The sequence below is a fragment of the Alligator mississippiensis genome, chromosome 9 (genome assembly GCF_030867095.1).
Source record: "Alligator mississippiensis isolate rAllMis1 chromosome 9, rAllMis1, whole genome shotgun sequence".
Lineage (NCBI taxonomy): Eukaryota > Metazoa > Chordata > Crocodylia > Alligatoridae > Alligator > Alligator mississippiensis.
In genome coordinates, this window is record NC_081832.1 from 2,778,816 (window position 1) to 2,842,539 (window position 63,724).

The following is a 63,724-nucleotide window of genomic DNA, read 5'->3' on the forward strand; positions in this document are numbered from 1 at the left end:
CCTGGGAGCGTTTGCATGTCTCCCCTAGACTCCATGAGCTATGAAGCTTCCCCTCTCCAGCCTCTCTCCTCTGATGCTCATCTTTCCAGCTCCCACCCCAGGACAGGGGCTTGGCCCAGCCTTGTCCATCCTCTGCTTGGCCAGGCTGGACGTGCTGCAAAGCCGGCTCCAGGCTCTGTTCCTGGAGGAGCTTCCTTTGCAGGACCTCACCCCTGCATCTTTCGGCAGCCAGGAGAGGTTTCCCGTGACAACAACTCCCTCCAGTGGCTCCCGGGAAGCTTCCACGCACACGTGAGCCTGATGCCGGGATCAACAAAGGTGGCCGAGCGGCCTCCAGTCCCATGGGATACGCTGACCAGGGTTGACCTTGACCCAATCAGTCAAGGGCAAAGGCATCCATTGTACACCAGAGAAGTTGGGTGTTGGTAGCTGAAGGCAGGCGGGTTTCTAGGGTGACTCCGATCCTTTCCTTCTGCACCCCAGTGGGTATTTTTATCCTGTTAAAATCAGCCTGTCGCACCCTGCCAGACCTCTGGTTACCCAGACAGGCCTGGTAAGCCACGCCGGAGACCCAGGCAGGCTCACAGGGCCCACAGCACTTCAGAGAAGGATGCCCCGTCTTACCTCTTTGCAATGCAACAAGCGCTCACGTGGGTCCGGGGCTGCCTCCGGCCCTTCTGAGTCCTGTCCCTGGATGTGCGAGGAGGTGCTAGTGGCTCTCTGGACCTAGGGTCCCCTCACGTAGCCCACTCTGTTCTGTGCACGATGCTGCATTTGTGTCGGGCAGGCATGGGTTGACCCCTACGGAGGCCGAGACCGGTGCGTGGCCTCTGCACCGTGGAGATGTGAGTGAAGGGAAGTGGGCTAACTGCTTTGTCCAGGGGGTGTTACAGCCATGCAGATGCTCCGTTCTCCCTCCTTCCCATAGCACCAGGGCCCCTTTCCTATGCTGGGAGGAAAAACCCTTTTTTACCTACCCCAAACCCCGCAGCCGGGACCCTCAGGGAAGGGGGAGAAGCAGGAAGGGCTGATTTTGCAGGAATCTTACAGCAAATGCGACAAACTCACTCAGGCCAAACTGCAAAAAGAAAAAAAAATCAATAACCATTTATTTGATACAGCTGTTTTTAATACATACAGTACATAGAGTTACCCCTTCTAGGTGCTCAGTGGCGCTGTTATTCATATTCATTTATTACAGTACTCTCAAGCGGAGGAGTGGTCAACGATTAACAAAAAGAACAGATCATCACAAATTTGGAGTGTAGTATAAGATAGTTTACCGGTAAAACAATTTAATTTTCTTTTTCTTTTTTTTCTTTTTTTTTTCTTTTTTGCAAATAAACACTTTTTAATATATATATTTATATATTTATATATATGGTTACAAGTGATAAATTGAAAATCTTTTTTTCTTTTTCTTTCCCCAAAATACACATATGCACTAATAACTGGCGTCGACAAGAAACATTCGGGTATGCCGTGGGATAGGAGCCACCGAGAGGAGAACGGGAAGAAAACAAGCTATCCCAAACCGTCTGCATTGCTGTGTGCGAGTGTCTCGCGATGAATGCAATTCTTGTACCCAGTTGAGGTGTGTCGTCCTCAGCGGTGGCCCAGTGAGGAAGGACTCCCCCACCCAGTGGTGCCAAGGAATGACCAGCCACTGATTTTCTCCGTGTCCTAAGCAGTAATAGTTGCTGCTGCAGTAGATACCGGTTTTCAGGCGCATTGCAAGGGGACTCAATGGTATCTCGAAAGGCGTAAGATAGTTAAGCTCCAGGCTGGAGTTGTGGGTTCAGGTGGGACACGGGCCAGGTTTTCAGTGCCTCGGAGGAGTGCGGGTCTGGACGGGGCTGCCCCCCCTGTGTGTGACACCTGGTAGCCCTTTACGATACCCAGCTGCGCTTTTACGGTCAGGATTTCCAAGACGTGATGGCATATGCAACAGGCAGGTGTAGCAACCAGGACCCCATGCAAAAGGACCGGTAAGAGCGTGTCCTGCTGGTCCCAGGAGCGGTGCACCAAAACCTGGCCCTTGGCTTAGCCCGACAGGCCTGAACAGCTTGTCTGGGGTGTGATGGCCTTGTCCTCCATGGCACAGGGATCCAAGCCCAGGGGACGGTTGGGAAGTCGAAGGTCAATGAGGATTTGGAAACCTGTGCTTTCTACGGTGGCAGCTCAGCTTTAATGGAGTGGGGCTCTTGAACCGTACGGCTTCAGTGCCCCCCACCACGGGTTACCTGTGTGCTGGCACATGATTTGGGGCCCAGCTGCCCTACGGTGCCAAGCAGCATATTAGAAGGGCCGTGGGGGAGCCCGGTGGCATCAGCCAAGCCCCGAGGCTCGTGGGTCCTGCTCTGGGTGACCCTATGGCTTGGATGTGGTTATTGCACAGACTCGAGTAAGAGGAGTGACAGCCACAGCCACAGATCACGGGTCGGCCTCCCGCGCAGGGACCCAGGAGCTCCTAACCCTCCACCCTGTCCAAACACAGGGAGGAGGCTGCAGCCAACACCTGGCTGGCTGCCTCCCTCCCTCGCCGCGGCAGGGGACAGGCACTGCGGCATGAGGCTCATGGCACGTTCAGCAGAGCTGGGGGGGACAAACCGGCATTGGCTTGTGTGCCCGGGTGGGAAACGGGCTCCAGTCCCGGCAGGGCTATTGCCTGGTCTGAATACCTCTCCCTGGCAAGACTCTTCCTAGCTTCCAGGGGAGTGACGGTGCATGGGGAGCACAAGATCAGCACCCTCCACCATTAAATCCCTTTGCCTATAGCACAGACCATATCAGCAAAGACTGAGGTATGTGGGCAGGGATGTACCCCTGCTCCGAGACCTTCCTGGACACTGTAATGCTCTCAACTGAGACTGGGTCAACTCCACCTGAAGTGGGTTGAGTCACAGAAACAAGTCGGACTCTCCAATTTCACTCCCGTCCTTTCAAACCAAACTGCTACATTTCTCCCTTCTCATCTCGACATGTATCGGGAAGGCATAAAAGACGGGAGGATGGAAGGATCATCAGGCTAGTCTCGGTCTAATATTTAGGAAAGGGTTAATGTTTCCTGGGGAAACAAGGATCGGGGTTGGATTCCCATTAGTCTGCAGGGCCAGGGTATTCTTTGCAGTGCTGCATCGCTGCCTGGGCACCTGTGCATCCCTTCCAGGTACCCCAGATCCTGCCTTTATTTTAAACCCTGGTTACCTAGATGTGCCAAGCAGGCTCCACTTTTTACCTGGCCTCTAAATGCTCTGATTGTCTGCTCAAAAGCTACCTGGCTGCAAGGAAACTAGGATTTCAACCTGGGGGGAGCTGTCGGCCAAGAAGCCAGCTCGGGGGCTGATGTATAATACTTCCGGTGAGTCATGTTTTCCATTTTTAATCATTATCTTTCCTCTGATCAAAGGACAAGTGTTTGTGAACTTTGCTTTGCTTAAAGTCCATCCCCACAGCTCATCCTGCTCACAGGCCCAGCCCTGCCATGGCCCCCCTGGATTCAGCTCAGCACCACCAGCAGCTGCTTGACTGGTGATGCTAGATTTTATGGCTAGATACGGGGAAAGCCTCCTCCCCGTGTCCCGTCTCATAGAGGATGGGGACAGGGGTCTTGGCTCGGGGTCTCTAGTGTGTGAATCCCAGGGGTTTCTGTCCAGATCTGGTGCTTGGCTGTGCTCTGCTGGACACCGGTAGTGGGGGGCAAGCCCCCAGTCCCTAACCAGAAGCCTGTGACCCCGCGTGGGGGCTGGATAAGGACCCGACACCTCTTCCAGGGAAAAGATGCACACGGACTTGCACAGCATCAGCTCAGGCCCTGCTAAGCCAGGAGATGAAGGCGCCACGTGCTCCGTGCACGGGGGCAGAGGCACCCTCCTGAAGACAGGAGCAGCTCAGATGGCGTGAGCGGTGCCACTGTCCCTGCGCACGCTCAGGCCACAGCAGCCAGAGGACCTTGTCCCCAGGCTGCTCCAGGAAGGAGCGTCCTACCGAAACCAAAGGCTTCCGGAGGCTGCACGACAAGCTCCCACGTGGTCCCCTTGCGTTCTTACCACAAGAATTTGCTTTGAACCAGCCGAGCCTGGGCGCGATTCCTGCAGCCCAAACAAGCCAACGCCGGTGCCCCACCAGCTCCGGGAGCAGCAGGCCTGGACACAGGCTGAGGCACTCAATGAATGCTTATAATCTGCCCAGCTGCCTCCTCTCTGAGCCCCTGCCAGCCTGAGCATGCATCTGCACGGAGAGGGAAACTGAGGCAGCAGAGACCAGCCCTGCCTTCAGCCTTTAGGCGAGGGACCGCATCTGGCTGAGCTGGGAAGTGTTCTGCTTTAAGAGGCTTTGCAGCAAACATTAACCCCTGGTGAGAAACCGAACACATCCAGTGCCTGAAAACCCCCAATCACCGAGGCACAGGCATGAGGGAGATCAGCAAGGGGAGTGGGGGCTGCAGCTCCAGAGGCAGCTTCTGCTACCCTCTCGTGCCCAGCGCTTCCCAGCCACGTCTCACAGCAGGCTGCAAATGGACTGCTATCCCCACTCTACAGACGGGGAAAACTGAGGCTTGGGAAGGCATGCCCAACATCACACAGCAAACCAGGGGCAGTCAGGAGCTGGATGCAGGCTTCCCCAGCTCAGAGTACTGCACAACTGCACGTGACTCCATCTCTGGCTACAGGCACCCAGCCAAATCCATCCTGTTCACATTAGGCACACGCAGCCGCCATGGCACAAGGACCTGGCAGTAACCAGGCTGTCACTACAGAGAGCTGGCAATCTCACCGCTCGCTCTTAATCAGTTGGAAACAACGCAACTGGGCTGGCTGATGCCCCCAGAGGACTTGGACCTCGGTACCTGCTGCTGAGTGCGAAATCGCTCTCTGCTTGCTCGTTTCCTAACGACCAGCCCCTGTTGACCTGGTTCCCCTGGCACCCGGAGAGTCCCACTGCAGCCAATTAACACCCGCCCATGTAGCAGGTGCAGAGCACGTGCCCAGCAAGATGCAAGACCCAGGGTGAAGCAGCAGCCTGCCCCCCCTCCTCCCCAGCATGCAGAAGGGCCGGGTGTTGTCGAACAGTCGCTGACACACTGACAGCAAATATACAACGATTTGAGGCCCTTGGGTCTGGCCATGCCTGGGGCAGGGCAGGTTAATGCCAATCTTCTACCTTCCTGGTCTGGGCACTGGCAGTCCTTAGAGCAGCCCAAGGGCTCCGCTGAGTTGTGCTCCCTCATAATAATAACCTCCAAGGGAGCACTACGCCAACGGGGGGCTGAAAGGGCACGGCAGCCCTCCCCACACCCCCTTGCATGGCCAGTGCCAGGCTAGGGCGGTGTTTTGGCTTCTTTGCTGTGTCAAAGGGCCAGCACCGGGGTACAGCGGCACTGCTGTCTGTACACCAAGGCACTGGAGACACCCCAGATGGACACACCGGTGTCCTGGGTGGAAGCAATGGGGGGTGGGTCCAGGACACAGCCACCTCCCTTAGCACTGAAGAGATGCAGTGGCTTGTGGTCGTGGAGGCGTAAGCCGTCAATCAAGTGAATTTGCACAGGCAGGTTGCACAGCGGTGGTGACAGGGCATGCACCACAGGCAGCTGCACACAACGTCACGAGGTGCCGGACACTCGGGCGCGGGGTCTGGAGCTGCAGCTCGGTCGTGAGAGAGCATGCACCATGCGGACGCGTCCCAGATCCTTCTCCCGCCCTGCAGCCATGTGCATGGAGGAAGCAGGGGGGATGAAGAGCAGTGCAAAGCTATGCTTAAGGCAAGTCTCAGCACTCTGCGAAGGAGCCGAGGCACTCAGCATGCTGGAGGGAGGCCTGGGAAACTAGCCCAAAACCACAGCAATTCCAACCGCATTTGTCGAGGGGAAGGAGAAAAGAAGAAGAGAAAGCACTAGCACAACCTCTGAGACGTGGAAAGCCTCCGACTGCCTGGGACACAGCCAGAAGCAATGGCTGGAGACTGCCCTGATGTTTTCCCAGACCAGTTCCCTTTGTGTTTTCCCTGCGCACACACTCACGCTCTGACAGCAGGGGTGGGGATCAGCCAGGCCTTTAACTGTGCCTGCTTCATAGCAGAAAGCCCTGAAAAGAGGAGTGGAAAGTCCTTCAGAGCTCACTCTGGGGCTCTCGGCCTGGTTTGAGGAGCATGGGGAAACACTGCCGCTGACTGCAGACCGATGCCGCGTCCCAACCCTCCTGCACCGCTGCAGACAGGCCCCAGCAAAGCTCTGCGCCCAGCTCTCCCCGCAGCGACAGTCCAGCTCCGTCCTCTTTGCAACCCCCTGCATAAGCCATGTGCCCAGCCCCCAAACCATTTTCATTTCCCTCTGCTGGACTCTCCAATTTTTCTGTGACCCAAAACTGGACACAGGCCTCCAGCTGTAGCCTCCCCAGTGCTGAATAGAGGGGAATAATCACTTCCTTTGATCTGCTGGCAATGCTCCTACTGATGCAGCCCAGGATGCCGTTATCCTTCTTGGTGACAAGGGCACACTGCTGGCTCATATCCATCTTATTGTCCCCTGTCACCCCAGGTCCCTGCTGCCCAGCCCATCACCCCCGGCCTGTCCCAGTGCATGGGGTTGTTCCCTCCTAAGTGCAGGACTTTGCACATCTGATTAATAGGCAGATTCATTAATAGACAGGGCATTAATAGATAGGGGATGTCCAATGGTTCTCTCAAGAGGCTGCAGCTGGTCTTTGGGACCCTATTTGCCAGGTCCTGGCACAAAGCAGCTTGTATAAAAGGTTCTGCTTTATTACCTTGTTAATAAGGATGCAGCGGCCTGGCTCTTAACTCAGGTTTCTGCACTTGCTGAACGAACAGGCAACCGTTTATGAGCATTTCTCCACCCCCAGTTTCTCAAGGGGCTGGGGAAGAAGGAACCCTCCATGCAGGAGGCTTTGCCGTGGCTACTGCTCTGCTGAGACCACGAGGGGAAGTTTCCTCGGAGTCCTGCAGCTCTGTCGGCTCAGAATAGCGACGATCTAGCACCCGAAACTCTTGCAAAACTGGCACTTCCCTGTGGGGTTTTATTCCTACCTTTTCTTTAGTGCAGAGGAAAGCTCCAAAGAAAGGAGCTGCAGTTCTAGCCAGGAGTAAACCCAGCGGTCACCAGCTCTCTGGGTACCAAAAAGCGTTTTCTACCTTCACCGACCACAGTCAACTACCCTGGACTGAGTTTGCTCCAGGCAGGTATGAGGCCGCCGCGGTTTTCGGTGCGCTACCAGGGGACCGGCGGACGGTTTAATTCAGCTCTCAGGATATACGGGCCAGGTCTTCTGCAGGGATTCTCTTGGGGAGTGAACCTGACATCGGGAGGCCACGTCTCTTTCTGTGGCAGTAATAATGTGTCACTCGAGAGAGTCATTAATTATCACTGAATGGCTCCTCAGAGCGTGAAAAAAATACTGAAGATCAGTGGGGTCGAGGATAAGCTGCGAGCCAGGGGAGGAAAAAGAGGCAAGGCTTTCGTTAGCTAAATAAGCAGAATTCCCTACGCCGCCAGGAAATATCACCTGCCAAACCCCCTGGCTGGGGTGAATGGAGGGTGTGCAAGGTGGGTGCTGTTGTCCCATGAGCAAGTGCAAAGTATGTTATAAAACTGCTCTACGAGACCTGCTGTGGGGGCCAGCTGCAGCAAGAGCCACATCTGGGCCATGGAGAGAGGTAGCCTGGTTTATGTCTGCAAGCAGATGGGCTTTGGGCTGGGGTTTATTCTTCCTCCAGACCAGACTGGGCATCCTGACAGTCCTGGCTCCGGGAAATCTGGATGCAAAGTTAGTGCAGGTCTTCAAAGGAAAATGCAATGGAAAGAGGCATCCACCCCGCCTCACCAGGGAGGGAGGGTGAAGAAGGGCTGAGGTCAACGGGACATTCGGGGCATCAGAGACCTGTCCCCTGGGCCCAGGCCTGGTCCACCCAATGGGGCCAAGTGCAGCGTGTTCAACCAGCCGCAGCATCAGCTTGGCGTCACGAGGGCCGTGACCACAAAGCCTGACCCATGATTGTCACTTGAAGCCAACCCCGTGCCAACGATGGGGCTGCTGAGGTCTCAGGGGCCTAACGAACAGAGCGCGGGGCGAGTCGCTCGGAAAGCCTCCTTCGACCAGCTGGCCCTTTTTCTCTAACCTCAAAAGACAACGCTTTTCTCAAATGAATTGGATAGTCCCATTTTTTTCACCCTACCTGGCTTATGGCAGGTGCCTCCGATGGCTGTTCTGATTGAACAGGGCGCTCACCAGAGTCGCTCTTTGGAGCAATTTTCAGTTTAAAGCAGTGCGAAAGCCTGCGCTCCGCGGCGTTCGTCTGCCGACGCTCCCGCCTGCCGGCCCGGGCGCAAGCAGAGCAAACCCAAGGGCCTGCGTTCTGCAATATCCGCCCGGCTCTATTGCTAAAGGACTATTTGTAGCCGAAGTTCAGTATCAATTTGATACAGTAGTTTTGTCTGAAGGGGTATTAAAACACTCAAAACCCTAAAAACCCAACCTGGAAGCATTTCTCAGCATTTCAGAGGGCTTCTTTCCCCTTCCCTTGAGCCCCAGGGAGCTCACATCCATTCTGCATCGCCCTGTTTTCAGTTAAAAGACCAGAAAAGAACAGAATAGATTGCCTTCCCCTCTCCCTCCTCCCTGCTCACCATCCTGCGCAACCCCCCTTTCCCTCGACCAGCCCAGTGGGGCTGGCTCCCAGCCGTGCTGAGCACCCACAGCTCCCGCTGACTGCTCCTGGAGATGGGCGAGTTCAGCCTCTCTGACAACGCCAGCCTCCCTCTTTTCATACCCGGGCCCATGAAGGCCTGTATGCTGCCTTGCCGGGCATGAGAACAGCCCTGGCTGCGGGAGACAGACAGATGGACTGCCATCTCCTTGCTCCTGGGGTGGGTGGTGAACAAGCTTATCTGCTGATACCTATGGCCTGATCCTGCCTACCTGATGCACCAAACAGAAAACTACCCCAGGCAGATGGGGCTAGGAAACCAACCCAGCGCCAGCTCACGGCTTGGCAGGACCCTATCTTCCAAAATGCACCCGGGAAGCCCATGCAAGTCTCGTGGACCATTCATAAAACCTCGGCGCTACACACAGCTCGTTCCCGGGATTACCACCCAGCCTCCGACTGCGTTGCAGTGTACGGGCTCTGCCTTGGATGCCTGCTGTCAATCCCTGCAACTCATGACCTGGGCCCTTGTCTAAGCCTTGCCAGCCACTGAGTCTTCAGAAACCCCAAAGCCACTAGATCATCGCAAGGGATGCACAGGCTGCAGCTTCCTGAGGGCGCAGGATGGACCGAGTCAGACAAGACATTGCCCCGCTCCCCATCCCACACCAAAAGGAAACGCAGCGGGATCCTGCCTCACTACGGCAAACTGAAAGGCAGTCCCAGGACAGGAGCGGACCCCGGCGCTATTGCACTTGCCTTTCGCTCAAGCATCACCCGTTCGGTGCACGGAGCCGGGAGACGTGACGGGCGAGGGGGCAGCGAGGATCCCCGCTGCGCGGGGAGGGGAAGAGACGTGTCAGCAGGGAAGCCGGAAGCCCATGTGTGCGTGCACAAGCGTGGGGGCGAGGGGGGTCGTGGAAATGGGGAGAGGCTGGGTAGAAAATTGCAGTCTCTTTCCTCTCTCTTTTCCAGTGTGAAACAAGGTCCGTGACTTTCCTTAAAGTGGTTTTCCTCTTTTTCTCTTAAAAAGGGAGGTGTGGGGAGGGGGACGGAAACCCGGCACAGCCCCCGCCTCGTTACCCTGGGTTGTAAACGAATCCTTGGAGACAGTCCGGGAACCTCTTATTTCTCAGGCATCTTGCTGGCTCCTGCTTTCCGGCTGCCGGGCGGCTTGGGGCCCCTCTCCTCCGCGCCAAGCCGGCAGTTGGAGCTCTCCCACGGCTCTGGGGGTTTCTTGTGATTAGTCTTTGCCGCCGCGCTCTCTTTGCCCTTGGCCGACGGTTCTGGGGGCCTTTCCTTGGGTTTTCTGCCTCTTTTCTTCCCGTTTGTGCTTTCCTTTTTCTCCTCGTTGCTGGAAGAAATCTGTTCCCTGCTCTTCTTTTTCCGGGAAGCCTCTGCAGAGGTGCGGAACCAGTTCTGTGCCCGGAGCGGGACGGAGGACAGGACAAGTGGTTAGATACCTTCCCAGGGCACTGCATCGGTGTCTGCACCCTCCCGGCCACCCCCTCCTGCTAGGGGTTTTCCTTCCCCTCCACTTCTCCCTTCCCGCACCCCCACCCCAAGCCCTGCCTGTGTAGACGTGCACCTCTCTACCGCCCTGCAGCTGCTTTGAACAGACGTGGGTTCACAGGCCTCCGTCCTGTGCATCCCACCCCGCTTCCTCACCTCTGAGTGAGTCTTGATGATATGGTACTTGACTCCGCTCTCCGAGCTGAACTCCTTCTGGCACAGCAGGCAGCGGTACTTTCCCACGGAGTGGTCTCCCTGGAAGGCAGGCAGCAGCCTCCTGTACCCCGCAGCGATCTCCCGCGGGCCCTCAGGGAGAGCCTGCAGAGCTCCCACCACCCAAACAAGGACCCTTTGGAAAGCTCGAGGCATCCTCAGCAGAAAGAGGGTCCCTATTCTGTGTCCAGCTAAAGGCCCCCAGAAGCTCCCTGGGCATCAACAGCTCAAAGACTTGGTTGGCAAGTGTGTGCGTGGCCCTAAGATACCGCACGCAAGGATTGGCAGGATTTTGGAGGCTTTTAACTCAAAAGGCCAGCCCATTGCAATGCAATTTGGCCCCTCTGCTGCTAAGCAGTGGAGGCTCCTTCCCTTGAGACAGATCCAAAGAGAAGAGATGGGCACATTTCAGGCAAGTGTGCAAAGGCACGCACCTTTGCAAAGCTCATTTGGCAGAGCAGCTAATGCACAATGCACCCACGGGGAAGCTGTAAAGCTTCAGCTCAATTAGCCACAGGTGCGTTCGATTATCCCTGCATGTGAGGTGTGCAAATGCACACGTGCATCGCAGGCCTGATCCGTGAAAAACATCCAGGATTGCGATGCCAAAGGCTTAAAACCCTGGAGATGCACAGGAGACAGGGCGTCGCTAGCGCCGACACAGGCAGCCGCATTCTCCTCCACAATGGTGCCGATTTTAATTGCATAAAAGCCAGGAAATTCATTGCTACAGTTCCCACGGCAACGATAAATCAGCTGTATTGTACCCTGTATCCGGGCATAAAAGTTAACCCCTTTCGACAACGACACAACATTACCGCACATGCGCCCAGGGGGGAACGAGCAATGGTTTCTGCGGGTGCTGTAATGCGAATTTCCTGGAGTTTGTGCATTACAAATCTCACTGGTAATATAACATTAACATGGGCTCTTTTTTTTTAAATTTAAGATGGCTAAGGGCCCAATTTCGTGGCTGTCAGCAGATTCTGTGATTGTTGGAGATGCCTGCTGGGATTTGAAATCTCTCCTAATTTATGACCTATGGTTCTTTTCTAATTTTGCCTTTCTATTGTTGAACAGGCGATTCGGCTGCTGCATTTCCATTATTACAGCCCTCGTGAAAATGAATGGGTTGTCTGCTCTCCACCGGCACCGGGGAGCTAACGCGTTCTCTCTTGACCTGGGGTTTATACAGCAGGCGATGTATGTCCTTGGTGGGAATCCAGTCCTAACTGCGCCATAAATCTGGGGGCTGACAGGTCTCTCATTTACCGGCTGTGTCTTTATGCAGGCAGGTCTAGGCAGCCTGGGGTCGCACTTAATAAATAATCACGCAAACTAATCTGAGCTCATTGATCTCTACTGGTAACAGGGCAGTGACTCAGCACCTGCTCTACGCCGGGGAGTTATCAGCTCATATCCTCTGCAATCAATTAGAAGAAAACAAAACTGAGCCTGGTGTCCTGGGTTTCCTTGGCGTGGCCCTATGGGAACAGATCATCCACGGTGGGAGATTGCTGGTCAGGGCTGGAGACAAGGGCAGCGTGGGGGCTGCAGACTTGCACAGCGCTTGTGGGAGAAACCGCCCTCCAACCAGGCAGCAAAGTGCTCGGTGGCCATTCCTGCAGCGTGTGCGCCCGGATCTGCAGGCTGGTGCACGCGTGTCCCATGTCCTGCCCCGCACTGTGCAGCGAGCAGCTGAGAGCACGGGCAGGCTGGGCTAATGGCTCGCGCAGGAATCCCGCTGTCTCTCATGCTGCATAGATGCACGGGCTCCCTGTCAGCTGTCTGGAGCAGGAGCAGCTCCTGAGTCAGGGCTGCCGGGCCTGGCCTCTGCATTTGCACAACACAGGTGCTGCTGCTTGCAGAGTCCAAGCATCACAGCTCTGGTCACTGCCACTGCACTGGTTGCTTCTGCAGACTTGGGATTTTTTTGCGTGAGGGATCATAAGTCTGTAGCACGTGTGAGGGGTTGCTTTGCAGGTGGGATGTGCCGAGTGGAGCCTTTCCACGGACGCTTCTGCCGTGTCTGCACAGCTGGATTAATGATCCGACTGGTCCTTTCTAGCCCCATGTTCCTATGGCCAACTAGAGATGTCACAGGGCCACTTGCACATCCTTTTCCTCATGTGTGCCACCACAGACGACTCATGCATGCCTGGGAAGGAGCGCTGGCCCTGGCACTCTCGCCCGTCTCCTGTCGCTCCACGGAGGGCCCCTTTCCTAGCAAGCCGGGAGGCTCCGCTATCTCGCCAAACAACAGCTTGAGTCTCCCGTGCCTGCTTGTTTGTTTTGTGCAAATCCTACTCGTTACAAGGATTTCTGCATGCGATTTTCCAAATTATCTCATTAGGAGACTGCGTTCCAGCTTGCGCCGACGGGGAGAGGGTTGGATATGTTTTTAATAATCTCCGAGCGCATAGTTGGCTCGCTAGGCCTGCCTGGCTGCCTTCTGGAAACGCTGCTCCATGTGCTTTAGAGCTGGAAACACTTCAGGATTTAAAGTTTTACTAGCTCTTTCTCGGTTTCCAATTCAGCGGAGCTGCACTGGGTCCCCATCTTGCCGCGGGCCAGTGCTCATGGAGTTAATTTAACCTGGAAACATTACTGCTTTATCTCCAGAGTGCACTCGCACTTGAACTCCAGTGCGGCACCATTTATAAGGACCCAGGCAGCTAATGTCGTTCTGTGCCCATTTCTGGCTTTGTCTCTCTCCTAGACTGCAACTACCCAGACTACAGGGGCGAAAGCGTCGGAGGGGTTTGAGTCCACGTGTGCGAGGTGTCTCCCTGTCCTGGCTCCTTTGAAAATCCCTGCCTTTGTGCTGCCCAAACTGGTGTGCAACTGCTGGCTACCTTGTGCCGACTGCTCTGGGCATTCACTGCTGCAACCCTGATGGACACCGAGGGGGTGCCCCCATCGCCGCTGGACCATGCTGCACCGGGCCGCAGGTCTGCGCAACGCGGCTGTCCCTTCATGCACGCTGCATCTCCAAATGGAGGCCATAGGTTTGGGCAGTTACGGGCACTGTCTCCATCCTAGTCCAATGCCTCTCCATGGTGCAGACAAGCCTATATGGTGAGGATCGCCTTGGCTATGGTAGTGCCTGGGTGAAACCCCTTTGAGGGGTGGCATGTGCTGAGGGGAAGAAGCTCTGTTAAAGCCGTGGAGCCTGTACTGACATGGTGGGGCATTCCCCCAGTCACCAGGCCAATACAAGGGCTATGGACCCCTCAGGGCTTCAGGGAGGTCTCAACGGCGTTGAAACCCAGCGCTGGACTATTGCAAAGCCTCTGAATAGCTCTCTCTTGTCCTTGCCAGGCCTACGCGGAGGCTGAGAGATGGGATCCCCTGCTTCAAACAAGACGGCTGGAAGCCCAGGTCTGCCCCCACACGGACCTACCTTGTTGCAGTTCGCCAGGTGAGCCTTGAGGCCGGAGACGCTGGAGTAGATGGCTTCACAGCACTGCAAGAGACAGAAAGAGAGGGGGTTGCAGCGGGTCTTCCCTGGCTCCTTGCCTCTCTCTGTTTCCACCATGCCCAGGGGGGCTGCCCGGGTTTGATTGCCAGCACCGCCTAATCAGCATGAGGTTAATTTTCCATGTCACGTGCTGGGATCCAGCCACACGTTTCCTATTAGCGCTAACAGGAGTCATGTGGCTGCGTCCCCCTGCACCGGCCGGAGAAACGTATCCCTCAACGCCTCCGTGACAAATGCACATTTCCTCGCCATCGGGAGGCCCCGCTGGGATCCAGGAGCTCTCAGCGCCGTGGCAGAAGCTTACGGAAGAAAGGCTAATCACCGCGGCAGCAGCATAATCACCCCCGAGAATCGGCCTTGCCTAGCGTGCGTTAATTAGCCAACGAGTCTCACTCAGGCTGGCGCTAACATCCCTGTCTTCAAATGCCAATGAACGAGGGTTTGTGTCGGATTATAAATCAACAGCCCAGTGGCGGGGAGGTGGGGGGGCTCGGTTCACATCCTCGGGAACAGCAAGCATCTTAAAAGAGATTTAAAGGACACGCGTGCTAACCCCAAGATATATGCACCTTGTTTTGGGGGAGCGGGGGAAATTTGTGAGCAAATTAAATCAGATAAATAAATCAATAAAAGCGGGGCTCTGTATGTGTGCAAAAGGCCCGAGCGGTTACTGGAATTGCGACCAGTAAAGAGACTGGGAAATCAGGCCCAGGTTTCCTTAAATCACAGGTGGCTGAAAGCAAGGGGACCCTTGCGACGGCCGCCCCTAGTGCCACCCCTTGGCCTGTGGCTGGTAACGATGCCATCACTGTCACAACGAGCGTGATGCATGGAGCACCATGGCACCGTGGCCGGCCAAGTCCAGGCGCCTGTTCTTGGGCAAAACTTTAAGACGCCCGACTCCACTGCTGAGGCTTGAATCCAGATCCAAGCAAGGAGCAGTGATCTCGCTGAGATCCCTCCCCGCCGCTGCCCCCCGCCCGGGGGAGATACAGAAACGTCCTTACGTCATTGGGACAGTTGATGTGTCCTTTCTCCTTCACTTCATTTTTCCAGGTCTCCAGCAGTCTCGGATTTAACTTGGGAAGTCCCGGCCGGGTGTAATTGAGCTGCCGAACAACAGAACATGGTTAGCGGGGCTGAGCCCATCCATCCTCAATGCCTCTGAAAGGGTCTCGCCCGCTTGCCCCCCCGGAGAGGTGAATCAGGGCTGAAAAATGAGCGTGGCATGCTCAGCCAAGTCCTCGCAGGGACTCCACTTGCACCACAGATGCCGAATGCAAGCCAGCGTGAGGGGCTGGGGACGGGACAGGAGCAGAGCTGGGTAAGGGGCAGGCTGGAAAAGGGGGCACGAAGCTGTCTGCCCTGCTCCTCTCTCCAGCCAGCGCCCTCAGCGCTCTTTTTTTGGATGACAGGAGCCTGATTTGCCCTGAAGTCCTTTCTCTCCCTCACTTCAGCGGGGGAAAGGATCAGGCCCTGCATGTGCAACCGCTGTCTCTCCAAACCGAAGAATAAATGACGCTGTTATGGGAAGAGGCCGTGAAAGCCAACGCCCGAGAGCCTGCGGGGCTCCCATCCACCGAGTAGTGGGAATATCCCATTAAACAATGAAAGACTCTTGTGCGTCTCTCTCTGCTTTTGGCAAGGGCTCTCACTCCAAGTGCTTTTAATTACGGCTGTGCTAATAACCTCAAGGTCTAGCAGAATGAGCCGGGCCTTCCAGCAGACCTCCCCATGAACTCCAATTCTGCGTGTCCGGTGCTGCACAGCCCATCGCGTGGAGGGACAGTGTTTGCGCCCCTTTGCTGGCACATGCAAATGCTAGGCTCAGTTGTCAGGAAAGCATCTATACAGCTCCACGATGGCTCGGCCTGTTGCGGCGTGGCACTCGTGTGCACCAAGGGACACCGGGAGCTGTCTGCATTGCTGATGTCTTGGCATATCCATTTCTGCAGGGGGAACGGTGCTGCTCTGAAGATTCAGGCTGAATGCAAGAGTCCAGCCTGCGGTCCCCATGAGCTACAATGCAAAAATTAATTGTGTTTGCCCAGAGGCACAAGAAGAAGGTGTTTCACAGAGCTGCCCCCAATGAGTTAAGGCCTTGGCTGGCCAATGAAGCTAGCACTCTATTCCGGGACTCTTCAACGTGCTGGGCACGTCTACATGTTCATTAATGTCCCTTAGTTACTGCACGTTTAGTTTAGTACTTGCTTAATAAAATACTAATTAAATGCTCAGCAACTACAGTTACTGCACAGTAGCACCAGCACGGTTATTTTGTGATGCTTAGTGCACATTAGCCTATTAACACTGCGCAGTGGGCTATTAGCACGGTTTTAACCACTGCACAGTGTTATTAGGCTAATGCGCAGTAAGCGTCTTGTGTAGATGCACCTACTGATAAGCTCTCAATCCGTCTTCTCACCGCGTTGGGAGGAGACCTGCCTTCATCTGACGTCGCTCTGTGCTTCTGAACAGGCACTTAGAGATGAGGGTACCTGTGTCCTGTGCAGTTCAGGTGACCGTGGGCAGCCTGGAGCTGTGTCCTCAAACACAGACCTTTCCTTCTCAGTCGAACCGAGCCAGAGGGTGAAAGAGCCCCATGTCAGGATGGACCCTCTAAGGCACCTGCCGGACTCAGCTCTGAGCGGGAGGAGTGCGATGCTTCTGCAAAGGCAGCCGTCAGAGCCTTTGATCCCTTTCTCAATGAAAACTCAAATCAGTCCACACCACAAACGAATCGTGCCGGTAGCCAGGTGTAGTCCCAGCAGCCGAGCTCTGGAGCAGGGCGATGCTCTGAGATGCGGGTTCTGTCATGCTGGCCCATGGAAACCCGCTCTCGGCGCTCCCAGAAGAGGCACGTCATCAACACACATGGATCCCGTAGCTTCCTCGCGGGCCGCGGCACTGGGAATGCCGGCCTCGGCTCCGCATCTCTGTTCGGCAGCAGCCTCGAGCATGGAAAATTTGACTTTTTTCCATGTATTTGCTGGAAGTGAAAGATCCTCGTGGCCAAGTCGTTAAGTGACTCCCATGGTGCCTGGCGCAGGTCCAGGCCTTCGAGGGCCCTGCACAGCGGTGGCAAGTGGGAAGGCTTTTCTGACCAACAATCAGATTTAATTAGTTTTCATATTTCAAGCCTCTCTCCCCCAATAGCTTCCCTGCCCCAAAACACACCGCAGTAAATGGAAGCCAGGTGCTCTGCCCCGGCCTGAGTCAACAAAGCCCTAATCAAGCCGGCTTCCCAGGCGACCGAGGCTCTCTGATCGCCCACACTGCAGCAAAGACAATTAATCTGGGGAGACGTGGGTGCAAATCCAGAATGGCTTACTCATGGTAGCAGCTGGAGAGTCGCAGCTTAGCTCCTAGACCGGTAGGATGTTTGAGCCATATCACTGAGCTACAGGGTCTTGGAGCTAGGCCTGATCTAGCCTTATTGTCCCCAGATGTGGTTGGTTTAAAGATCCAAACCCAGCATCCAGCTATGCATCCTCACCTCCAAAGGCCAAGCGGTCCCAGAGCCCTGACCCAGAACAAAGGCGCTGTCCATAGAGATGGAGACGCAGCAAGGAAAGCTAGGGGCTCTGGGTGCTGCTGGCCCGGCTCTGCTAACGCCTTTCAGCTTCGCTCCGTGGGATTCATTTGCTCTCCAGTCCTTTGTGATGGCTGATGGAGTGAAGAGATGCTCGCAGGAGGCAGGACAGGACCCACAGACTCATTTCACATGTGAACTAGGGATCAAAACTCCAGTTCCAGGAGCGGAAAAGGGGTTTCCCATCCAATGCTAGGGCTGTGCGGCTCCCCACCGCTCTTCGGTGCCACTCATTAGCCAAGACATCCAGACGGCAAGGCAAGCGTCACTCGGGGAACGTGGCTCAGCCACCCATTAATGGAAACTGGAGCCAGAGCCACAAAGCGGTTCCCTAAATGGTGCGAGAGAGACCTGAGGGAGGCAGGGCTCGGAGGGCAGAGTCCTTGCCTGAGACCAGGCTCATCAAGTCTGGGACCAGCGGCACGCCAGGGCCTGTGCTGTGGGGTTTTCTTCTCCCACGTCTGCTGCTGCCAAGCAAGATGGTTCTGCAGGAGGAAGGGAGCCCCGAATTGGAGATCTCGTCCCTTCGGAGGCGATTCCTTTGGCCTTGCAGGCTCTCCCTCCTCTGAAACGTGGCGGTGTGTCGCCTGCCACATCAGAGCCTGGAGCGGCAGAAAACGCAGTCCTCACGCGGGGGGAGCGAAGCATGTTCCTGACACACCCCGAGGCCCATGGAGACTGGGATGAGAACACGAGCCTCATCTGGATACCAGGACACGCTAGATGCGGTGGGTGCACGGATGAAGGGGCTGCACTGCATCACTGCCAGCAGGAACAGTCTGCTCCCATGCCGTTGCATTGGCTGAAATGCTGGGAAAGTCACCCGGGAGTGTGACTCCGGCAGCCACACAAGCACACACACAAAATGCCTATCTATCATCCATCTGTATTTGTTTCTTTCCCATGAAGAACCCCAGGCCTTTCCCCAGGCAACAGACCTGTGCAAACCCAGTCCCTAGCCACAACTCTTGAGGTCAGCGTCTTGCAGGACAGCCACTTCTACCTAAGACTTTGCCTAAAAGAGGATTAAAAGGGCTGAAATGCAGACGCTGGGCTTCAAAACCAAAGGGCCTCGATCTCCAGAAGCCAGAGGGCCGGCTCGCCCAGAACGGTGCCCGTAACCAGGGGCGGCTGTCTCCCCAGCTTTTAAGTACAGCCAATGTGGCAGAGATGAATTGGCCAGCCTTTGTACGTGCACGTGCTGCCAATGCCGCCTCGTTCCCTTGGCAGCCTGGCTTTTCAGAGTCTATTCCCCGTGCATCAAACCACTCGGACGCAGTAAAAAGGCGGGCAGTCCTTCTTCTGAGAGCAGCTTTGCTGACTCGAGACACACGGCTGCGTTCGCTTGGCTCCTTTCCTTCCAAATTACCCTCTCCCCCACCAGGCTGGACCAGAACAGGGTCTCACCCTCTGGCCTGCTCCTCCGTGAGCTGGTTGGGAGCCTGGGATGAAAACAAATCAGCCCCCAAACGGCCCAGCTGCAGCAGCCCCAAATCCCTGTGTCAGCCTGGTTTATTCTGCTTGGGGGACAGACGATTGCTCTTGGCACTAGTGGAGTGGCTGGCAAAGCACAGACTGGATGTCTTTGGCTACCCCAAAGGGGAGGTTGAAGAGTTGCTTCTCTCTTTTGCACTCAGATAAGGCCTGCAGTTGGCTTTGGGTGTCTGCTGTGCCATGCCATCCTGGGCTGTCTTTAGTGTAGGAGACCAGCGAGGCAGCACCTGCTCTGCACCCTGGGATGTGCTCTTGGATTCAACTGCATCTTCCTTTTCAGTTTGTGGAGCATGGCAGAGCGGCCTGGGAAATGCAGCTCGCTGCTCGGGCCCCGCAGCACTGGGACATGTGTCGTCCAAGGCTCAGAGGGTCCAGCTCCCACCTTGAAAGATGAAAACACCCAGCTTTTTCATGTCAGAGCTGCTGTTCTCCCTAGGAGCCGGGTGGCCAGGGCTCAGGCTTCAGCCGTGGCTGGGAGCCTGCAGCGAGTCCTTTCCATCTCCAGGGACGCTGGCTAGGAAGCATCTCCCGGCAATAGGAAGGAAGCAGGTCAGCACTGGGACCCCGTGCCCTCTGGCTGTATGGTGAGGATGATGCTGGGACCAGACTGTCCTCGACTGCCAGCTCCCTCCAGCACCTGTAACGATCTGCTGGACATGGAGATGCATTCGGCCACAGGATGGAGCCAATTTGGGGAAACTTTCATCATAACATCTGCTTCTAGGGCAGAGGTGTTAACTCTTCCAATGCCTTGCACGATGCTAGCCTTTCACAGCACATGCCAGGCTGAGGTTAGCAGCTAGGTCTGCCAAGAAGGGCTCTGGGAAAGAGGGCATGAGGGCAAGATGAGGCACGGCCAGCAGGCATCTGCACAGCCCCCGCATAAAGGGGGAAGGATGCACCTGTGTTTGCACGCAGGCTCCCAGGACCTTTGTGCCCCAAAGCTGGGGGGCACCGCACTGTCTGCCATAGTCCAAGTTGGAAGCAAAGACTTTCAAGGTGATCTCCTTTATTGAACTGATGACGTAGTTGGGATAAAGTTAGAGAAGGTTTTGAATGCAAGATATTCCTTGTCAGGTCTCTGATTGCAAGAAGCCAGGCACAGCAGGGACCTGATGAAGGATGACTTGCATTCAGAAGTTTCTCTAGCTTTATCCAGCAACATATCTGGTCCAGCAAAAGGGAGAACATAAGAACTGCCACGTACTGGGTCAGGCCCTAGGTCCATGCTGCCCTGTCTCTCAAAGAGGCAAAGAGGAGATGCTGAAGGGGAGAGTGAACTGGGTCTGACCTGGGTTTTTTCTACTGTTCCTCTCTCCCCGGCAGCCTCTAGCATTTAAGGCTTAGGAAAAAGATCCTGCCTCTTGCATAATTTCTGGATCATCATGACTACGACACCCCTTGTCCCCCCACCACAGTCAAAGCTGCATGGGCATAAGAAATAAGGGACTCTTACTCGCTTCGTCTCAGGCACCAGGTCGTCCTTCATCCTCCGCTTGGTCCAGTCCTTGGCCAGCTCATCTTCGGCTATTTCCTGGAGGTGGAAGACGGCCACCTGGGCCGACGTGCGCCGGATCCTACCGCTCGGAGTCCTCTCAAAATCTTCTACTGGGTTGGCCTCGGGTTTCGCCTCTGGCTCCTCGGGCGGCTGCAGCATAGAGAGGGAGTGGGGAAAGCAAGGAGCGAGGAGAAAAGGAAGGGCTTTTATCACTGGTGCTGGGAAGTAGTTATCACTGGTGCCGGGAAGCCCCTTCCAAGCCTGAGGGGCTGGCACGGACAACTGACCACAATGCCAGCTGCAGACAAACTATCTTGCCCTGGTGGGTTGGGGTTTGGGAATTGCACCCAGCTGCTTTTGCAGTCCCCTTCCTTTCACGATACCCAGACAGCATCTAAGGGCAGCAGGGAGAGTTCAGCCCACAGGAGAAACTCCCAGCAAGAGCTCGCTCCAGAGCCTGGCAGCACCCACGGGCCTCAACGAACAGCATCGCGTGCCCCGAGAGGCCGGGTCTCACCGAAGAGGGGTGCTCCGACCGGAGGTGGTAGTCATGGCCAGCCTTTGATTTATACTTCTTCCCGCAGTGAGGGCAGGTGAACACGGGCTTCTCTACTTCGGCGGGCTGCTTCCCGCAGCGCTTCTGGTGGTACTGGTAGCCCATCAGGCTGGAGAAGTTGGCCGTGCAGCCCTGGGGAGAAGGAGCGTGCGGAGGGTTAGGCGGTGGCATCGCCGGATACGCAGGCCGAACCCGCCCCAGTGCAGCCGGCTGGGCGTCTCGAGGAGGAACACACCGCTTTTCCTGGGCGCCCTCGCTTCATGCACTCGGAGCCTCCCCAGCTGGCTCACGGAGGAGCTGCGAAGCCCAGGGCAGCGGCAGCTTCCTGCGCCCACTTACCCGCGAGCCTCGGAGGCTGCTTCCCGCGTCCTTCGTTGTGAGCCAGCTCCGCGGACCCCGCCCCTCCGGGGACGCTCAGTGCCCTGGGATGCGAGCAGAGCTTCCTAACTGCCTGTGTGATCCCTACGGGCAGAGCGGCTGCTGCCCCCCGCCTCCCATTACCAGCTGAACCTGCCGAGGAGCCGTGAGGAGCCTGGGGGTCAGGTCAGCCCTACCCTGTCCCTGCCCGTCAAGCCCAGGGGAAAAGCAAGGGAGGAGACTGGTTACTGCTGTCCGGAGGGCTTCCAAGCCAGGACAGGAGGCTTCTTAGAAACAGAGGACGACGAAGGGCACTGCTTGGAGCAACGGGACTCCAGCGTGCAGGCCCGGTTGCACAGTTCACGGCAAATCATTTGCGTCCCTGGTTTCACCCTTCACCTGTTTGCAACTTGCCTGCCAACAGCCCGGTTTTGAGGCTACTCACTGAGTCGACCGAGGGAATAATTCCCAGCCTGTCGCTTGCTCGCTAGTGGCTTGCCCGTAGTTTTGAGAGCTCGGGCAGGCCCCGGAGGGCCATGCAGCACTACGTGCCTCTTGGCTGGGCCTGACAGCTGAGTTTCCAAGCTGGGAACTGCCTGTCTGAGGGCTCACACCAATGCTCCCCGGGTCCCTGAACGTTTCTGTCTGCAAGCAATTCAGTGGAATATTCTCGGAGAGCGAACGTAACACGGGGAGGGCTGAGCAAGCAGGGGGTGCTTGCTGCAGGATCGGTGCCCCTCTGCGGGTGGTTCTCGAGTCCCCTGGCAGCTCTCTGTTCCTTTCATCCTTTCCCAGAACGATAAACAGGAATTGTTCTTATACCTCATTGGGGCATTTCAGTTTCCCCATCTGCTTTAGCACTTTCCTCAGCCTTTCCCGCTCTTCCTGTTCACCCAGTCCAGCGATTTCCACGGGAAGAGGCTGGAAACAAGGAAGTAACAGAAGCAACAGAGTCAACCATTCACTCATGTGCTCTGTGCCCGGAGTGGCGTACCAAGTCTCTGCCTGTATAAACTCTTACCGGGTTGTCTCAAGGGCTGGATTTGCTATGGCTTTAACGCACGCACAGATGCCCTGGCCATTGAAAGCCTAATGTGGCCATGCCCTTACCATGTGTAAATCCATCTGCAGTCAGTTCATGAAAAAAACATCAGCAATTACAACAGAGCCCAGGAGACAGATTCACAGTGAAAAGGCAAGTTGGAAATGGGAAACTCAGGATGTGTCTCAAACAGGGTTGCGTTTTGTCCTGGTCCCTTAAAAACACACAAGACCAGATCTGGAAGGATAGCCTCTACGTCGCTGGCTGCCAGGTTGTTGAGCATGGATGCGTTCGCGTGCACAGCTCACACATGCATACACCAGTACACCTTGGCTAGTAGATAACTACTGAACTATTTCTTGCAAACAAGTACCCATTTCCCATGGTTTCTGCAAGCAGAGTTTAGCTGCTTGGAAAAAACTTGGCTCATCGAATATTCCACAATCTGGGACTTTTAGTATCTTTTCTGCTCACCCTGGATTTGCTGCTTCCAGGGTGTCCATATTGCATGTGTGTATATTCACTGCATGAGTGTGCTTAGGACTGGAGGTCTTTGCTCAGCAGGGTAAGCAGGGCACGCTGCTGATGTGCATGTTGAGAGCGGTGTGTGGGAGGCTGGAAGATCAGTGCTCTGAGCCCCTTGGTTGCATGAGCACTGAATTAGCCAGGTGAAAAAAAAATTACAATAATTACGGGAACCGCTGGTTTATTCGTCTTCTTCACCTGTGTCTTTCCAGAGAGAGAGAGAGACAAAGAGTGAGGCGAGCAGATCAAGAGCTCCAAGCACCCTTACCTTGTTGACGTGCTCTGCCATGGTGTGGTAATTCAGGCCAGCTTTGGACTTGAACTGCTTCTTGCAGTGCTGACATTTCAAGGCATCCTGCAGCTGAACAAATGAAACGAGGGTCACCCTGCGGGCAACGGCACTTCCACACGCTGCTGTCCTGGCTTAGCCCAGAAGAGACTATTCCGTGGAGCACCAGGCAATGGGACTCTGCAGACTACTAAACAGCCATGTCCTTAAATTGAACACTGGGATCCCAACCTCTGGCCTCAGCCTTCAGTCTGAGCATGCATACCGAACCTCTTTCTCTAAGGGGCTGATGCAGATGTCAAACTCGCATGCTCCAAACTGCAGATGTGGGTTTCAGATATGGATTTCTGAGGTCAGGAGCATTTATACCTGGGGTCCTAGTTCTGCCTGGCAGAGGGATATAAACCCATAACCTATTAGTCACCCAGCGGGGCGGATCTTGCAGGTATCAGTCGCACACTGGACTGAGATATGCCCCACAGGAGGGGACTGTCCTACACTGAAGAAGCACTGGCTGGCGTCACAGAGCTCTGCACGGCAGGGCGTTCCCCTCCGAATGTGACCTTGCTGTCTGACTTCTGCCTCTCTGCTCCAAGCAGCCTCTGAACGGATGCATGAAAAAAGCACAATTCTACTTTACAAAGTGATAAAGCCAAGACTGACTTCAGCTGGGGGACGATCCAGATGTACGGGCACAGGGGAGACGCGCTCAGTGCAGAGAACTGAGACGCACTAAGTCTAGAGACAGAAAGTCGATGCACGTCCTACTGCACTCATCTGTTGCTTCAAGGGGAGCTTAGTCTATCTGCACCTGCTGCCAGCCCGGCTGTTTTTTCTTCTTAATTTCAGCTGGAAACTACCCTACTAATAAGAGATGAATTGGATGTTCCAAAAACTCATCCTCTACTTTGTTACCTCTGGGGAAGTGAATAAAAAAACCTCACCGCTACTCACTGGGAGGCACTTTCTTGTGCCTGGCCTCTGCCTGGCTAATCTTGGTCCAGGAACTAAAGAGCGTCACCGTAAAGACACGAGGGCCTTTAATTTCAGCCGAGGCAGGCTTTTCCCAAGTGAGCGATGCTAAAAATGGCACGTTTCTATCCGGCCCCCACAAGAGACGACCTGCTCGTTTCAGGTTCACCTGGATGCTGCTGCCCCGTGGCTCCTCCGAGTCCTGCTGCACCCTGAGCAGTTCTGCCACTCTCCTGGCAGGGCCCGCAAAGGCTGGCATCGCTGCCTCATTGGAGCTGACTGGGATCGCCTCTCACGCTGGGCGGTGGGTGGTTTCCGGGGACAAGACCCCAGCCTCCTTCCCGGCATGCAGCTGTAAGGCTGACCAAAGGCCCCTTGTGCTCCTTGCAATGCCCGGTTGCCATCCCAGACTCTTGGGGCTGCTGGCAATGGACAGCAATCCTGATTTACAGCGGAGGAGCAGCTGGCCAGGACTGAGGCAGTACAAAGCTGGAGCTAGGATTTCCTTGGGGGGATTTTTCCTGGGATCAGAAACCACTTGCAAAATGATGCCGCAGCGCAGCCAGATTAGCTCCTGCTCTGCACTGCCCCAAGGTGCCAGTATCCTTTAGCTTCCCTGATCAATGGGTCTGGATACCGTCTCTGCACACCCACCTGCCTGTTCCCCTGCAAGACTGGCATCACCATGCTCAAGGGGATTTGAACCCTGTGCAGGCTGGTGGGTCCCACAGCCCTTTGGCTTTCCCCACTGGCCTACGATGGTGTTCAGAAAGCCTGACATGTATTTAAGAGCCAACAGGCAAAAGCCCAGCTGTGCGGAAGTCAACGTGAGCATGGCAACGGGCTTTGATGGAGCCGGGTGTCACCCACTATCAGGCTAATGGTCTCCTGCTCCTCGCAAAGGCTGATGTGAGGCGGAGGTGGCATTTATGGGAAATGAATGTGGAATCAAAGCTGAGACATATTTTCAAGGCAGGAGGCATCGATCCTATGTTGCCGTGCTAGGAGAGGTGCTTTCTTTCTAGTACGCCGGGTGACGGATGAGGACATAAGATGGATGGCAGTGCAGCAGGGAGACCATTTATCACTGGGCTATTACTGACCTACAGCTTCCCCAAAGACCTAAGGAACGTGCCTAGCCTGGGCGTTCCTCTCTGGGACGGGCTTGCATTCAAGCACAAGGCGACCTGGCTTGATAGAAGCAGGTCACACGGGGAGGTTATACCCCCTGGGTTGTGCAGGAGGTGACAGAGGGCTTGCTGGGCTCCAGAACCGATTCATTTAGCAGCTGGGAAGAGGGGGAGAAACCAGCTCCCTCCAAGCCCGGCAGAAAACGCTCAGGCGTCTGCAGCCCGAGGTCGGCCAGGAGCACCGTTACGTTACTCCTGGCGCACGCAAACCTGGCCCCCCTCGCCCCAAAAGCGAACAACCATGACAGGCTCCTACTTTCTGACAGACGTCCATGTGCTTTTTGAGGCCCACGATGGTTTTCCTGGTTATGACGCCGCAGGTGGGGCAGGCAACTTCTCCCTTCTCATTGATCTCCCGCTGCCACTGCTCCTCGGGGCTTACTGCGAGGGGAAGAAACGGAGAACGAGGGCTGAGAGCCCGGCCCTAGAGAGGCAGAGACCAGCCCTCCCAGACCTGAGCCTGAAGGAAACAGGGAGGGCTGGGAGGCATGGACGGGGGCAACATCTCTCATGCAAAAAACTCCAAGTTTCAGGGCTGCTCTTAGTTGTCCAAGGGACAATTCTCTCCAAGGGAAGGAGAGAATCGGTAGCTGCTTTGCCATCAGGGGAGAGAGCACTACATGAGCCCTTCTTCCTCCCCCACGAGGTCTGCTGAGGACTTTTCCACCTTGCTTGACAGCTTGATCTAACCACCCCAGCTCATCGGAGATGCCTGTCCACAAGCAGAGCCCAGAGCTGCTCTGAAGGGTTTAAATACTTCTGCGTTTCAACCACGCAACAAGCGGAGAACACTTGCAGGGTGGGCATGGTCCCGCCACCCTCTCCCCCCTCGCTGCTACACGTGTCCCTCGGGGGCATTGAGTGCTGGCTGCAGCCCAGGGTGGGGATGGAGACTGGGCTGTGTCAGTGCTCCTGCTGGGACTGAAAAGCCAGAGGTTCCTGGCTAGTGGGTTTGCCCCTCCACTTTGGATCACCGATTACCATATTTTGGGGTCACAAAGGAATTTTACCCTGTGGCCAGACTGGGATGGACTGGGGGGAGGGTGGCCTTCCTCTGTAGCGGGGGGCATGGCCCCTGCCTAGGATCTTGAGCGTATATCAATAACCTTTTGCAGCGGCAGGACGTTGGCTGCCGTGGTCCGCCTTTTACTTATGGTAGGTTGGGGTGTGATGTCTTGTGCTGTGTCAGGGCTGCCAGTAGTTTTGCTAACAGGTTAGAGTATGGATTTATATAGGATAGTTTCGATAGGGCTGATCCTGCCTCGGACTAGATGTGACCTCCCTTCCAGCCCCACTTTTCTAGGATTTCATGCCTCCTCACTTCTTGCTCAGGCCACCATCTCACTGACTTCAGCAAGGGCCTTTCCAGAGGAAAGACAGGCCTCTGTCTGACCCGGTTTCCGTGCAGCGGGGAATCCTCGCACGCCCGGGCTCGGCACATTCCCCGTTGGCCTGACCTGTTGGAAAGTGTGGAGCCGCCTCCTTTTTCCCGCCTCCTGGAGGTTTCTTTTTCAGCTCGTCCGTGCTGCTGCTCCCCTCCAGCTTCTTGGCTCGATGTGCTTTTGCTTTGTCCTCAGCTTTTATGAAGCCTGAAGAGGGAGAGGGCGTTTTTAAAATGCAGGAGGATGAACCTGGAGCGGTGCCCGGTTTACAACAGCGGGACTGGAGAGAAGCTGTTGGAGAGAAAGTAATCTGAGTGAGCATCATTTCCTGGGCAAAAGCCCTGTCACCCACAGGCACAAGCGCCCAGAAGCTGACGGTAGGGCGCGCCGCTTCAGGGCAAGGCTTTGAGTTGGCAAGGAGGAGCTCTTGATCATGACGGGGGAAGGCTGGGGAGTGGGAAGCGTCTTCCTGGAGCCCAAATGAGCTTGAAAGAGGATGCGGCTTGAGAAGCATCAGGTACTGGAGCGATGTTTCCTCCAAGAACCCAAGCCAAGGGCAGCCGCCGTTCTGGGCTGTGATACCTGGGGAGCCCCCAGCCCTTTCTGGCCCCGGCCCTGGTGCTATGAGACAGCGGGACTGGGAGAGGGCGAGCGCCAGACACAGATCCCCCTTTGCTCTGGGTGGAAGAGGGATCAGCAGGCAGCAACCTGCTTGCACACACAGGCAGAGGGAAAGGGGTGCAGTTCACTTTCCTCCCTGGTCATGCTTCTATTCTCCCCCCCCTCATCTGGTTCACTGCTCAGAGCACCCCGAGAGCGGCTTTTCTCTGCTCTCCCATCGCTGAAGCTTTGTGCGGGAGGCTTTTAGGGCCGAATCCCCCAAGGAAAGGGAGCAGGATGAGATCATGCTCCATGCATGGCAGGGGGCCAAAGGCTCGAAGGCATGGCCCCAGTGTCATCACAAGAAAAGCAGCAGCACCGTGGGATGCCCCTCGGTTGGGAGCATGCAGAAACCACCCCAGTGCGTGCAGTTAGCAGGCTGACCCGCCGGCCCAGAAATAGGAGGTGCTGGAATAAATACGCAGCAGGGGCATGGACGAGGGCAGCAAGAGCTGTTGGCACCGAGGTCCGGCTGGCACTCATAAGGTTTGCCAGCAGAGCTACATCAGCATCCCCTTGCTGGTGCGGCTAAGCAAGCAAACCGCGCAGTTGGAAACAGCTGTGTTGACAGGAAAGGGCTTCTCCCAGCTGGGCTGACAGCATTCAGGGAGGCGCCATGGGACATCTCTGATGCAACTATAGCAGCAACAGCTCTGAAATGCAGACAAGCCAAAAAGCACGCTCTGGTCCGGGATCTTAGGCTGGAGAGGCGCGTGCATTTTTTGCGCAAGAATTTGCAGGGTATTTTTGCATGAGACCTGCCGGGAGAATCCCATCTAGGAACAGCGCACGTGCGATGGGAAACGTGCATCTGTGAGCACCAGGGCCTGAAATACTCTTCAATCTCCGGGCCCGATGGTTTGTAAACCAGGCTCTTTTGTGCCACCGCTGACCCGACAACTACCTGCTGGCACCTGAGACTGACGAAGGCTCTCGGGGGCTTGCGAATCTGGGGGTGGAGTTAGGAAGGGAGAGGCAGCCACACGTGCCCACACTTCTGGCCTGGCCCACGGCCCCGCACTGGCACGTTGAGTCAGAGGAGATTACCGAGCCCAGGCAGCGGTTGAGATCTTATTGTGAGATCAACTCATAAAAATGCCTCTCTGGGCTCTGGCAGCCCCCGGGGAAGGAACGGATCGTGCATACCCGGGTTCGCAGAAGCTGGGACACAGGGCTGGTGCCGCTGTTACCTTTCAGTCCGAACGTCCCTGAGATGGACGGTTGCTCCCCGGTAAATTTCTTAGGGGTTTTCTGTTTCCTTCCTGACTCGAGAGAGAGAAACAGAGACAGAAATTTGGTCAAATAACTATATTGCAAGAGCGCAGTGAAGCACATGCAGAGTGCGGGGCCCGTGGCAGGAAGCGGGCAGGAAGGGACTGGCTTCCCCGCTCCTCTCCGAAGGCTTACACCCTCCTGGGATGAAGCGGGGATGGAAGGGCATCCCTCAGCTGCTCTGCTTCAGGGCACTTTACCCCCCACAAAATAGCAGCTGGGGTGGGGAAGTCTGCTTGGCTCTGCTCTTTCAGCCCTGCAGAATGATTTTTCTGGGGTTCACTGGGGTTACTGTCCATTGATGCTGGACTAATGGAGATGAGACATTTGCTCTGCACCTGTGCACGACCCCCCATCTCTGGGTGCATGAAGCTGAGTAGCCCTGGGCTCTACTCTTACTGTGCTTCATCCTCTCGGGGTCCTCCTCCTGGAGGGCTGCCTGACCTCCCTGCTGCTTGGGGTCCTTGCAGCTCGAAGACTTGCCCGTCGGGGTGGCTGCAGCCACCGCCTCCGCCGCCGCGATCTGGAACTCCTTGCTCCCGCGGCCCGCCACCAAGCACTCGCCGTTTTCGGGGGGCTCCCGGGCAGCCGCCTTCTCCATCTTTGCCTGTTTGGGATGGATGGTTGGGGAATCTGAGCTCTCAGCAGGTCTAGGGCAAAGCATAGAGGGCTCGTTGAAAGCGGAGTCCACAAACCAATGCTGCCGACGCCTTTGCCATCCCAGCAGGAAGGGAACTGGGGGCATCTCCCTTTCTCTCTCCTCAGCCTTCCCCTAAAACTACGACCCAGAAGCTACACCACGCGGCCGGTACCTTTTCTTGCCACTGCTCTTGCTGAGAGACTTCTGCACTTTGTTTTCGGCTTTGCAGGCCGGGACCGGCCGATCCAAGTGGTTCCATAGCCGGTGCTTCTCCAGCTGGGTTTTGGACGTGAAGGCAGCTTCGCAGTAGGGGCAAGAGTAGGTCAGCTTCTCCGAGATGGCGCCCTGCAAGGCAGCAGGGGGTCACACGTGCATAGACGCGGGAAGGGGAAGATTCACACATGCAAGCTTGGAGCAAAATGAATCCCCCGGGTAGGTGCGAGGGGGCTGGACAACATACTGCTGGGATCTCTGCAGTCGGGCACATTCTGGAGCTGCCCCCCACCCATGCCCTTGGACGCGAGGCTGGGAGCTGTCAGCGCAAGGACTGTGCCTAGCGAACACGGCAGGCAGGGGCTAATAAATCGGACACCCCCTTTTCAATGCAAGTGGATTCCACGCTTTTAAACAGCCTCTCTGCTTCCCCTCTGTCTGAGGGGAGCCGGTAAAGCTTCGTCAAATTTGAGCACTTACGGTTCAAATTAAATAGAAGCCACCTGACGGCCCTTTTCTAGGATGTCTACGATAGAACAGCCCATTGGGTGCCTGCCTAGGGAACAATGCATGAGCTCGGAGAGAAAAGGGGCCTTTCGAGGTGTTAAAACAGTCCAGGGCATGGGTCGTGCCCGCCTGCTTGTTTGCAAAGTGCCTGGTGCAACCTGGGCACGGCTGCAGCAGAAACCATCACGAGCTCAATCGCCGTCCACCCGCTGTAACGAAGCACCTTCAGCACCGCGTGCATCAACAGGAGCATCCTGATCCCGTCAGGGTAACATCTATTATACGTCTCCCAGCACATTGCCCGCACCCTCCTCCCCTCCCTGCCACCCACCCCGGGGTGTTTGGAGATTATGCAGCTCTCTCGTCAGAGGTGAGATCGTCTGCTCCGGGAGTGGATGTCTGCACTCGTGTATATACAGATGCGGCCACTTAGACGAAGGGGGCTGCCAACCCCCCCCAGCTTTTCTGGAGATGGGAAATTCTACTGAAATGAGGAGTTTTTTTCTCTTTCTCAAACTATTGGTATTTTTCCCCACAGTAGCTCCAATCATGTTTCTACAGCAGAAGCTTTGGGTTTTATGGTTTAAAAAGTCCAGATCATTTAAGATTTCTGGAGCTGTGGCTCTCTCCATCCATTGCTGAGCAGCACATTTGCTAAGCTGCTGAGGGGAAAGAAAAGACAAGGGGATTCATACAAGGACGGGAGAAAAAGAGTCGTGGAAAACGCCTTTGGTTCCCTCTAGATGAGCTGCAGAGAGCACTGGTGAAATGCCCCTGATAAGTTGGTTGTGAAACAACCAGGGCACTCCATGAATTTTCTGTGCATCTCCAAGGAGTTTCCAAGAAGGTGCTGATATTTGCAGGATCCAGACGGCTTTGTGTTGACAGGGGGAAAAGGGCCCAGGGTAGATCAGGAGTGGCTCCCCCATGCCAAGCCTGGCTTGCACTTGGTCATCTGCAGCGTGGTTTATGACGTCAAGGTCCAGCCCTGACAAAACTACAGCCCAAGCAGCTGCACTGAGCTAGCCGTGTGACCCTGTGTCTCCATCGGGGCAAAGATCAAGTCAGGGTCTGGCATGTGTTCACTACGCTTGACCTAACTGGGACCCCTTGCCCTTGTCCTGACAAGGACTCAGCCACTCCTCCATGTTCTTCCTGAGATCAGCCCAAAAGTAAAAGCCAGCCAGTTACACAGCTTCAGTGAATAGGAAATCACTGGTAGTCAAAAGTGCAGGGGCCATTACCGTCAGGCTGGGAGAGGGAAAGCCCTCTGGAGAAGTCCCCTCCGACAGCTGGCTGAGCCTGCACACTTACGGGGAGAGATGCTGGCAGCTGGGCCAGGGGAAGTGGCAGTGCCCTAGCTCCTTGTGCAGCTTTCCCCCAGGCAGTGGCACTGGAGAGAGAAGGGAATTCAAGACAGGGCTGGAGACAAGTTAGGGGAAGGTGCCTAAGATGACCCAGGACACTTGTGCAATTTGGCCATTGCATTGATATCATCCACCCACGAGGGTCTGTGAGAAGGGAAAGGGGGCCCAGCAAAGCAGAAGGATCAGCAAAATCAAACACAAACCTCTGTCCTTCTTACCCCTTGGCAGCGCTGGTAGTGGTACTTGAGGCCATAGATGCTGGGGAATTCCAGCCAGCAGCCTGAATTGGGGCACTTCACCCTGGAGTGGGCCTTGAACTCGTCCTTCCACTGGTTCATCAGGGTCAGCTGGGAAGAGGAGACAAGGCAGATGCAGTTGAATAGGTGCCTTGGAGCCCGTCGGGCCCTGATTCCACCCCCTGCGGCATGGTACTAGGGCTCAGCTCGGTGCCTTGGCCATGATGGCACGATGATGGAGTCGTAGCTCGCCTCTCAGTCCTCCAGGGAATTTCCCTCACTGCAAATGAAGTGCTTTCTGGCCCGGCTGGTGGCATAAATCACCCCGCAAGTCAGCTCTGTGATTTAACTGCCCCACATTTCATCTCGCCAGTAAATTGCCCGGCATCCTCCTCCGGTGACAACCGGCTCCGAGTGCTGTCCGTGCCGCGGTGCTGAAATCAAACCGTTCCGTTTCCCCCGGGGAGAAATCACCGCCGCCCCGGGCACGAAACCGAATCTGGTGACGAACAGGCCGGTAGCCGGGACCACCGCGGGGGAAGGGCAATGTTGGCAGGCAAAATACGCTGAGATCCCACCTTCACGGCACGACAGTCTGGAGGCAGCTGAACAAGGGCTAGGAAAGCGCCCAGGGCTTGCTTTGGCAATCGCACCCCTCAAGGGCATCTCCCGCTGGCCACTCAAACCACTCGCTGCCCACAGTCTCAATCATTAACTCCGTCTCCTGTCCTGGCACTGATCAAATCCTCACCCGGCAATCCCCCTGGTGATGCAGCCCATAGCCAGACCCAGCATCATCCCCATAAATAAAAAAAGCATCTATTCCACCCGTCAGCATCACCCCCACAAGCATATATAGACACACACACATTATATATATATTTATATACACGCATATACGTATATACACACGTATACAAACACACACATACATGCATACACATTGCACATACACATATATACATACATACATATAGACACACACACATTGCACTCAGTTTTCCAAAGGGCATGGACCCAATTGTACAGACAGTGACAGAAGTAAATGCCGAGCCCTATTCACCTGTGCAATGGGGGTGCTAGAGCATCCCTGGGTCGGGAGCTCGTGGGTGCCCCGCATGTCTAGGGGCATGCAGGACCACTCAGCCCTGAGCAGGGCTCATCTCACTGCATCAGCAGCTCACCCACGGTTCGGGGCGGCGAGTTGCTTTAAGTGGACTCAGTCCCTGCAACGTCCTCATCTCTGGGGCACACGCACACACACAGCCCTGCCTTGCTTGCAGCAGCTGAGCGGACTCAACGGGCACAAGAGCTCCCACAACAGCTCCTGGGGTTTGTGTGTGGGCTTGCGCTTTAATAGGTGCTTTGCAGAGAGCTGGATGGGTAAGGGAGAGAGGAGGGAACAGCTCCCAGTGTGAGGGGGGGACTGGGGGTGCTTACTGGGATGTCTTTGAGCGCCTGGTTCTCTGCCTTGGGCCGCCCTTTCTTCCTGCCTTCTGTCTTGTCACTGGTTGCGTTTCCTGCAAAAAAACACAGAAGATATGACCCCGCTCCGCCGGATCCAGTCCAGCACTTGGATTTAGCATACCTCACCCATTACCAGTCATGTCCCAGCCCGTCATTCTCCAGCTCCTCCTCCCGACAGGCCCGTTGCTGTCTCCCGCACCCAGAACCTTGCCAGAGGAACGGGTGAGATCTCCTCCTCCTCCTTTCTCGTGTTGGAGGATCCTGGCTTAGCCAGAATGCTAGAGATGAGATGGGCTCCCCAAAGGCAGGTGTCAAGGCAGACAGCCCTGCTGCTGCCCTTCTCTGCAGGCCGCGCTCAGCTTGCAAAAAAACACTGCTGGGTTCAGCAGAAGCATTTATCTACTGGGAGCGGGGAGGCAAGCAGGCCACGATCGTGTCCGTCTCGCCTGGCTCTAATGCTGGCCACCAGTTCCCCACGCTGGGTAAGAGAGCTGCTGTCCCTGATGTGCCCTGGAGTTTCCCGGGTGCTTCTGCTATCCAAGTGCATGCTGACATAGCAATGTGCAGCCCGGGGCCTTGCATTCGTACTGCAGGAACCATTAACCGCCCATGGTGTTGGGCACAAACGCGCCATAAAATACGTCATTCCTGTGCCCCCTCACTATCCCAACGGGCCTCCATGGCTTAGCTTTCAGGTCAGCATCTGTGTGTTACATTTGGTTTCACCGAAGGCAGCTCTTGGGTGCAAGCACAGCTGTCTGCAAGGAGGCAGGGGCAGCCGGCAGAGGAGAAACAGAGCAAAAGCCCATTTCTTCCTTTTGTCAAAGGACTTTCTCGCTACTGGACTGTGCTGCTCCCTTCTTTGCCAGCCGATGCCCTCCAGCCATTCCTGCAGCCTCCTTCTTACTCCCCAAAGGTGCTGCTAGCATTAAAAAACCAGGAGTCGGGTTCCCCTGAATCTTAAATATCGCAGAGCAATAATACTTGGGGGGGCATCTCTTTCCTGATGCTCAAGTCTCTCAGGGTCACATGCTGCTCACAAGCAGGAGGTTGTGAAGATGTATCTTTGTTTTCTCAATGGAGCTACAATCCCCCTGTAATGACACGGCTCGAGGATCCAAGAGAAATGCCCACCAGCATGCAACCCCGAGGCCTTAGCTGAGCCTGGGCTACGACACTGAGTGAATGGAGGGTGCTCAGCCCCTCTGATTATCAGGCTTTATCAAGTTGGGCACCCCCAGAGAGAGGCCTGCAGCAGCAACGAGCTGTAGGCATCACATGGCAAGTTGTTTAACAAGAGGAAATCGGGGGATAGAAGAAGCCAATCATTAGTGTTTTCTGTTACGAAGTTAGATCTTCTCGGCTGTGTCGCTGCACCAAGCAAAATCCCGCACCTCTGCAGGAGGGAATCTGAAAGACACTTGGGGCATATGTCACAACCGGCCGTGTTTCGCACAAGTGGGAATCTACCTGTCCAAGACCCTGCCTGCAAACTTCCTATGGGTGGCTGCCTGCAGCGAGAAACGACGGCAGTGATGCACGCAAACCCCTCACCGGCGCACGAGACCCGTGTCACGTACAAAGCCACGTGAGCCTTATTTTGAAGGAAGGAAGATTCTGTGAGGAGCAGCAACCTTTTTGTATTACCCCCGGAGAGAGATGTTAGATGGCCTTCCCCCTTCCTCACTGTGACGGAGGTAGTGCATGGGAGTCAATTTAGCCCCAGAGCAGCTTGAAAAGCTGTGCGCTGGAAACACTTAGTACGGTGAAGTCAGACCTGGATTTAATTCAAGGGATGGAAAAGGCAGGTTCTCCTGTTAAATGCTCTGCCCAAAGGGGAAGCGGAGAGTCACTTGCAGAAAGACGGGAAAGGACCAGAAGAAGACACTAAGATCCAACCAAGGAAATCCCATGCGACCAGCCGACGTGTCCAGATCCAGCCAGTGCAAAAGAGTCCGGCTGCGAAGCCAGCTTGAGGGCTCTTGGCACGACCGTCACCATTTCTATGAGGAGCTCCCTACACAAACTCTGGCCTGGATGAGTTAAATCTGCAGTGCTCTGCCTGGCGTCCCAGCTAGCTGGGGGCAATGCAGCATCCAGCAGACAAGACGGTTTATTGTTTAACTTCTAGTGCCTTGAAATCTTGCCAGCCGGCTTGCTCTGCTTTGATAGATAACTGTGAAAGGGTCCTTCTGTGATGTTCAAGCTACTAGAGACACCGCGGGCCTGCGAGGCTGCGTGCTCCATGCAGCTTGTAGTACAGGATGCAGCTGTAACCCTGTGGAATATATAAAAGGGCGGCTGCAAAGGGAGCAATTTGCCTTACAAAGCTGCATCTCTGACCCCCTCTCAGGCAACCCCGCTGCTCCAGCAGATGCCCACAGCTGCAGCGCTGTGATCAGAAGCCAGCTGGCAGGACCTCAGGGACCAGGGGCTGTTCAACAAGGCTCATTCCCAACCGCAGACGTGTTGATCGAGTGCAGTGGGAAGATGTCCCGGCACATGCTTGCCCATCAGAAATAAAGAGCGGCTTGGCTTTGCGAGAGCACAGCCTACCCTGGCTGCTAACACAAATTAGGAGGTTTCCTTTCTATACCTGGTAGAGTTCCCACAAAAGTTTTCTGCTTCTCAGCTCTCTGGTTGGTGTCCTGCCTTTCTTCATTGCCTTTAAGGTGCCCTGGAGCCATTTTCCTCACTTTTCTATTCACCGTGACACCAGAAACAAGTCTCCCCTGTTCACATGACTCCAGGGGCTGGGGCTTTCAGAGGAAACACCACCCAATATTGTGAGACTTGCAACAAATTGGATAATCAGCCATGCTGCAGACCCCGATGCTTCTTCCTACCCAGGGAGGACAAGCCAGCTCTTTCTCTCAAACACCCTGCCCATACTGAGAAGCATTTCAAACCGAGCAACCCTATTTTCCTAGAGAGCTGCCCACGCAAAGGGGCTAAATCCAATCCCTCCATAGCTATTGACCAGGGAGGCTGATGCAGTCCTGCTTGACCTGGTGTGGGGAAGCACCGGGCTCTTACATGCCAAGCATGACCCCAGCTCCGAGAAGAGACAGCCCCTTGCAAAGTCTATACAGCAGCACTTAAGAGTCAGGCCACTTTCCTTTTCACGGAGGAGAGGCACGACAATGCTTTGGGCAGCTTTGACAAGGCATCCAAAGCTTCTCATGGTCCTGAGCAAACGCGCTTTCCCTTTTCAACGAAGCCCACAACCTCCAGCCCGGACCTGGCTCTCTGGAAGTGCTGTATCCCAGCAAAGTCACCGCGGGAGGGGACCTTCTCCCCGGCCCTGCAGCCAGCTGGAGCTCACACCTGGGAAGCTATAACACCCCACAGACCTCTCCCACCGCCTGGAATAATTCAATGTTTTTGCTTCATCACATTCATTTAGTCCAGGAAGTGAAGGAACTCAAAGGGGAGCTCTTTACTGGAAAGATTTCGATAAGGTCTAATACAGCAGAGAAAAGACCAAAAAAGAAGTATCCTGTGGACAGATTCAGTTCATTGCACTCAGCTCCAACTGCCACGACGCCGGAAGCAATTATATTTTCATAATGAATTATTTTCTACCTCGCTGCAGCTCGAGTGCTGGCGCAACAGGGCTGCACCTTTGAGTGTCTCTGACACTTCCTCAGGGGGAAGGGAGGGAGGCCAGCCTGCGTCATGGCGCTTCTCCTCCTCTATCCCACAGGTCTTTGTCATCTCAGCGTAACTCTGCCAGAGAAATGAATCCAGTCCCTTTTCCATCTCCTCCATTAAACACCCCTCACTGGGGGTCTTGGTCACCGCTGGGGCCTCCCATGCAACAAAACCCTCCTGGCTTGCAAGGCAGCACCTCCCAGACCCAAAGCTCCAGCCCACCTGAGCGCTGAGAAACGAAACCCCAACCCCAATCCTTACCCAGCTTGGAGAGCTCGTTGCTCGGATTGATCCTCATCTCTGTCCTGCTGCCGTCTTTGCTGGCGCTGGTTTTGCTGGACTTCTTTCCGCCTTTGTAGGAATAGGAATCTGCCATCTCTGTAGCGAGCAGAGAACACATGGTAAGACGTGTGCGGCAGAGAAAGCGTCTGCTGAAATCAAGAAGGGCTTCTAGGGCAGTAGGCAAAAAAAAAAATAGAAACTATTAAACAGGACTAAGCAGTCTCCTTGAAGGAAGCAGGAAGTATTGCTAAGTATTTGTTACACGGCTGAGTGCTGCTACGGACATGGTTGAGATGCTGCTTTTGTGATAAGACCCTCATGCTTCTACGTACAAGAGTAAAGACTTCATTAAAAACAACAGGCTGGATCCATCTGAAGAAATAACAACCAAATGGCTTTTCCCATTCTCTTATTTCTCCGCTTTCATTAAAAGAAACCAAAAAGGGGGGGAAAAAAAGCGAGTTTTAATGAACAGATCGAGTGATAAATTTGCAATTTTCGCTATTAATGGGGAACTGTTATAAAGCGAGAGTCGTTAACGCTATCTCCGTTCTCCATATTAATAATTCAGTTTGGTTCCCTGACAAATAATGAACATCAGAAATGATCCGGAAGGGCCCAATCTCGCTCCCAAACGGCCATAGAGTCCAACGGCGGCCGGATTCGTTCTTGGATCGGCCGGTTGTTGCGGTTCTGGTCCGAGTCGGTTTTGAGCATTTGCAAACGCGCTGCAAAACACTGATGAAACGAATGGTGGGAGGGACGTTCGGCGATCACGAGTGGTGTGAGTGTAAGGACGTGGGTTGCTCTCTGCATGGCAAGCACAACAGCAATGACACACCGGAGCGATGCGCTCTAGAAGCTCCTCTTGCTTTTGCTAAGGTGGAGAAGTCTCGGCGTGTGCGTAACACTTGCTACGCGGGCTGAATCCCCGGTGCCGGAGGTGGCGAGTGACAGAGAGCAGGCCCGCTGCGGACCGCGTGGCCGGGGCAAAGCAGAGAGTGCGGAGCCTCTGCTGTAAAGGCCGATTCCACCAACTTGGGCAACTCCACCCGTGGTGGGATTCACCTGAAGTCCTCAGGGCTGGGAATGCAGTCTGCACCATCGGCCCTCAACTTGGACTCGGGTCCGCGGTTTGGGCTGAGCCGAGAGGTCTGAACTGCGGTCCCCACCACGCTACATGGGTGTTTCAGGTGAACATGCTGCAAACCCACCGCCGAGAGGAGCGTGCTTCCAGGCATCCGGGGTTGCACGGCGAAGGGGGCACCACCGCTGCATTCAGAGGTGGCTCCTTCTCTTCCTCTCTCCCTTTGCCATTAGACAGATCCCTGGCAGAGACGAGGCATTTTGCACATCCTTCCATGGGACAAGATCTGAACGCTTCGTAGACACTGACCCATGGCCTTGACAGGCTGGCACATCCATCCTGCAGGAACATGGCGCTTCGGTGACTTGCCCGACAACATCCGACGAGTCGGTGCCAGCCTGGGACACAGAATCCCATGTTCCAGCCCTGTACATCCTGCAGCTTGCAAGGACACAGGAACGCGCTGCCAACTTCCACTTTTTAGGGGTGTTAAAAGAACTTAACGATATGCAAGAAGTGAACAAGAAGAACAGCAGAAACGGAGGCAGCCTGGAGACCCCGGGGCCCCTCGTGGCACATCTGCCGGCCACATCTGCTCAGAAATAAAGAACATGCATAGCGCAACTAACCTCCCAACGCGCCCTGCGCCTCCACGCGTTAGATACAGACAACGAAGCACAGCGTGTTTGGAAAGACTGGGTGCTAGTTAATGCGACTAGACTCCAGAACCAGGACGGTGCCAGACGTCCCGAAATCAGGCACGAGCTGTCCCCCCGTTTTGTCCCAGTTCCATTTCCTCTCCTGGTGCCAGTCCTTGCCTGGGTTATGATCCCACCGGGCAGTTTTCTGAAGAGGACCAGAGGCTCCCTTATCTTGCACCTCTGAAATCAATGGGAATTTCCCCACTGGCTTCAGCAGAGACAGATGACGACCAGCAGTGTTGGGCTCTGACGCGCGGGTGGGATAAGGGCAGCGGGCAGAGCCTGACCTGGCTGGCTCTACAGCCAACCACATCTTGCAGCGTGGCTTGGAGGCCGTTTATAGCCCCTGAGCCTGCCTAGCCACATCCTTGCTTGTCGCCGAGCCCTGATGCACGGAGCCACTTCCTCGGAGCTGAAGCAGGGGCAGGGTGTTGTTGTTCATCCCCTCTCCGACAGCAACCGTCTCCTTCTAGCAGAGGTGTTGCAATTCCCACCCTCCGCAGACCCTCCCCACTCCTCAGCCCCCGTGGCTTTATCGGTACCCAGCCACTTCCTCTCTCAGCCCCCGGCAGCAACCTGCACGGACGGGGCAGGCTCTAGCCGGGGGGCACACGACTGCAACGATTCCTTCTGGCCTGAAGGTCTACAGCTTCCTGCTAGCTCACGTGCAACTTGGTAAGTGCACCCTTTTGCTCAAGCAGTGTGTTGAGGCCTGGCGAGATCACTGCCATTCTGCTCTTTGCCAAACCACTTCACCCTCAAAGCCACGGATTAGACTCAACACCCAAACCTCCAACAACGTTGCTGCTTCTGCTTCCATCTGCCCGAAACCCAGTCAAAAAGAACCAGAAAAAGCCCATCCCTGCTCATTCAGCAAGCCCCCTGCGGGTCAGCAAGCCCCTCTCTGGAGGGTGGGCTGTTGGACAAGCTGCAAAGCACTTAAGAGCCTGGATATCTGATCCTACAAGGTGTGCAGGCATCAACTCACGCATGCTTTTGATGTCCAGGGCATCGCTCCTCACACGGGGACACATGGAATTGGAAGAAGCCGAGAGTCCTTAATGGGACTCTCTATGTGGCCAAGGACAGTGCATTGGGCTTGAAAGCCAGCCACGTTGGGGACACCGGGTAATGCTCCGAGACTCTCCCGCTTGCAATTTTGGTACTGAAAGATTAGTCATCTTCCCAGACACCAGGGTTAGTCATCCTCCGATCGAGTGAGACATCCCAGTCTCGTCTCCACCTTCTCGGGTGCCTGGAGCTCAGCAGAGGCACCGTGACTTCCACCAGCTGAGCTTCTTGGTGTGCTTCTTTGAGCTTTATCTACGATTTGATCCCAGCAGCAGGTGGAGGCAGCCCTGGTGTGCAAGGCACTGCACAAATATATAGCATCCGACAGTCCTCACCCCACTAACTTAGATCTTCCAGGCTAGGAGACAAGAAGGAGAAAGGGCAGGGCATGATTGTGTACAAGCAACACACGAGTCTCCCATCGAACAATTATTTATCGAGTTATCCCTATCAGAGACTCATGGACAATGAGGGTGGGAAGGGACCTCAGGGGGTCACATCTAGTCCAACCCCCTGCTCCAAACAGGACCAGCCCCAGCTGCATCGTCCCAGCCCCTGAATGGGCTTGGATCCACAGACGGTGCCCAGACACCCTGCGTGGGATCTGTTTGGCCTGCTCACTTGGAGCAGTGTCGAGTCCCTTTGTCTGTGCACCCAGCTCCCCCGGCGTCACACCTGGTCCCTCGCTGAGCAAGCACAAGCCCGAGAGCCCCAACCTAGAGCCAACGCTATCAATAAACTCCCTTTCCTCCAATGTTTCTTACTGTGTGCTGCACCCCTTTGGGGCCGGCCGAGATGACCTCACGAGGTCCCTTGCAGCCCTACTTTCCTATATCCCTTGAACACACCTCGCAGTGCAGTCATCCTTAGAAAGCAAATGCAAAGGAGGGGGTAAACCAAGATGAGGAAGAAAATCAGGGTTGGGTTTTTTGTGTTGATGTGACAGAATACCGAAGGAAACCACTGAGGTATGTGCTCACTGCAACTTCATCCCCAACCTGGGATATTGCTTACATAGATCTGCTTTGGAATTTAATTTCCTTGGCTACATACACACAGGCAGACGGGGAGACAGACAGAACAGCACGGCACCGAAATAAAGACTTAACGCAAGAAAACCTGACATGGCTGGTCTCAGCCGTGAACACAAGACGGTGTAACAATTCAAAGCACTTCCCAGAGCAGTACAGTTCAGGTGTGTTACTGAATACTGATGCCATGTTTTAATTAGACATGTACTACACCAGTGGATCTCAACCTATAGTCCTCAGACCCCTGCGGGGGGTCTGCAGGCTATGTCTAAGGGGTCTGGAAAAGGTGACTACGATGAAGCAAAAGTAGGTGAATATGCACGCTGACAACTCAAAGGGGTCTGGCACCTCTATTAGAAATTTTTTAGGAGCCCACACATGAAAAAAGGTAGAAAAAACCACAGTGCTAGACCATAAAACCTCGGTGTTGATGGCAGAAATGTGCATGCTTTGATCATTTAGAATTAAGAGCTTATTATTTACTTGACAGACTGCAACGTTTCCCTTGCAACTGGTGCACGGGGGCCAGCGTGGTCCAGTGCTTAGAACAGGGGCCTGGGAGTCGGGGCTTCCCCGGCTGTCACAGACGCTCTGCGTGAACACGGCTCGCTGTGCGACACGCTGGGGAAGCTTCATGTGACGGGGGCTAAGCAAGGCTCAGGAAGGAGGAGGAGAGAGGAGCTGGGCTGAGCACAGAAGCAGGACGAACCCCCACTCTTACTCTATACCTGTTTCAGGATCGTGACCCCACCTGGCAAAAATCCCAGGAAGGACTCTCCATATATTAGCTCCAGCCGGGCTAAAGCTGCAATGAAATGGCCTGACCCCAGGCTGAGGATGCATGTCCCAGGCCCTGGAAGAAGCAGGTCACTCCAAACACATGAAGCAGCCTACAAAACTCCTGACACACGACCAAATCCCACAGTAAAACCAGGCCTAAGACACTGCCATGCTTAACTGAACTCCTAATTAGATGACAAATTACAGCAGAGGAGCTTTGGGCCAGGAGATATGCTGGCACCTGGAAAAACTTCGCATCCAAAAGCTACGCTGCGTGTCTTCAATGAAAAACGACCCTGAACACCGAACAATCGCGGCTCCTTCCATTCAACGCACCCCTCGCAGCCAACCCTGCCCTGCAGCTCTGTAACTCTCGCAGATTTTATTTCCTCCCCAGCTGCTTCTTTAAAAGCTTTGCCCTTCTCTTTAATTTAGCTTAAAATCCCAGCTAATATACCGTTTATGCAGGGCAAAAAATCTGCTCCCAACCCCACCGTGGCTTTTAGTGTGCTCACCCCAGAGCAACAGAGCAGAAACCAGCCCGGCATATCCAAACGTCTCCCTTTTATTTCCCCGCGCACACTAGATCAAGACGATTGATGACTTCCAACCTCTCTCCTCTGCTTCCTTAAGGGTGGGTTGAAAGCCAGTTTCAATTTACAATAGCAAAACAAAAATCCCCCCTGCCCAGCAGCCCCTAAATACAGTCGTGCTGGGACGTGGCATGTTAATGACATCTGAGATCGATTCAGGTGTTCCCACAAGGCGCAGAAAAGCGGGTCAGGCCTGTGATTAAGTGACACCTCACCGGTCTGCTACAGGGAAGCCCGAATTCAAGCATCTGGTCCTAGCCTGCCAGAAGCAACAGGCAGAACCAGCGCATTTTAACCGATTAATCCTTGAACTCGCCCCCCTCCGCCCTTTGGCCAACACGAGGACCAGGCGCGTCGATACGAGGTAAGCCCCCAAATGCAGAGTCCAATGAGAAGTTATTACAACGCAGAAGCCAAACGTGGGAGCAAGGAGGGAGACACGTGAGACAACACAACCTACATACACACTTCAAATTTGTTCTCATGGAAAAACGCCTGGCCTCGATGCTCTCGCTCGACAGCACGAAGCGGGATACGGAGAACAGGCCGCACTGTCATGCAGTCCCTTTGGGGTCAAGTTCATCTTGGGATAAGCTGGCATGAGTCCCATCGATGTGCAATGTATTCTACAGAGGCAAAGCTCATATCGCAGTTACTTAATTGTTCTGGGCAATGTCTCCCCTGCATCGTAAGCAGACCTACCACTGGAAGTTGCAAGGCTTCTTGGCCAGCTTCCTGGGTCCTGGTGGCCAAGACCCAGAGATTGGTATTCCAAGGAAGCCGTCGGGAAGCCTTAAAAATCTCCATCGGACAAGACGCATCAGAGGGAAAATTGTGCAGAAAAGCCTCTGCTCACCGCTAAATGCCTCCGGTCAAATGAATGAAGTTGCAGCCATTTATACCTGAGTTTGGTCCCTTCAATCTCGGCCCGTGGTTATCTGCGTGGATGCCATCAGCCACTAACTGCTGGGATCTAAGAGTCCCCAGTACATCTGTAGGACTGGAAAGAGGGGGAAAAAAGAGGCCTGCAGGTCCTTAATACGGTCCACTCCCCCTGCCCTTCCCGGGTGAAGTGCCAACCACATCGTTAAGAACATGCCTAATGTAGAACAGGCTGAGACCTCGGCAATTTCCTTCACTTAGGATGAATAATTTATGAGCTGCTGCAAATGTTCCCCGTGTTGCTCCGTGCCAAAAAGAGCCCCGAGCTGCAGAACTTGCGAGCCGACAGCAGGAGGGCGCAGGCCGGGCGCACGTGGACAGAGGGACGCAGCTGAGAGCAGCCGCGGGAGCCTCTGGATTTACCTGGCTCTCGTTAGCGCCAGAGGCCTGACGTTCACTCCGGAGCACAGCCTTTCTTCTGGCCCAGGGCAAGGCTCACGGGCCTGGACCTGCGTCGTTCCTGTTTCGCAGTCCTTTCCGCCCATCTCCCCCAAATCATGCGCCGATCTGCCGTTCGGTAACTTTCTTAGAGCCTCCCCTCTCTCTGCGAGCTGCGCGCCCCTCCGTTTTCCGCAAAACACCGCGCTTGAGGGACTCATTTCCTTCCTTCTTCAGCAGCACCGTTGCAAACGCACCCACCAAAAAGCCCCGTTGGCTTAGGAAGGGCTGGAAGTTTCTCCATGTCTCCTCGTGAGCTGTCCGAGCAGGGACCGAATGTGTCCTCGAGCGGGCGGGAAATCTGCCCAAGTTCCTTCGCAGAGGACATCTCTGGGTGCGTGGGAAGCCCAGGGTGCTTTACAGTTTCTGCTCTAGCAACTCTTGCCGCCCCCCTGCAGCCACGAAGCAGTGGCAGAGAGAGCATGTAGGCACCCAGAGGTGACGAGCGGCGATAACCCCAGGGCATGCACAGCCCTGGCCGGCGCACAGTGAACGGGTCTCGCAGAGACGCCCCTTCCCTGGCCTGGAGGGTACACGCCGCCCCGACCCCCAGGGACAGCCTGGGTCTAGTGACGGTGGAGCTGCCACGGCCTGACGCTGCCTCCAGCTGGCGGCCCGGTCTCGCCTGCCCCGCCCCGGGCTGGAATCACACGGGAGCTCCCAACTGAATGCGCCCCACCTGCGTGTCCCCACCGCGCAGCCCCACTTGGAGGTCACCTACCCGCCCTGACCCTACCTGGACATCCCTCCTGCATGTCCCCCCACCCACCTGGGTGCATCCCGCCCACCTGCACGTCCCCCACCCACCTGGGTGTGTCCATCCTGTACATCCCCTACTCACCCACCCCACCTGGGTGTATCCATCCTGTACATCCCCTACTCACCCACCCCACCTGGGTGTATCCATCCTGTACATCCCCTACTCACCCACCCCACCTGGGTGTATCCATCCTGTACATCCCCTACTCACCCACCCCACCTGGGTGTATCCATCCTGTACATCCCCTACTCACCCACCCCACCTGGGCGCATCCGTCCTGTATGTCCCCTACTCACCCACCCCACCTGGGTGCATCCGTCCTGTACATCCCCTACTCACCCACCCCACCTGGGTGCATCCCACCCACCTGCACGTCCCCCATACACCTGGGTGTATCCATCCTGCATGTCCCCTACTCACCCACCCCACCTGGGCGCATCCCGCCCACCTGCACGTCCCCCATACACCTGGGCGCATCCGACCTGCACGTCCCCTATTTACCCGCCCCACCTGGGCGCATCCCACCCACCTGCACGTCCCCCATACACCTGGGCGCATCCGACCTGCACGTCCCCTATTTACCCGCCCCACCTGGGCGCATCCCGCCCACCTGCACGTCCCCCATACACCTGGGCGCATCCGACCTGCACGTCCCCTACTCACCCGCCCACCTGGGCGCATCCCGCCCACCTGCACGTCCCCCATACACCTGGGCGCATCCGACCTGCACGTCCCCTACTCACCCGCCCACCTGGGCGCATCCCACGCAGCCCGCCCCACCTGCCCCGGCCCCACCTGCGCGTGCTCCCGCGCCCGGCCGCGTCCCGGCCCCACCGCCGGCCGGCCCTGGCGCTCCGTGCGGCCGTGCCGTGCTCGCCGCCCCGTCCGTGCCGGGCCGTGCCGTGCCGGGCCGTGCCGTGGGGCCGCGGGGCCGGGAGGGGAAAAGCAGTGAAGCAAAATGGCGACTTTTCGATGCAGCGGCAGGAGAGGCAGCGGCAGCGGCAGCGGGAGCGGGAGGGAGGGAGGGAGGGAGCGGCGGCGGGGGAGGCCGGGCGGCGGCCGGTGCTTACCTCGGTGCTGGGCGGACGGGCACGCGCCGCCCCGCGCCGCCCCGCACCCGCACCCGCACCGCACACACGCAGCGCCTCCCCCCCGGCTCCGCCGCCTCTGCCAGTTTTGCAGCCGGGAAAGAAGAGGTTGGAAAAAGCAACTTGCAACTCTCGCGTTATTCCTTCCCCGCCGGCCCGTGCCCGCGCCCGCACCCCGATAACCCCCTCCCCGCAGCGCCCGGCAGCGTGTCCCGCTCCGCCTTCCCCAGCTCCCCCGCGCCCGGGACAGCGGGCACGCGAGCGTCCAGCCGCCCCGCGGTGGCCCTCGCCCGGCTCTGGACGGGCAGGGCCCCGAAGGCAGCGTGCCTCGGTTTCCCCGTGTGCATCCCACGGGCTAGTGCAAAGCGGAGCCGGGTGTGACTGCCCGTGGCTAGAAACGGCGGCAGGTTTGATCCAGGCGTGCCAAGAGCGCCCTTGCGAGGGTGGCACAGCGTCCCACTCGCGCCACCCATGCAGTGCCTTTATTACCGCCACCCACGCACGGGTTGCACTCCCCTCTCCGGGACGTGGCAATGCCTCCCCGTTCGAGGGCACTGTGCACTAGCGTCGGCTTGGCCCAGGTAAAGGACCCGAGGCCCAGAGAAGCACGGCCACTACACGGGTAAAACCAGGCCTGGGCTTTCCCCAACCCAAGGTGAGGTAGAAGGATTTGGGAGCCCCCATTCTGCATTCAAGTCATTCCCCGTTCTTCCCATCGCGTCGTGCAAGCAGGACCCGAACGTAGCCCGCTGTGCTGCAAAAAGCCTTGGAAATAATAATAATTAAAAAACTCTGAAGAGTTTCTTGCATGGTTCATGGGCCTGACAGGGCTGTTTGGGATCAGCGGGGCACAGATTAGTACGTCTTCTCTGCGCTGGAGGCCGGCACCCTGGGGCACGCGGAGGAGACGCTTGCTCTTATTCCTGCTCGAACGGCAATGTGGGGAATCACTCGCGGCAGCCGGAAGATGCGCCTGGTACCCCATAGGGAACGTGCAGCCACGTGCCAGAACTCCGCGCCCCCAAAATCATCTTTGGCTTCAAGTCCAAGGGAGATGGATCTAGCCCGTGGCCTGGAAGAGCAGGCGTCTGCCGGCAAGCTAAGCCGAGAGCAGCGTTGCTAACTTAGTGAGGTAGGAGCGAGGCCTTGTGAACAAGGTAATAAAGCAGGAGCTCTCGTAAACCTGGCCCACGCACAACGAGAAGCGGCAGGTGCGTCTTGCGCCGCATGAATAGGAGCCAGGTTGCCAGCAGGTGATAGCGTCCCTGGGCACGTAACGGCATCTGCTTGGCTGGAGCTAGCAGAGACCCTGGGAAGGCCCAAGCCGACGTGCCAGCTGGCTTCGTGGGCTAGTAGAAATGCATCTAATGTTGTCTGTCCAGGGTGAGGCTTTCACCCCTTGATGCATACCAGGGTATCCCAGCCATTGAGGTCCTGCCATGCCACGAGGATGCTCTAAGGCATGCCTGGACCCAGCCAACATCTCTGGATCCAGCAAAATCCAGCTGCTTTCTTCCTCCCCACAGAGGCTCCCACGTTTTTCAATGAAATGGGTCATGAAGTTGCTTCAGACACTCCTTTCCCTGCTCCAGCCTCTGAAATGGCACAACCAGTGCTTCCCCTTCAGAGATTTTCCCTTTCCAAAAGCAACCGTGGAGCAGCGTCCCGTTTTACAGATGGGGAAACCAAGGCAGGGAGCAGCGAGTAACATGCCCAAGGTCACTCAATGGAGCGGTGGCAGAGGCGAGCTGGCAAGCCAGGCTCCCAACAGTTGTTTAATCACAAGCCCCTACACTCAAGGGATGAGGAAGTTGCATTATCTAAGCCAAAAAAAAAAAGACAACTGGGGAGTTTCCCAGTGGTTTCCCTCATTGTCTCCATCCTCTGGAAAGCGCTTAATTAATGTCTGCGCTGAGCATGTAAAGCAGCATATAATTGCTAGGTATTGTTATAACTGGAGCAGAGGGTGCTCAGCGGGGTGGCTGAGAAAGGCACGGCCCACCTTCTCTGTATCAGCTGAGGCACGTGGGAGGGAGATGCCTTCCCCGGTGGGGAGCTGGATACATGGTGAGGCTCTGGCCTGCATCTGTCAGGAGAGCAGCTGCCTGTTAAAGCCGTCAAAGAGCTTCCCCTGCCCTGCGGGCCTGCAGCTTATCTCGAACGTGGGCAAATCCTCCTCCCGTGACAAGGTCACCGATGGAGGGCAGGTGCCTTGAACGTGCACTTCTTCCATGCACGGTCTCCCAGACTGCTAGATCCTCGCAGCACACTTGTGTGGACAGAGGGACGTCCCCCCATCCGTGGGCATCAGGGCAGGAGTCAGGATGTCTAAAGCAATGAGGGCAACGCTACTCACTTGGCCTGGGTTTCCTGTCCTCATTACTCTTTGGTCCCCAGCCGTCAGTAGGTAGCGGCGGGGACCACAGCGTAAGGGAGGGTGGGAAAAAAGCCCAGCCACCTAGGAAGGTATAAATAGTCTTGGAGAGCAGCCAGCAGCCAAGCTGATTGAGGTACATAAACTCTTAAATAGTACAACATAAAGTCAACCGGGGTTGCTATTTTCAGAGCACGCTGGGACCAGGGGAGGGGGTGAGCAATGAACTTGAAAAGAACAGTAAATTTAGAACAGATGCTGGGAAGCACTTTTTTTTCCCCTCATGCAGAGAGCTGGAGCTGCGGGGTGGAGCCCGCCGGGAGAGGCAAGGGAGGCACCGAGACTGCACGCGTGTGTGTGTATGCATGCGGGGGCAGGACACGGGAGGGAAACGTAGTCTAAGACGAGGAGGGACCCCCCAGCCTCTCTGCTCGTTCTCAGGAAACACCAGGCTCCTCTTTCTTCTTGGGCTTCTGAAAAAGGCGATGGGAGCATCATGTGCCGGTATAAAACAGAGCCACATGGCGTGGGCCAGGCCCCCTTGGCGCCGGGAGCGGAGATGGGTGTCTGGCAGCTTCCTTGGAGATCAGTGGAGGGTGCTGAGCGCAGGTCCTGCCATCTTCCCCGGTGCGTGGGGTCGTCACAGCACCGCAACGAACAGCTCCGCTGGGTTCACAGCTGTGCGGGGGGGACCGTAGCTCTCTCCCAGGGCTGGGGGATGCCTGGCTGCTCTAGTTCTTACCGCTGAGTTTTACTCTGTGCCAGCAGACAATGGTAACAGCACAGTGCTGGATCGGGCTGAGGACCTGGTTCACCAGCACCTGGCTTAGACAAAGCGGGGGTTAAATCAGCAGGGTAGCACCCCTTTCTGTGCAGATGTCAATGCAACTCAAGGTGAGGAGGATGAAGCGATCCAAGAATGGGAATGAAATCACTGCTGATTCAGGGCGAGTGGGGAAAAAAAGCAGCAATGTAGCTGCTCGGAGGTAAAACTGTGAGACTTGGAAGGGCATCCTCTGGGACAGACAGGCAAGGGCCCGGGGGATTGACGGACAAGGGCTGCTGCGCACACCTGGGTTTCCGAACCCTCCCGGCAGGTGATTTCCAATCCCTCTGTCAGCCCCTAACCTCCGTGAGTGACAGCACTTGCCCCCAAGATCCAGCAAAGTGCCAGCCAGTTTGGCACTGCCCAAGGGTCTACGTACTTGTTGGGGAGAGGGGCCCAAGGCACCCCCACCCCCTGGACAGGACTCTTCGCCCCGGATGGGTGGTCATAAGCTCCCTGGTTGCAGGCTCAGCAGAGAGGCCAAGGACTGAGCGGAGCAGAGAGATTAAACTCCCCCACTCCAGACCAGGCCAGGGTGGACACACATAGGCAAAGGGGAACGTGGAAGTCTGCCCCACCGCTACCCAGACCCCATCTCTGCTGTGCACACGCCGAGTCGGCAGAGCTAGCAACCCAGCACACGGGGCCTGGGCCAAACTGCCACCACTTAGAAGAACAGAGCCCAAACCCACAAGTGGGGTAAATAGGGGTAGTTGAAGAAAGCTATGCTGTTTCATCCAGCCTAGGATTGCCTTGAAATCAAGCATGTCCCTGGAGCAGCAAGAGCAAAATCCTTCCAAGGAAAGGTCTCAGGGCTCCAATCCAAAAAGTGTTCAGGCCTCTTGACCCCCACGGACTTTGACAGGGAGGGAGGTGCCTAAATCCCTCTGTGGATCTCAGCCCAGAGCTTCAGATGAAGCAAACTGGCATAGCAAGATGGACTTCTGTTTACCCCAGCTGAATCCGGCCGCGGGGGTCACCCTCCCCAGGGGTCGTGAGACTACTAGCTGGCCTTGTCTGAAGGAGCAAGCCCAAGAGCGGTGCATGCCGTCAGGGAAGTAGGTTAATTAACAAAAGGGCAGGAGTACCTGATTTGCATGCTGGGGATTAGATTAGCATCGCAAAGGCAGTGGTTTAATGCATATCAACAGGGCAGTCTCATCCTGCACAGGCTTTCCGGCAGACTTTGGGAAACACCCCCTTGAAATCTGCCTGGATGCTTTCTGCCTTTTTAAATGACTGTAGATATGTGTTTGCTTTTGTGTGGGAAAAATGCTGGGCATTGCTCATACACAGACAAAGACCCAGCCCCGGCAGCCGGCAGTGCACGGATCCAACGTTAAACTGCAGTGTTGCAAAAGCTTTTCCTTGCTGCCTACTCTCCTCCTCTTTGTTTTGCCCATCTCCCTTCTCCGTCTTCCCCCGAGGTAGGACAGCCTTCCTTAAATAGTGTGCGATCCCTTGAGTGGCACTCACTGTGTTCAGTGTTTTAAAAAAAAAAAATCAAACAAACCAAAAATCAGACGGAGCAGTCATACATCTGTCGCTAGGCCTTGAAGGCTGGCGTGCTTTTATTTACAGTTATCAACTCATTTATTTGGGAGATGGTGGGTGGGTTTTTTTCTTGTGTTTTGTTGAATAAAGAATGGAAGGCACCATGCACCGTTCCCCTGCCCCCCCATTTCTATTCAGAGGATGCAATCCTTCCAGATTTTACAGGCCAGCCATTCCTCCTGTCTCACACCATTGGGTTCTTCATTAGTTGCAAGACACAACCTCCAACCCTGCTTAACTCAAGACAAAGTAGGAGCACGGGCCGCTTGCTGCAAGCCTGGATTTCTCTGGTGCTATAAATTGAAGTTGGACGGGTAAAGAAGACGCGGGTGAGAGCATTAGAGAACATCTGCAGTCGCAGCGGCCGAGACGGGGCCCAGGTGCCGGGAACGACTCCTCTGTATAACACACCGTGATGGATCTTTTAACACGCGGCTTCCCCTCGCGCGTGCAGACAATTTGGGAGCGTGGATTATTTGTGCACCAAACCGGAACGGCTCCTCTCCCTCCGTCGCGGCGCTCTCTGACAAGGAGCCAGTTATGCAGTGAATAATTTTAAAACACGTTAGTCCCTGATAGGCCACAACAGCTCCTTTCACACCCATTAAACCTGTTAGAGTAAAATAGATGGGGGATTTATGGAGCATCCTTCATACCCCAGTGCTCTGCAGGCATTTTAAATATGCCTGTTAAATACCAGTGGCGATGAGCAGCAGCAGCAAGGTGGGTCTCATCTGTGCCCACACACGCGGCAGGGCTGAGCCACTGCTAAGTGAGGATAGTCCCCAAATGCAAGCAGCCCATGGGAGAGGGAACCACATCCGATCACCCCAATTCGGAAACTAGTCAAACTCTTATAGCTGCAGCCCTGCCGGCTAAGGGGGCACCAAAACACCTCCAGTGCTGCCTGTATCTTGCCCTTGGGTCCCAATCCTGCTCTCACTCAATGACAGAGCTGCCCTTGGCTTCGACGGGGCATGGGCAGGCCCTGTATCCTGGCTGCAGGCTAGGCTGTGCAGTCAACTTCCACAGCCCCAGCAGAAGGGCACGTATCCTGGTGTAATGTGTCTCAAGTGCCCTGCACCTGGATCACTGCCCTAACCTTGAACTGAGCGCCGTTGTCCATCCTGGGCAGGGGAGGGTACCTCGCAGCGGCATCTCTCCTTGCTTAGCGCACCCGGGACACCACGCTTTCATCCTCATAAGACCCGAGTTCATGCAGCGGCTGTGAGCGACGGAGGGCTCCCAAACAGATCTACAGCAGCCGCTTTTGCTATCAACCTTTGGGAAAGGGAAGAAAAAAAAAGCCACATTGTTCAGCTCAGCATTTTCCTATCTGCAGCTCAGCCCCGTTTGTCTGATGGCTGTTTAGGCGGAAGCAGTGCGATAGCAGAACAAAGAGGGACTCGCTAATGGTTTGTGAAACAGCACCCGGGTTCTTTTCCTACCTCCTTCGGTAATGCACTTCTTCCACAGCGCGTGCCTCTGATTGGAAATCTGAGCCCAAGATGATTGTGTGCATGATGAATGATGCTGAGGTTTTTTTCAGGGCTCACATGCACTCAGCAAATATAAGTACACACACACACACACCAAATCCAAACAGATTTAATTTTAGATAGAGCGAGGAAGCAAAATGGCTGCGAAGCAGAGGAGTGAAAAGGGCGGGGAAGGTGAATAGTGAATATTTCCACCTGAAGAGAGAAATGATGCTCCAGACATTGCAACGCTGCACGGGGGGGGGGCTCGTTATGCGTGTGCTGTGACGGCTACCCTGTGCAACAGGGGGTGAGACCGCCCGGAGGTCCTTGCCCCGAGGAGACCGCATGGCCGAGAAGGCAGAATGACAGAGACCCGGGAGGGACACGGCACGATTTGTGATATAGATACCCTCAAAAACCAGGGCAGAACGGCGCTGAGAGCGGTTCGGTGCGGAGGTTGTTCCCCGAAGGCAAGGAACACCAAAGATGACAACGGGACGGAAACAATTGATCCCATGGTCGTGGGCTGAGTCCACAAATAAACTAAATCCTTCTGCGTTTAAACATTTCAGTGAGCCCCAAATTGAAACGCTCTGTTTGACTTCCTTTCTCGTGTTGTGTTTTACCTTTCAACCATGTTTCCAATTCAGTTGAGTCAAATCTGGCTTCCAAAGTACTTGAAACAACCAAGCAAACAAACAAAACAAAATCCTTCCCCCCCGCACAAGCCCTGAAACATTTCATGTGGAAAAAGTAAAAAACGAAGCATTTTCATTTATTTTTCCAGCTCTTGCGGCTAAAACCCGTTGCAGGTTGGAAGGTCAGAGCAGTTCCAGTCAGCCCAAATCTACGTTTTCCAGCGAACAAGAGGTTTGATGAAACTACTGGATCCCACGCCCCGCCACATTTCAGCCCCTCCACACCCACAGCTGTGGGCCTGTTTTGCACACACAGTTGCTGGCACTACCTGTCTTTGCACGCACCGCTGCTGTGTTTGTGCTCAGAGCCACTGGACAGACGTGCACAGCTCCTGGAAGTGCCCAGATGCGTTACACTCACTTTCACTTTAGTTTTTTGTTGGCCTCATGGTGCCTCATTAGGGAATGAAGCTTCCTCCCGTGACCCAGCATCATCCTCTGCATGTAGAAGTACAACTCGACCCTTAGAGACACCCGGTCGTGCAGGGCTGCAGGTGGAAGTGCTCTTTAATTCCACTCCTGCCAGGCTTTGCTTTCTTACCTTTGATCCCATCGCTCCCTCAACAGCTAAAATCCCACCCCAGGCACAGACTCCAGACAAGCAGGCCAGGCTCAGTCCCACAAGGTCAGCTGTTTTCCCACCTGCTCCTGCCCTCGGTGAAAGTTATGTCAGCTCCAGACTGCCCGGTCCCCCGGGGCCCATCTGTATCCCCTTCCCTTCCCCAGGCCCTGACCCCAGGCTGACAGCCGGGTAACTCTGGCTGCGTGTGTAGGCAGGGGAGGTTAGCTATTCCTGCCCTCTGCTTGGGTAATTGTTTGGAAATGAACGGCCTGTCTTGCTCCGGTAAATGAATCAAGCCAAAGCCGTTAGGATAAATGGTGGTGGCCGGGCACGAGCTTTCTTCAACAGCTCCCCTGCAGCCGCTGTAAATCAAGCGCTGGCTGTTGGAAAGGGGCGGGGAAACACTGTTGGTTAATCGAGATTTATGATGCCGGGATCTTCGCCTGGTGCTCCTTAAACACACAAGGCGCTGCCCCCCGTGTCGGAGGCAGCCGGCGTCTCCGCCTGGCCGCCTACCAGCTCACAGGAGCGCTGGCCAGGGGATTAGTTGGGGGCCTTTGGTTCATCCAGTCTGCCCCTGCCTCTGCACTCATCCGTGTTTCACATCCCGCTGCACGAGTGCATCAAAGCCCAACATAGGACCAGCCCGATCTCTCAGCCCCGTTACGCTTCTTGGAAAGAGGCTCCCGAACCTCCCTGCTCTGAGAGGTTAGAAAGCTTCTCCTCACTTCCAGCCTGTGGTTTTGACGGCGATCACTCCCTCTTTCAGTCTCAGTTTCACAGCCTGAAAGTGGAAAAATATCAGTGGGTTCATTGTGGATTCACCTTCCTGATGCTGCACAGCTCCCCACTATTTTTTGCAGTGCTTGGTCCCATCCAATGATAAAGGGCCTATATTTTTTGCACCGTTTCTCCTGGGAAGCTATTCTCTCAATCCCTGGGAGAAAAGTTTCTACTACAACCTGGGAGGCAAGTTTCCATCCCCCCCGCCACTCCCTCCCGCTACCCAGGTGATAAATATCTTACCTCCCAAAATGAAAATGCTCCCAAAGAGTCATTGGGGGTACCATTTTCACTTTAGGCCTCCCAAAATCATTAAAAAATAATGAATTGTTTCAAAGATTCTTTTGTTCCCTTTGCTTTTCAAACAGTCCCTCCGCTTTCTTTTAGAGAAAGGAAAATAAGTGAAGAAACCTGGGGTTATTTTTCCCACTGAAACTAAATGAAATGAGAGAGAGAGAGAGAGAGAGAGAGAGAGAGAAAGGTCAAAACACCGGGATTGCCATCCGATAGTTTTTGTGCCAATAGGGTAGGTATTTGACTGGTCAAATGCAGTTCAGTCAACTGACTGGTCAAATATCAGTCAAAAATTGCCAAATACGGTCAAAATAATAATATAATATTTTTGTTTCTTTACATTAAAAAGCAGGAATTTCTTATATACTGTTGAAATACATTTATTTCACAATGAAATCTTTTGCAAAAAACTAAAACATAGAAAAAGCACAACATTTCTGGTCTCATCAGGGTGGCGGGCCCCAGGCCTCTGAAGCTCGCCCCACACAGCCCCCGTGTCCCCAGCCTTCTCTAGCATGTACGTGTTATTAATTACATGGTTAACTGATGTAATTAGAAGAGTTGAAATGGCTAATTTATTAAACAATATTTACATCCCTACTTGCTAGAAATCACAGAAAGCCTTCCTCCTGTCCTATTTGACCGATCTTTGACCCATCAAAAATATGCAGTCAATTGACCGGCTTGCCAACCCTAATCTGAGATGCCAACTCTGAGTGTTACTCTCCGAGGTAGCTGTACCTTGCAAGCCCAGCTCTGCTTTTCGCCCCGGGACCCCGTGTTGAGGGATGCAGGCATGAGGACAGCACAGGGCAGAGCGCGAAAGCGAGCCGTGCCTGTTCCAGGCCACCCGAATCAGTCAGATGCGAATCATAGAAAATGAGGGTTGAAGGGAGCTCAGGAGGTCACGTCTAGTCCAAACCCCTGTTCCCAGCAGGACCAGCCCCAACTATATCATCCCAGCCAAGGCTTTGTTGAGCGGGCCTTAAACACCTCCAAGGATGGAGACTGCACCACCTCTCTGGGGAGCTTGTCCCAGTGCTTCCCCACCCTCCCAGTGAAGGAGTTTTTCCTAATATCTAACTTCAACTTCCCTTGCTGCAGCTTGAGTCCATTGCTCCTTGTCCTGTCCTCACTGAGAACAGTCCAGCTCCATCCTCTTTTGAACCACCTTTCATGTAATTGAAAGCTGCTATTCAATCCCCCTTGGTCTTCTCTTCTGCAGACTAAATCAGCCCATTTCCTTCAGCCTCTCCTCACAAGCCATGTGCCCCAGCCCCAGAACAGCCATGCCAGTGGCTGGACAGCTCTGCACATGAATGGCTTTCTTACCGGACAGATGCCCGTGGACACCTGTCCTTGCCGGGGATCTTTGAATCAATTGCATTATAGGTCGGCGGGATGGTTTCCAGTCCCTGCGGATGCCTTCACGTCACTGCCTAGCATCCAAGCTCTCTGACACGGGGCAAGTGCTCTCCACTGTGCTAAGGGACGTGCTCCATAGGGAGCCTCCTTCCACTGAAGCCAATCACTGGGATGGTCACCAACTCCAGTACAGCTGCGCTTCCTGGTAGATCTCAATGAACTTCACAAATGAGCTTGCTGCAGCTAGGGAAACTGAGGCTAGGAAGAGAAGGGTTTTATCCAGCGGGCGACGCTGCCTCCTATGCTCCCATTGCCTCCCAGCACCCTCGGTCTTCTTTTCTGCAGACTAAATCAGCCCAGTTCCTCACCAGTCCTGTCCCCCAGCCCCTGAACCATTTTCATTGCTCTCTGCTGGCCTCTCTCCAATTTGTCCACATCCTTTCTGTAGTGGGGGGGCCCAAAACTGGACAAGACGCTCACTTCCCCCTAGGATAATTTCTCAGCCTGGTGAAGGAGTCCGAGGTTTCATGAGCTCTCGTGGTTCAGGGCAGAGATAAGGGCTTGTGGGGTCCGCAGACTATGTCTAAGGGGTCCGTGAAAGATGACTAAGATCAATCAAAAGTATGCGAGTACCCACACTTACAATTCGAAGGAGTCTGCACCTCCATTCAAAATTTCCAAGGGGGTCTGCAAATAGAAATAAGGTTGAAAACCACTGGTCAAGACCATAATGCTTGGAAACATCCTATATGACGTTATGTGAACTAAGTCGCCACACAAGAGAGCATCTATCAGAGGTAGAAAGGGGCAGTCCTGCCCATACGCCCTCCTATCCAAGGTATTTGATCGGCACCCATTTGCATTGACCTTTTCTGTTTTATTACACCACTGAAAATGGAGCCTGGCCTTTTTCTTTAATTGCTGCATCAAGGTCTGGCTGCTTTACCCAGACAGGAGCTTCCTCGGCTTCTCGAGGCCCCGTGAAGAATGACATGCATGCCACGACGTGCTCCCATGGACACGGGAACCTCTGCGGCCCGCATCTACCCATCCAGCCGTCTGCGCTCGATTACTGGTGGACATTCAACCTGGCAGCTCCTGGCATGGCTCATAGGAGGGACCCCTCCGCAGGGTCAATTAGCAGCTGAAAGCGAGAGTGTAAAATGGAAAAGAATCCTTAAAAAAAATAAATGAAGCAATTAAATTATCCCTGCTTCGATACATTCCAATTAAGGAACCTGTCACCCTCACAAAGGGCCCATTAATTCACCTTGCACCCGTTTCAGGAGCCAGCAACACAGCCAAAAATGACTCCGAACTTCGGTGACTTCCTTCTCTCTGTCCATCGCCCTTCTGAGCACACGGGGAATTCAAGAGCCAACACGATGCTGGAGCCGTCCTGAAAGCTGCATGGAGAAGCTGCCAGTGCCTACCTCCTGTCTCCCTGCTTTACAGGGCGAAGTGGAAATTAGCCCCAGCTGAGAGAAATCCTCGCTGGTGAACGAGATGCCCCGTGGTCTATGGGTGGCTTCTTCAGGTTGGCTCTGTGACATAGCTCCTCTCCTCTGCAGCCTGTCATCTCTGGGGTCACATCTGGCCTTTCAGAGGAAGGAGAGCTTTGCTGTGTAGTGAGTCGGACCATTAGCACTGCTGGCCGCACCGAGGCTTTGTGTGTGCTTGCCTGCCTCTGCAGCCAGAGGTCCTGGTGGCTCCACTACGGCAGCGTCCTGGAAGGAAACCAGCTGCGTAAGAGATGGGGACGTGCATGGATGAGGCCTGAGGCAGGGCTCGAGATGCTCATACCGCTCGTACAGCTCACGAGTGACAAGTGTGAGCATTGCACCACACTCTGGCGGCAGGGCTGCAGGCTGGAGGATGCTAGAGAAAAGCCAGTGCGCTGGTTAGCTGCAGCTGTAACACAGATCTCCCAGCACGTGTGCTACTGGATATGAGCTCCCAGCACGTGTGCTACTGGATATGAGCTGACACCTTGGACTGGCTGTGAGGGAGGAAGCATGTCCCCCAGGAGGAGTCTCTTTCTATTTAAATTGGTTTGATGAAATCTATTTAAATTGATTACCCAGCACCATCACTTGGGCAGGCATGCCTTTGTCTGGCCAGGCCTCTTTGGCATGCATCCCAGTCCCTTAAGAAAGTGGATCATCCTGGCCAAGGGAAAGGGGGTTTGTTAAGGGAAAGCCTGGGTTTGTGAGTCTCCCACAGTAGCCAACAAGCTAGAGGCTCCTGATTGACTTAATTTCATCAGCTCTTTAATCAAACGGAGAGTGTCTGTCACATCCTACCAGACCTCTGTTCAGCATATGCTGCTCTCCGTCTCTAGCCAGCAACCCGTGCCCTTTAAACCCCTCTGAAATGAAGGAAACCCAAGGGCACATGAATAGTAAAGTGCAGATTTAAGTGTCTCGAGGGTGGGATGACTCAAGGATGTCAGAATTTCAGACCGCTTTGGCATGGAGGGGTCCACTTTGCCCACTTAATTTTGGGAACTACTCAAGCAAACAGAGCCTGCATTTTGCATGTGCAATTGCCTTGCTTTGCCTGGCTTGAAAACCTGGCTATAATTTACACACTCCCCAGTTACTGAGGCTGCTGTGTTTCTTTTTCTTTAGGGGAAAGCAAATGATTGCCATTATTTTTTTTATGTCAATGGTGCCTTTTCCAGCTTATTACAAAAAATAGCTGAAAGCAGAAAAAGTGAATCACACTCCAACCAGAGTCAGACCATATCCAATACCTCTCATTTCCTGTTCTGGGCATTAAATATGTTTCTTTTTTCTTTCTTTTTTTCTTGTTTTTTACTACCCCCCACCCCTCCTCATGTTTCCCAAGCCCTTCCACACGCAGCCTTGGTTGGATTTATTTTCCATGTTGTTGTACATTTATTTTAATTGTTGCCTGCTTTTAATATTGTACAAATCTGAGCCCTATTAATCTGCATTTCCTTCTCTGCTGTGTTTGTTCTGGGGTAGAGACTGGAATGCTGTTGGCAGATAAGGGTTAGATAAACACAAGGCATTATGATTGCTCCAGGAAGGGAGAAAAATGGCAGCAACATCATGCCAGAGACATACGATGAAAGTAAAGCCCAGGGAAAAAACAAAGAAGAAGGAGGGGGATTGTATGGGTGTGTGTGCTGCATTTACCTGGTCATTGCCCAGATGGGCTCCTATCTCTGAGATGCTGCACTCACGTATCCCCCACTATGCAACCAGGCAAGGTGTGTGTTCTCAAGCATGGCCAGGCTGGCATGGCATTGCCCTAGCAGGTGAAAGGTTATATTTTTAACACCTCTACAAAGCCTGTGCTGGGATCTTTGAAACAGGCAGGGCAGTATTTGTTAACAGGGATTGATCCCCCCTGAAAAAGGGTCCCCATAGATTTGCAGCTGCATCTGGGGCAGGTTTGGGGTCAGGGAGGAGTGTTTCCTCCTGGTTTGATTGGCAAGGACTGGGGGTTTTGCCGCTTCCCCATGGCAGGAGGTGCATTGCTATGCCTGGAGCATCTCCCAAATCCCACCCTGCCACTGCAGCGGCAGAGTCCTTGTCTCCTCTGCTTTTTACCCATCGCAGGGTGCACTGGGTGTTGCAAGAGGCAGACAGGGTTCTTTGGCTAGATGTGATCTCTTTTCTTAGACCAACTAAGCAGTTGGAAAAATTGTTCTTTGCAAGCTTTCGGGCACAAACACCCTTCTTCTTGCAATGCACTTTGTGCTTGTGCTGTGCAAGGGGCTGGAGCGGTTGAGCTGTGGCTCGAGATTCCCTTCCCAGTCTCATCTGCACTCTTTGGTGAGGAGGAGGATGTAGGGTGGGGACTGAGCTGTCCTGCTGCGGGTCATGAGAGGCATCCATTCCCTCTGTTGCCTTGCTTTGCTCCCAGCAAGGTTCAGGCCCAGCCTGTTACATCCCACCTCTCTGCCAGGTATAAGCAGAGTCTGGCTGCACTGGCAAGGAGAAGATACCGTCCACCTGCTCAGTCCACCCGGCTGCCATCCTGCTGGGCTCTGCCATGCCTTGAGCTCGCACTGCGGCGGTGGGGACAGATGAGACCCATGGAGGGTCCTCACCGAAGCAAAGGAGTTGGTAAAACCAGAGGATTTTTTTTTTTGCAAAAACATTTATTTCTCTCTATATAGGAATAAATATAGATATATATAATGATGAAACCAGAGGACTGTAGATGGCGCCAGAACCGTTCCACTGCCATCCGGTGCCCAGAAAGGGATGTCTGAGCCTGGCCTGAGGAGCCAGCTGTTCCTCCATCTGGGTGGGAAGGGGCAGGTGCTGGGAGCTGTCCTCGGCTGTGGGACGGGCCGAGCTGGGGCATTACCTGCCATGCCACGCTGCTGGGCTGGGGGGCAAGGACTGTAGGGCTTGGCTGGCTTGTTTAGGAAACTGGAAAGCCCTACGCTGTGTGCCCATGGGAGCGGGGTGCCACAGGGAAGTGGCCTGTGACTGCCAGCTGGGGAGTGTTGTGCAAGGGCCAACAGAGCCCCGAACAGCTCCAGGCCTTTTGCAGCATGGCACGCACTGAGCTCTTGACCGTGACCCCGGCTCACAGGCTGGGGTGACCGCAGTGCCTTGCCCATGCAGTGCCACATGAAGGGCATGGATGGGGCTCTGGGAGGGAGCGGCAGTGAACCACTGCCACCCAATGGTGCCAGCCACCTTGCACCTGGGCCTGGAGGTTTCTTTTCCAAATCCTTCTCCAAAGCCCTGGAACAAAGCTCTGCACCTCCCTCTGACGATCCGGTGCTCCGGAGTTTGGGCTTTGGCTCTTAGCCCATCTTCTGCTCTCTGAAGTTCCCGGTTGATGCTTCTCTATCACTCGCCCTGCTCTGGGCTGGTGGCTCAGGGCCTCAGGGGCTGGCCATGAGCAGGGGGACTTGATTTAGACTTGCCAAAACAAGTAGACAAGTGGCGGGGGGAGAAGCTGGGGAGCTGAGCGGAGCTCTGCACCGGCCAAATTCCTTGCTTGAGCTTGGAGTTTGCTTTGATCTCCCCAAGCTTGAAAGTTTAATTGAGTTTTTATCAAGTGCAGCTGAGGGAAGAAAGAGATGGAGCAAAGGCGGTGGCCTCAAAGCCCTGCCAGCCCTGTGCCTCCATCTGTGGATAACAGGGGACAAAAACTGATCTCCTGGGGGCCACGGGGGGCTCCTTGCAGTCTGCTTTTTGCACTTCTCAATGCACGATGAGCTGCGTGGGCTGTGTCTGCTCGGCTCATCCTCAGTTAGCATCATTCCCGCAGCTGGGGGAAAGTTTCTTCCTTCTCAGGGTCCTGTGGCCTCCTTTCCAGCTTGGAGAGGGGCACGAGACAACATGGGCAGCATCTCGGAAAAGGTCCAAACCAGCCCAGCAGGCTCCAGGGAGAGAGAGGTCTGCAAACAATGATACGCAGACTCCGACAACGAAGTTGCTGTGCAGCCAGTCTCCTGCAGGTGATCAAATCCTAGCGGGGAATCCTTAAGCCCTTGGCCTGGACCTGGACCCAATTGCAGCCGGCAGAAAACGGGGAATCTGGTTTGTTCTGTTCCAGAAACAGGCTGGGCTCCAATGGCCCTAAACTGAAAGAGGGTGCTAGGATCTGGGGTTTAATCTGAGTCCGGGCTTCAGTCCAGGACAGCCTCAAAGCTTTGATTCCTACCTGAAAGCTGCAGGCCATAAACTCCTCTTTGCTCCAGGAGAGCAGCGCTGCAGTTGCCGCAAGCAAGGGCTTAAGGAAGGGCGTTTAAAAGCTATTACCGCACAACCCTTGCTTCTTGCACTTTCCCTGACCCATCGTGGTTGCAAAGTGAGGGCACCACTGCTGAAATCATCGGTATTCCTCTGGTGTAACTAGGACCAGAATTTGGCCCTTTCAGGCTGGTCCAAACACGTGGGAGGGAGAGGAGCACACCCCGCTGTCGTGTCAGCAGGGCTGAGCCCCTGGGTGCCCGGGCCAGGAGCTCTGCAGAGGCCCTCGTGGAGAGCAGCTTCTGCAGCAGAGGAGGGGGTCTCTGATGCACTGGGGGACCCTGAGGGGCCCCGGTGCAATTGGGAGAGGCTGCGGTGATGGAGGTGAACAGAGGATGTGAATGCAGGGACCGTGGGAGCTGGGGGGGATCCAGGCATGCCCAAAAAAGGTGGGTGGAAAGCTGTGCAGACGGATGGGCTTCCAGGGGCTGTGGGGGTGCATTCAAAGGAGACAGAGCGGAGGCACGCCCCGGGAGCAAGGACACAGGTGTGCAGGGGTCTCTGCTCGGCTCGTGGCTGTGGCCGCGTGGTGGCCTGGCAGGGGTGGGGGGCAGCATTGGATGTCAGAGCTGCTGGGGGCACCATCAGCCTAGCAGGGTCTGGGACAGTGTCGCAGGTCTAGGCACTGCAAGGCGGGGTCCCCTTCTCAAACACACCCCAGGCTGGAGCTCATGTCACTAAGCAAACGACTCTATTTAAACCAAGCAGCCTGGGAGCTACATCCATCCTGCTGTGCACATTAACCAGGAGCCCCCCAGGCCTGGGCTCATCCTGCCTGCTCCAAACAGGCTCTGGACCGCCTGCTTCCCTTCTCTCTAAGCACGACCCTGCAGCCACCACCCCTGCCCCACTAGTCAGCACCCAGCTCCGGGTCTCCCTCCACTTCGGCAAGGTGGGACAGCCCTGCCAGGGGTGCTGGACACTTGGGAAGGGCTGGCCAGGCCAGAAGCACTTCCCGCTTAGCTCAGAGCAGCTAAACACAGCACACAGAACTAGCACTTCTTCATTTAAACCTGCTCGTGATATGAAGAGACAGCCTCCCCCGGGGCTGGCAGCGTTGCAGCCACTTTGCTCAGCTAGATGCTCTGTCCTCCACGTAGCCCCACGGGGGGCAACGGTTGGAGGAAGCAAGGCATCCTGGAAGCACAGCTGGATCCAGATGCTGAGCATGGAGGTCTCTCGTTCCTGCTGCCTCTTGCTTTTCTTCCCCTACGGCTTAGGGGACCTTGCCACCTGTTATCATGGCATCTGGGTACCTTGCCCCTGGCTGCAATGGCACTACTTAGGATGTGGTGTGGGGAGAAGGTGAAGCCCTCAGACTGGCTCTCCCCTGCCAGCCAGGATCCCTGTCCTCCAGAAGGATGCAAAGATTGGTGTTTGGAAAGGACAGGGAGCATCAACCAGACCTTGGCTGCCCAGCGCAGGGCTACTCCTGGCTGCGCATCGCCATGTAACTTCATAGCCACATGGAAGGGAGTCCAGGATTTTCCCTACACACAGGAGAAGGTCCGTCCTTTGGCACAAGGATGAAAAGCACCAGAGGCTATAGGCCGTGCAAGGGTGCCTACATCCAACCGGCCCTGTCATCTCCCTGAAGGAAGTGCTGGTGGGGGTGAGAGATGCTGGGCTTCCAGGGTGTCAGGAGCATTGGGCCGGCATATGCGACTTGTTTCATGAGAGGAGACCTTGAGGGGCCATCACTGACTCCATGTGCCAGCATCTCTCCAGGTCCAAGGCCCAGGTCTGCTCCACGGAGAGTGCGTCCACAGGGGCTTACACCTGGATGCCACTGGGAGAAGGTCAGCCCTGGGTATGACCACCGTCACAACCAGAGCAAGAAACAGCCTTTGCAGGAAACAATTTACTCCTGTAATTCTGCTGCTTTTTCTTACCACAAATTGTGCATGAAGGGGTCACGATTTTCCGGAGTGGCACTGCTATTCGGGATCGGCAGCTGGGTGTCCCTGGATGCTCCTGCAGCTCACTCCAGAGCAAGGAATTAATTGGGAATCACTGGAGTAAGCCCTGACTGAGCACAAGGCACATGGGGGAGCTTTGATCCCTTACTGGATAAGCATAAGCTCTTAAGGTCAAACTGCTGGCACGAATGCATGTCTAAGCCTCCAGCTTTGCTGTGCCTTGCAGTCTGGACCAGGAGTCACTAGCTCGTGGAAAGCGTGCCGTGGCGGGGCTCACTGCTGTGGCACACTTGTTTAGCGGATGGAAGGAGCCACGGCCCTGCTTGCCTAGTTGTAGCAGGTCCTGGGGCCACCGCAGCCCCCTGCCCCAGGGAAGCTTTGGGGATGCGGATTGCACGCATGCTGTGAGATGCACTCACTGCGAGGGGCTACAAATACTCAGACATCCCAAGTGAGTCTGTCAGCTCCTTGCACACATGCACCCACACGTACACACCCCTTGGGGGTTCCCTCCCAGAGTGCCCCCTCTGCTCTGGGATGCTGTGCCCAGCACCTGCCATGC

At 55.2% G+C, this 63,724-nt stretch overlaps 1 protein-coding gene across 7 annotated transcripts; it reads right to left on the reverse strand.

Annotated features, from left to right (window-relative positions):
• Nucleotides 1-1,087: 1,087 nt before the first annotated feature.
• Nucleotides 1,088-45,718, reverse strand: ZNF512B (zinc finger protein 512B). Of its 7 annotated transcripts, none has more exons than XM_059713184.1 (17): nt 45,539-45,718; nt 37,045-37,161; nt 33,103-33,182; nt 31,630-31,773; nt 29,512-29,684; nt 29,099-29,349; nt 28,618-28,689; nt 26,843-27,058; nt 25,642-25,766; nt 23,203-23,295; nt 22,190-22,288; nt 20,972-21,142; nt 20,413-20,604; nt 14,878-14,979; nt 13,793-13,855; nt 10,333-10,431; nt 1,088-10,083 (listed from the first exon to the last, which is right to left on the reverse strand). In XM_059713184.1, exons 2-17 carry the CDS (start codon nt 37,157-37,159, stop codon nt 9,790-9,792), a joined length of 2,289 nt encoding a protein of 762 aa, XP_059569167.1. In that variant the 5' UTR covers nt 37,160-37,161; nt 45,539-45,718; the 3' UTR covers nt 1,088-9,789. The 7 variants fall into 7 exon arrangements, with proteins under 7 accessions (XP_059569167.1, XP_059569168.1, XP_059569165.1 ...); XM_059713185.1 differs by lacking the exon at nt 45,539-45,718 and adding an exon at nt 45,212-45,259; XM_059713182.1 differs by lacking the exon at nt 45,539-45,718 and adding an exon at nt 39,842-41,464.
• Nucleotides 45,719-63,724: the final 18,006 nt, after the last annotated feature.

Coding starts and splice junctions, on each gene's coding strand:
- ZNF512B (XM_059713182.1), bottom strand. CDS start 39,887: ATGTGTCCCCGTGTGAGGAGCGATGCCCTGGACATCAAAAGCATGC. Junction 29,685..31,629: donor AAGGGGTAAGAAGGACAGAG/GTTTGTGTTTGA, acceptor GCTGCCTTGCAG/GGCGCCATCTCGGAGAAGCT. Junction 25,767..26,842: donor GGCTCCACACTTTCCAACAG/GTCAGGCCAACG, acceptor TTCCCCTCGCAG/TAAGCCCCGAGGAGCAGTGG.